Raw genomic sequence first — 72,089 nt, 5'->3', positions numbered from 1 at the left:
AAATACAAAAGGCACAATTCCGACATAACAAGAAGAAGACTGAGTCCTCTTACTGTCTATGTTTAAACCATTTGCTGTGAGGCCAGTTTTAGAGTCCGAAGCACATCTGCAGGTTTACTGTACCCCTTGGACCTTCACTTTGACGATGAAACACAGAAATTGCATCGGAATTAACAACAAAAGGCACAATGCCGAGTTAAGTACAAGAAGGCTGAGTCTTCTTACTGTCTATGTTTTGACCCCATCCTGTGAGACCAGTTTTAGATTCCGATGCATCACTTCAGGGTTACTGTATCCCTTGGACCTTCACATTGACGATGAAACACAGTAATTGTATCGGAATTAAATGGAAATGGCGCAATGCCGACTTCAGTACAAGAAGACTGACCTTTCTTAGTGTCTATGTTTTAAGCCTTTCCTGTGTCACCCGTTTCAGATTCCGATGCACAAGTGCAGGTTTACTGTATTCCTGGGACTTTCACATTGACGATGAAACACAGAAATTGCATCTGAATTAAATACAAAAGTCACAATGCTGACTTAAGTACAAGAAGACTGTTTCCCTTGGATCTTCACTTTGACGATGGAACACAAAAATTGCGTCGGAATTAAATGCAATAGGCACAATGCCCACTTAAGTACATAAAGCCTGACTTATCTTAGGGTCTATGATTTGAGCCTTTCCTGTGTCTCCAATTTTTGAGCCCGATGCACCACTGCAAGTTAACTGTATCAATTGGACCTTCACATTGACGATGAAACACAGATATTGCATCAGAATGTTATACAAATGGCACAATGCCAACTTAAGTAGAAGATGACTGAGTCCTCTTACTGTCTATGCTTTGACCCTTTCCTGTGTGACCAGTTATAGAGTCCGAAGCACAACTGCAGGCTTACCGTATACCTTGGACCTTCACTTAGATGACGAAACACAAAAATTGCATAGCAATTAAATACAAAAGGCACAATGCCGAATTAGGTAGAAGATGACAGACTTTTCTTAGTGTCTATCTTTTGAGCCTTTCCTGGGTCACCAGTCTCAGACTCCAACACACAACTGCAGGTTTACTGTATCCGTTGGACCTTCACATTGACGATGAAGCACAGAAATTGCATCGGAATTAAATAGAAAAGGCACAATTCCGACTTAAGTGCAAGAAGACTGTCTTTTCATAGTGTCTATGTTTTAAGCCTTTCCTGTGTCGCTCGTTTTAGAGTACGATGCACAACTGCAGGTTTACTGTATCCCTTGCACCTTCACTTTGACGATGAAACACAAAAATTGCGTCCGAATTAAGTAGAAAAAGATAATTCCGACATAACTACAACAAGATTGACTTTTCTTAGTGTCTACGCTTTGAGCATTTCCTCTGTCACCAGTTTCAGATTCCGATGCACAACTGCTGGGTTACTGCATCCCTTGGACTTTCACTTTGACGGTGAAACACAAAAATTGGATCGGAATTAAATACAAAAGGCACACTGCCGACTTAAGTACAAGATGACTGACTTTTCTTAGTGTCTATGTCGTGAGCCTTTCGTGGGTCACCAGTTTCGGATTCCGATGCACAACTGCAAGTTTACTGTATCCCTTGGACCTTCACATTGCCGATGGAACACAGAAATTGCATCGGAATTAAATAGAAAAGGCACACTGAAGAGTTAAGTACAAGAAGACTGACTTCTCGTAGTGTCTATGTTTTGAGCCTTTCCTGTGTCACCAGTCTTAGATTCCGATGCACAACTGCAGGTTTACTGTATACCTTGGACCTTCTCATTGACGAGGAAACACAGAAATTGCATCGGAATTAAATACAAAACGCACAATGCCGACTTAATTACAAGAAGACTGAGCCTTCTTACTGTTTATGCTTTGAACCTTTCCAATGAGACCAGTTTTAGATTCCTATGGTTCACTTCAGGATTTCTGTATCCCTCGGACCTTCACATTGACGATGAAACACAAAAATTGCATAGCAGTTAAATACAAAAGGCACAATTCCGACTTAAGTACAACATGGCTGAGTCTTCTTACTGTCTTTGCTTTGACCCTTTCCTATGAGACCAGTTGTAGATTCCGATGCATCACTTCAGGTTTACTGTATCACTGGGACCTTCACTGTGACGATGAAACACAAAAATTGCATCGGAATTAAATACAAAAGGCACACTGGCGAGTTAAGTACAAGAAGACTGACTTTTCTTAGTGTCTATGATTTGAGCCTCTCCTGTGTCACCAGTTTTAGAGTCCGATGCACAACTCCAGGTTTACTGTATCCCTTGGACCTTCACATTGACGATGAAACACAGATATTGCATCGGAATGAAATACAAGAGGCACAATGCCGACGTAAGTACAAGATGACTGAGTCCTCTTAGTGTCTATGTTTTGACCCTTTCCTGTGAGACCAGTTTTAGAGTCCGAAGCACAACTGCAGGTTTACTGTATACCTTCACTTTGACGATGAAACACAAACACTGCATCGCAATTAAAAACAAAAGGCACAGTGCGAACATAAGTACAAGAAGACTGCCTTTTCTTAGTGGCGATGTTTTGAGACGTTCCTGTGTCACCAGTTTCAGATTCCGATGCACAACTGCAGGTTTACTGTATCCCTTGGACCTTCACTATGACGATTGAAACACAGAAATTGCGTCGGAATTAAATTCAAAGGGCACAATTCGGACTTAAATACAAGATGGCTGACTTTTCTTAGTGTCTATGTTTGAGCCTTTCCTGTGTCACCAGTTTTAGAGTCCGATGCACAACTGCAAGTTTACTGTAACCCTTGGACTATAACATTAACGATGACACACACATTGCATCGGAATGAACTACAAAAGGCACAATGCCGACTTAAGTACAAGAAGACTGAGTCCTCTGACTGTCTATGCTTAAACCCTTTCTTGAAAGACCAGTTTTGTAGTCCGAAGCACAAATGCAGGTTTACTGTATACCTTGGACCTTCACTTTGACGATGAAATGCAAAAATTTCATCGCAATTAAATGCAAAAAGCACAATGCCGACTTAAGTCTAAGAAGAATGACTTTTCTTAGTGTCTATGATTTGAGCCTTTCCTGTGTCACCAGTTTCAGATTCCGATGCACAACTGCAGGTTTACTGTATCCCTCGGACCTCCACATTGACGATGAAACACAGAAATTGGATCGGAATTAAATACAAAAGGCACAATGCCGACTTAAGTATAAGAAGGCTGAGTCTTCTTACTGTCTATGCTTTGACCCTTCCCTGTGAGACCAGTTTTAGTTTCTGATGCATCACTTCACGTTTACTGTATCCCTTTGACCTTCACTTTGACTTACTTTTGAATGCATTATGGGAACGGCAGTGATCAATGTCTTATAAATAATTACTATTAAAAACAGTCTTGATCACAATTTATTTAACAAGGTGACCGGTTTCGAGCACTACTGTGGTCATCTTCAGACCTATAAGTTGTATACAAAGCTCCAATTAGAGGGCTACATACACTCCTGGAATTTGAAATAAGAACACAGAGAATTCATTGTCCCAGGAAGGGGAAACTTTATTGACACATTCCTGGGGTCAGATACATCACATGATCACACTGAAAGAACCACAGGCACATAGAAACAAGCAACAGAGCATGCACAATGTCGGCACTAGTACAGTGTATATCCACCTTTCGCAGCAATGCGGGCTGCTATTCTCCCATGGAGACGATCATAGAGATGCTGGATGTAGTCCTGTGGAACGGCTTGCCATGCCATTTCCACCTGGCGCCTCAGTTGGACCAGCGTTCGTGCTGGACGTGCAGACCGCGTGAGACGACGCTTCATTCAGTCCCAAACATGCTCAGTGGGGGACAGATCCGGATATCTTGCTGGCCAGGGTAGTTGACTTACACCTTCTAGAGCACGTTGGGTGGCACGAGATACATGCGGACGTGCATTGTCCTGTTGGAACAGCAAGTTCCCTTGCCGGTCAAGGAATGGTAGAACGATGGGTTCGATGACGGTTTGGATGTACCGTGCACTATTCAGTGTCCCCTCGACGATCACCAGTGGTGTACGGCCAGTGTAGGAGATCGCCCCCCACACCATGATGCCGGGTGTTGGCCCTGTGTGCCTTGGTCGTATGCAGTCCTGATTGTGGCGCTCACCTGCACGGCGCCAAACACGAATGCGACCATCATTGGCACCAAGGCAGAAGCGACTCTCATCGCTGAAGACGACACGTCTCCATTGGTCCCTCCATTCACGCCTGTCGCGACACCACTGGAGGCGGGCTGCACGATGTTGGGGCGTGAGCGGAAGACGGCCTAACGGTGTGCGGGACCGTAGCCCAGCTTCATGGAGACGGTTGCGAATGGTCCTCGCCGATATCCCAGGAGCAACAGTGTCCCTAATTTGCTGGGAAGTGGCGGTGGGGTCCCCTACGGCACTGCGTAGGATCCTACGGTCTTGGCGTGCATCCGTGCGTCGCTGCGGTCCGGTCCCAGGTCGACGGGCACGTGCACCTTCCGCCGACCACTGGCGACAACATCGATGTACTGTGGAGACCTCACGCCCCACGTGTTGAGCAATTCGGCGGTACGTCCACCCGGCCTCCCGCATGTCCTCTATACGCCCTCGCTCAAAGTCCGTCAACTGCACATACGGTTCACGTCCACGCTGTCGCGGCATGCTACCAGTGTTAAAGACTGCGATGGAGCTCCGTATGCCACGGCAAACTGGCTGACACTGATGGCGGCGGTGCACAAATGCTGCGCAGCTAGCGCCATTCGACGGCCAACACCGCGGTTCCTGGTGTGTCCGCTGTGCTGTGCGTGTGATCATTGCTTGTACAGCCCTCTCGCAGTGTCCGGAGCAAGTATGGTGGGTCTGACACACCGGTGTCAATGTGTTCTTTTTTCCATTTCCAGGAGTGTACATTAAACAGAATACATAAAGTTGTAAAGCTATAAAACGTTGAATTACCAATGAGTAGGAACCTCTTTCTGTTGGAGAATCACTACTGGAGAAACCAGTGCACGTCTTACTAATAATAATGGAGGCTCCACCCACTTCTGACTGCATGATGTCATTATTAACCAATGAGTTATAAGTCGAATTACAATTTAATATTTCTTAGTTAAAAAAAACATTTCAAGAATTAGAAATAAATACACACTAAACTTAGCTTATTAAACAGCTATTGTCAATTAAGAAGCGTTAAAAATATTTAAATATGTAGGAAAATGAACTTCGGTTTGGCAGTACATGGGTTGCCCTCTCAAGGCCTGTCAGTGAACCATTTGGAACCACTGGTTGCTATGGTGAAGTTAGACGCCGTTGCAAAGATGATGCAGCAGGCTTCTTTCACTGAAGTTGTTGTAAAGTCGATAGTGGAACTAGTGGTTGCCATGGTGAGGACAAACAACAGTGCAAAGATGTGGCAGCAGGCTTCTTTCCAATGAATTTGTTGCGAAGTAGAATGGCAAAGACTGTGGCATCAGACGATGTATTATTGAGTAGCAATTTGTCTTTATTGAAACGAAAAGAGTAAGCTACAATAATCTGTAGCTAACATGTATACTACATGCTGCCCAAATATTATATGAAGTAGTTGTCCGTATATATGAAATATTATCTATTTTTTCCATTTAATACATTGCTATTCCTCTGTTTATATGCCAGTCATATAAGCAAATAAAATGAAAGACTTTAAAAGTTATAAAATTATGAACCAGTGTCAAAAAAAAAAAAAAAAACGATGCGAATTAGCAATATGCAGTCTAAAAGCATAAAAGCAAAAATTCTAAAGCATATAGTCAATCATAAAATAATGTTTGGTAAAAGACAATTACAATGTAAAGATAAAATATTTGCTAAAAGTCTTTATAATTCAAATATATATATATATATATATATATATATATATATATATATATATATATATATTTAACTTTTCAAACAAAGAACAGAAGAGTAAACATTCTAAAGCAGATCATCGAAAAGCTCAAAGAAATGTTTGTCTTTGAACTGAAGTTGTTCGTTTAAAACAGATAATGGATTACTTTTGTGAAGTGAAAAAATTTCAATTTCCTCTAAGGTATTTAGCAGTGATCCTTTTGGCACAGTATGTAATATTTTCAAATTTCTAGAAATGCAACCCTCAGAATGATTGTATCCATCAAGATGTTGACCAAATATTGATTTTATGCGTGCAGTACCAGTAGTATGTTCTTTGAAACGTGTTAAAAAGTGATTCTCCAACAGAAAGAGGTTCCTACCCGATGGTCTGAAGAGGACCACAGTAGTGGTCGAAACCGGTCACCTTGTTAAATAAATTGTGATCAAGACTGTTATTAATAGTAATTCATATCTTTGAGGTTGAAACACAAAAATTGCATCGGAATGAAATACAAAAGGCACAATGCCCACTTATGTACAAGAGGACTGACTTTTCTTAGTGTCTATGTTTTAAGCCTTTCCTGTGTCACCAGTTTCAGATTCCGTTGCACTACTGCAGGTTTACTGTATCCCTTGGACATTCACATTGACGATGAGACACAAAAATTGCATCGGAATGAAATACAAACGGCACAAGGCCAACTTAAGAACAAGAAGACTGAGTCCTATTACTGTCTATGTTTTGACGCTTTCGTGTGAGACCAGTTTTAGAGTCCGAAGCATAACTGCAGGTTTACTGTATACCTTGGACCTTCACTTTGACGATGAAATACAAAAATAGCATCGGAATGAAAGACAAGAGGCACAATGCCGACATAAGTACAAGAAGACTGAGTCCTCTTACTGTCTATGATTTGACCCTTTCCTGTGAGACCAGTTTTAGGGTCTGAAGCACAACTGCAGGTTTACTGTATACCTTGGACCATCACATTGACGATGACACACAAAAATTGCATCGGAATTAAATACAAAAGGCATAATGCCGCCATCAGTACAAGAAGGCTGAGTCTTCTTACTGTCTATATATGACCCTTTCTTGTGAGACGAGTTTTAGATTCCGATGCATCACTTCAGGTTTACTGTATCCCTTGAACCTTACTTTGACGATGAAACACAAAAATTGCATCGGAATTAAATAAAAAAGGCACACTGACGACTTAACTACAAGAAGATTGAGTCCTCTTACTGTCTATGTTTTGACCCTTTCCTGTGAGACCAGTTTTAGAGTCCGAAGCACAACTGCAGGTATACTATATACCTTGGACCTTCACATTGGCGATGAAACACAGAAATTGCATCGGAATTAAATACAATAGGCACAGTGCCGACTTATGTACAAGAGGACTGACTTTTCTTAGTGTCTATGATTTAAGCCTTTCCTGTGTCACCGGTTTCAGATTCCGATGCACAACTGCAGGTTTACTGTATCCTTTGGACCTTCACCTTGACGATGAAACACAAAAATTGCATCGGAATGAAATACATAAGGCACAAAGCGGACTTAAGTACAAGAAGACTGAGTCCTCTTACTGTCTATGTTTTGACCCTCTCCTGTGAGACCTGTTTTAGATTCCGATGGTTAACTTCAGATTTAATGTATCCCTTGGACCTTCCTTTTCACGATGAAACATAAAAATTGCATCGGAATTAAATACAAAAGGCACAATGCCGACTTAAGTACAAGGAGACCGACATTTCTTAGTTTCAATGCTTTGAGCCTTTCCTCTGTCACCAGTATTAGAGTCCGATGCACAACTGCAGGTTGACAGTATCCCTTGGACCGTCACATTGACGATGAAACACAGAAATTGCATCGGAATTAAATACGAAAGGCTCAATGCCGACATGAGTACGAGATGGCTGAGTCGTCTTACTGTCGAAGTTTTGACCCTTTCCTGTGAGACCGGTTTTAGATTCTGATGCTTCACTTCAGGTTTACTGTATCCCTTGGACGTTCACTTTGACGATTAAATACAAATATAGCATGGGAATGAAATACAAAAGGCACAAATCCGACTTAAGTACAAGATGGCTGACTTTTCATAGTGTCTATGTTTTAAGGCTTTCCGGTGTCACCTGTTTTACAGTCCGAGGCACAACTGCAGGTTTACTGTATCCCTTGGACCTACACATAGACGTTGAATCACAGATATTGCATCGGAATTAAATTCAAAAGGCGCAAGGCCGACTTAAGTACAAGAAGACTGAGTCCTCTTACTGTCTATGTTTTGACCCTTTCCTGTGAGACCAGTTTTTCGAGTCCGAAGCACAACTGCAGGTTTACTGTTTACATTGGACCTTCACTTTGACGATGAAACACAAAAATAGCATCGCAATTAAATACAAAGGCACAAGGCCGATTTAAGTACAAGAAGACTGATTTTTCTTAGTGTCTATGCTGTGAGCCTTTCCTGTGTCACCAGTTTCAGATTTCGATGCACAACTGCAGGTTTACTGTATCCCTTGGACCGTCACATTGACGATGAAACACAGAAATTGCATCGGAATTAAATACAAATGGCACAAAGCCGACTTAAGTACAAGAACACTGAGTCCTCTTACTGTCTATGTTTTGACCCTTTTCTGTGAGACCAGTTTTAGAGTCCGAAGCACAACTGCAGGTTTTCTGTACCCCTTGGACCTTCACTTTGACGATGAAACACAAAAATTGCATCGGAATTAAATACATAAGGCACACTGCAGACTTAAGTACAAGAAGACTGAATTTTCTTAGTGTCTATGATTTGAGCCACTCATTTGTCACCAGTTTTGGAGTCGGATGCACAACTGCAGGTTTACTGTATCCCTTGGAACTTCACATTGACGATGAAACACAAAAATTTCTTCGGAATTAATTTCAAAATGCACAATGCCAACTTAAGTACAAGGAGACTGACTTTTCTTAGTGTCTATGATTTGAGCATTTCCTGTGTCACCATTTTTAGAGTCCGATGCTTCACTTCAGGTTTACTGTATACCTTGGACCTTCACATTGTCGATGAAACACAAAAATTGCATCGGAATAAAAGACAAAAACGCACAATGCCGACTTAAGTACAAGTAGATTGAGTCCTCTTACTGTCTATGTTTTGACCCTTTCCTGTGAGACCAGTTTTAGAGTCCGATGCATCACTTCAGGTTTACTGTATCCCTTGAACCTTCACTTTGACGATGAAACACAAAAATTGCATCGGAATTAAATAAAAAAGGCACACTGACGACTTAACTACAAGAAGATTGAGTCCTCTTACTGTCTATGTTTTGACCCTTTCCTGTGAGACCAGTTTTAGAGTCCGAAGCACAACTGCAGGTGTAGTATATACCTTGGACCTTCACATTGGCGATGAAACACAGAAATTGCATCGGAATTAAATACAATAAGCACAGTGCCGACTTATGTACAAGAGGACTGACTTTTCTTAGTGTCTATGATTTAAGCCTTTCCTGTGTCACCAGTTTCAGATTCCGAAGCACAACTGCAGGTTTACTGTTTACCTTGGACCTTCACTTTGTCGATGAAACACAAAAATAGCATCGCAATTAAATACTAAGGCACAAGGCCGATTTAAGTACAAGAAGACTGATTTTTCTTAGTGTCTATGCTGTGAGCCTTTCCTGTGTCACCAGTTTTAGATTTCGATGCACAACTGCAGGTTTACTGTATCCCTTGGACCGTCACATTGACGATGAAACACAGAAATTGCATCGGAATTAAATACAAATGGCACAATGCCGACTTAAGTACAAGAAGACTGAGTCTTCTTACTGTCTATGTTTTGACCCTTTCGTGTGAAACCAGTTTTAGATTCTGATGCATCACTTCAGGATTACTGTATTCCTTGGACCTTCACTTTGACGATGAAACACAAAAATTGCATCGGAATTAAATACATAAGGCACACTGCAGACTTAAGTACAAGAAGACTGACTTTTCTTAGTGTCTATGATTTGAGCCTCTCATTTGTCACCAGTTTTAGAGTCGGATGCACAACTGCAAGTTTACTGTATCCCTTGGAACTTCACATTGACGATGAAACACAAAAATTTCTTCGGAATTAATTTCAAAATGCACAATGCCGACTTACGTACAAGGAGACTGACTTTTCTTAGTGTCTATGATTTGAGCCTTCCCTGTGTCACCAGTATTAGAGTCCGATGCACAACTGCAGGTTTACCGTACCCCTTGGACCTTCACAATGACGATGAAACACAGAAATTGCATCGGAATTGAATACAAAAGGCACAATGCCGACTTAACTACAAGAAGACTGAGTCCTCTTACTGTCTATGTTTTGACCCTTTCCTGTGAGACCAGTTAATAGAGTCCGAAGCACAACTACAGTTTCACTGTATACCTTGGACCTTCACTTTGACGATGAAACACAAAACTTACATCGCAATTAAATACAAAAGGCACAATGCTGACTTAAGTAAAAGAAGACGGACTTTTCTTTGTGTGTATGTTTTGAGCCTTTCCTGTGTCACCAGTTTCAGATTCCGATGCACAACTGCAGGTTTACTGTATTCCTTGGATCTTCACATTAACGATGAAACACAGAAATTGCATGGGAATTAAATACATAAGGCACAATGCCGACTTATCGACAAGAAGGCTGAGTTTTCTTACTGTCTTTGCTTTGACCCTTTCCTGCGAGACCAGTTTTAGATTCCGATGCATCACTTCTGGTTTACTGTATCCCTTCGACCTTCACTTCGACGATGAAACAACAAAATTGCATCGGAATTAAACACAAAAAGCACAATGCCGACTTAAATACAAGAAGACTGACTTTTCTTAGTGTCTATGTTTTGAGCCTTTCCTGTGTCACCAGTTTTAGAGTCCGAGGCACAACTGCAGGTTTACAGTATTCCTTGGACCGTTACATTGACGATGTAACACAGATATTGCATCGGAATAATATACATAAGGCACAATGCCGACTTAAGTACAAGGAGACTGACTTTTCTTAGTGTGTATGTTTTAAGTCTTTTAAGTGTCATCCGTTTTAGGGTACGATTTACAACTGCAGGTTTACTGTATCCCTGGGACCTTCACATTGACGATGAAACACAGATATTGCATCGGAATAAAATACAAAAGGCACAATGCCGACTTAAGTACAAGAAGACTGAGTCTTCTTATTGTCTGTGTTTTGAGCCTTTCCTGTGAGACCGGTTTTAGATTCCGATGCATCACTTCAGGTTTACTGTATCTCTTGGACCTTCACATTGACGATGAAACACAGATATTCCATCGGAATTCAATATAAAATGCACAATGCCGAATTAACTACAAGAAGGCTGAGTCTTCTTACTCTCTATGCTTTAAGCGTTTACTGTGAGACCAGTTTTAGATTCGGATGCATCACTTCAGGTTTACTGTATCCCTTCGACCTTCACTTTGACGATGAAACACAAAAATTGCATCGGAATTAAATACAAAAGGCACACTGCCGACTTAAGTACAAGATGTCTGACTTTTCTTAGTGTCTATGATTTGAGCCTTTCATTTGTCACCAGTTTTAGAGTCGGATGCACAACTGCAGGTTTACTGTATCCCTTGGACCTTCACATTGACGACGAAACACTAAATTGCGTCGGAAGTAAGTAGAAAAGGCAAAATGCCGACTTAAGTACAAGAAGACTGAGTCTTCTCATAGTCTATGCTTTGAGCCTATATTGTGTCATCAGTTTTACATTCCGATGCACATCTCCAGGTTTGCTGTATACCTGGGACATTCACCTTGACGATGAAGTACAAAAATAGCATCGGAATGAAATACAAGAGGCACAATGCCGACTTCAGTACTTGAAGACTGAGTTCTCTAACTGTCTATGCTTAAATCTTTACCTGAAAGACTAGTTTTATAGTCCGAAGCACAAGTGCAGGTTTACTGTATCCCTTGGACCTTCACATTGACGATGAAACACAGGAATTGCATCGGAATTAAATACAAAAGGCACAATGCCGACTTAACTACAAGAAGACTGAAACCTCTTACTGTCTATGTTTTGACCCTTTCCTGTGTGAACAGATTTTAGAGTCCGAAGCACAACTGCAGTATCACTGTATACCTTAGACCTTCTCTTTGACGATGAAACTCAAAACTTGCATCGCAATTAAATACAAAAGCCACAATGCCGACTTAAGTACAAGAAGACTGACTTTTCTTAGTGTCTATGTTTTGAGATTTACCTGTTTCACCAGTTTCAGATTTCGATGCACACCTACAGGTTTACTGTATTCCTTGGACCTTCACATTGACGATGAATCACAGAAATTGCATCGGAATTAAATACAAAAGGCACAATGCCGAATTAACTACAAGAAGGCTGAGTCATCTTTCTGTCTATGCTTTGACCCTTTACTGTGAGACCAGTTTTAGTTTCGGATGCATCACTTCAGGTTTACTGTATCCCTTCGACCTTCACTTTGACGATGAAACACAAAAATTGCATCGGAATTAAATACAAAAGGCACAATGCCGACTTAAATACAAGAAGACTGACTTTTCTTAGTGTCTATGTTTTGAGCCTTTCCTGTGTCACCAGTTTTTGAGTCCGATGCAGAACTGCAGGTTAACTGTATCCCTTGGACCTACACTTTGACGATGAAACACAGATATTGCAACGGAATGAAATACCAAAGGCACAATGCCGCCTTAAGTACAAGAAGACTGACTTTTCATTGTGTCTATGATTTGAGCCTTTCCTGTGTCACCAGTATTAGAGTCCTATACACAACTGCAGGTTTACTATATCCCTTGGACCGTCACATTGACGTTGAAACATAGATATTGCATGGGAATGAAATACAAAAGGCACAATGCCGACTGAAGTACAAGAAGACTGACTTTTCTTAGTGTCTATGTTTTGAGCCTTTCCTGTATTGGTGTTTAAATTCCGATGCACAACTGCAGGTTTACTGTATCCCTCGGACATTCACATTGACGATGAAACACAGAAATTGCATCGGAATAAAATACAACAGGCTCAATGACGACATGAGTACGAGAAGGCTGAGTCTTAAAACTGTCTATAATTTGACCCTTTCCTGTGAGACCGGTTTTACATTCTGATGCTTCACTTCAGGTTTACTGTATCCCTTGGACGTTCACTTTGACGAATAAATACAAATATAGCATGGGAATGAAATACAAAAGGCACAAATCCGACTTAAGTACAAGATGACTGACTTTTCGTAGTGTCTATGTTTTAAGGCTTTCCGGTGTCACCTGTTTTACAGTCCGATGCACAACTGCAGGTTTACTGTATCCCTTGGACCTACACAGAGACGTTGAATCACAGATATTGCATCGGAATTAAATTCAAAAGGCACAAGGCCGACGTAAGTACAAGAAGACTGAGTCCTCCTACTGTCTATGTTTTGACCCTTTTCTGTGAGACCAGTTTTAGAGTCTGAAGCACAACTGCAGGTTTTCTGTACCCCTTGGACCTTCACTTTGACGATGAAACACAAAAATTGCATCGGAATTGAATACATAAGGCACACTGCAGACTTAAGTACAAGAAGACTGACTTTTCTTAGTGTCTATGATTTGAGCCTCTCATTTGTCACCAGTTTTAAAGTCGGATGCAGAACTGCAGGTTTACTGTATCCCTTGGAACTTCACATTGACGATGAAACACAAAAATTTCTTCCGAATTAATTTCAAAATGCACAATGCCGACTTAAGTACAAGGAGACTGACTTTTCTTAGTGTCTATGATTTGAGCATTTCCTGTGTCACCATTTTTAGAGTCCGATGCTTCACTTCAGGTTTACTGTATCCCTTGGACCTTCACATTGTCGATGAAACACAAACATTGCATCGGAATAAAAGACAAAAACGCACAATGCCGACTAAAGTACAAGTAGACTGAGTCCTCTTACTGGCTAAGTTTGAGCCTTTCTTGTGAGACCAGCTTAAGCGTCCGAGGCACAACTCCAGGTTTACTGTTACCTTGGACCTTCACATTGACGATGAAACACAAAAATTGCAACGGAATGAAATACAAAAGGCACAATGCCTACTAAGTACAAGAAGACTGACTTTTCTTAGCGTCTATGTTTTAAGCCCTTCCTGTGTCACCTGTTTCAGAGTACGATGTACAACTGCAGGTTTACAGTATTCCTGGGACCTTCACATTGTCGATGAAACACAGAAATTGCATCGGAATTAAATAGAAAACGCACAATGCCGACTTAAGTACATGAAGACTGAGTCTTCTTACTGTCTATTTTTGACCCTTCCTGTGAGACCAGTTTCAGATTCTGATGCATCACTTCAGGATTACTGTATCCCTTGGACCATCACTTTGACGATGAAACACAAAAAATGCATCGGAATTAAATGAAAAAGCACAATGCCGACTTAAGTACAAGAAGACTGAGTCTTCTTACTGTCTATGTTTTGACCCTTTCGTGTGAAACCAGTTTTAGATTCTGATGCATCACTTCAGGATTACTGTATTCCTTGGACCTTCACTTTGACGATGAAACACAAAAATTGCATCGGAATTAAATACGTAAGGCACACTGAAGACTTAAGTACAAGGAGACTGACTTTTCTTAGTGTCTACGATTTGAGCCTTTCCTGTGTCACCAGTTTTAGAGTCCTATACACAACTGCAGGTTTACTGTATCCCTTGGACCGTCACATTGACGTTGAAACACAGATATTGCATCGGAATGAAATACAAAAGGCACAATGCCGACTTAAGTACAAGATGACTAAATCCTCTTACTGTTTCTGATTTGACGCGTTCCTGTGAGATCAGTTTTAGAGTCCGAAGCAACTCTGCACGTTTACTGTATACCTTGGACCTTCACTTTGACGATGAAATACAAAATTTGCATCGCAATTAATTACAAAAGGCTCAATGCCGACTTATTAACATAAGGACTGACTTTTCTTAGTGTCTATGTTATAAGCCTTTCCTGTAACACCAGTTTCGGATTCCGATGCACAACTGCTGGTTTACTGTTTCCCTTGGGCCTTTACATTGACGATGAGACACAAAAATTGCATCGGAATCAAATACAAAAGGCACAATGCCGACTTATGTACAAGATGACTGACATTTCTTAGTCTCTATGGTTTGAGCCTTTCCTGTATCATCAGTCTTAGATTCCGATGCACAACTGCAGGTTTACTTTATCCCTTGGACCTTCACTTTGACGATGAAACACGAAATTGCGTCGGAATGAAACACAAAAGGCACAATGCCGATTTAAGTACAAGAAGACTGACTTTTCTTAGTGTCTATGCTTTGAGCCTTTCCTGTGTCACCAGTTTCAGATTACGATGCACACCTGCAGGTTTACTGTATCCCTTGGACCTTCACATTGACGATGTAACACAGAAATTGCATCGGAAGTTAGTACAAAAGGCACAATGCAGACTTAAGTACAAGAAGACTGACTGTTCTTAGTGTCTATGATTTGAGTCTTTCCTGTGTCACCTGGTTTAAGATTCCGATGCACAACTGCAGGTTTACTGTATCCCTCGGACCTTCACATTGACGATGAAACACAGACATTGCATCGGAATTAAATACCAAAGGCACAAAACCGACGTATGTAGAAGAAGACTGAGTCTTCTTACTGTGGATCGTTTAAGCCTTTCCTGTGTCACCATTTTTAGAGTCCGATGCACCACTGCAGGATTACTGTATCCCTTGGAACTTCACATTGACGAGGAAACAGATAAATTGCATCGGAATTAAATACAAGAGGCACAATGCAGACTTAAGTACAAGAAGAATAACATTTTTTAGGTTTTTATGTTTAGAGCCTTTGCCGTGTCACCAGTTTTAGATTCCGATGTACAACTGCAGGTTTACTGTATCCCATGGACCTTCACCTTGACGATGAAATACAAAAATTGCATCGGAAATAAACAGACGAGGCATAATGCCGACCTAAGTACAAGAAGACTGAGTCTTCTTACTCTCTATGTTTTGAGCCTCTCCTGTGAGACCAGTTTCAGATTCCGATGCTTCATTTCAGGTTTACTGTAGCCCTTAGACCTTCACATTGACGGCGAATATAGAAATTGCATCGGAATTAAACACAAAGGGCACAATTTCGACCTAAGTAAGAGGAGACTAACTCTTTCTACAGTCTATGTTTTGAGCGTTTCCTGTGTCACCTGTCTTAGATTCCGATGCACAACTGCAGTTTTACTGTATCCCTTGGATCTTCACATTGACGATAAAACACAGAAATTGCATGGGAATTAAATACAAAAGGCACAATGCCGACATAAGTACAAGAAGACCGAGTCTTCTTACGGTGTATGTTTTGGGCCTTTCCTGTGTCGACATTTTTAGAATCCGATGCACAACTGCATGTTTACTGTATCCCTTAAACCTTCACATTGACGATGAAACACAGAAATTGCATCGGAATTAAATAGATAAGGCACAATGCAGACATAAGTACAAGAAGACTGAGTATTCTAACTGTCTGTGTTTTGAGCCTCTCCAGTGAGACCAGTTTTAGATTCCGATGCTTCACTTGAGGTTTACTGTATCCCTTGGACCTTCACATTGACGATGAAACACTGAAATTGCATCGGAATTAAATACAAAAGGCAGAATGCCGAATGAAGTCCAAGGAGACTGAATCTTCTTACTGTCTATGTTAAGAACTTTTCCTGTGTCACCAGTTTTAGATTCTGATGCACAACTGCAGGTCTACTGTATCCCTTGGACCTTCACATTGACGATGAAACACAGAAATTGCATCGGAATTAGATACAAAAGGCACAATGCAGACATAAGAACAAGAAGACTGAGTCTTCTAACTGTCTATGCTTTGAGCCTCTCCTGTAAGACCAGATTTAGATTCCGATGCTTCACTTCAGGTTTACTGTATCCCTTGGACCTCCACATTGACGATGAAATACAAAAATTGCATCTCAAATACATACAAAAGACACAATGCCGACCTAAGTACAATAAGACTGTCTCTTCTTACTGTCTATGTATTGAGCCTTTCCTGTGTCAACATTTTTAGAGTCGGATGCACACCTGCAGGTTTACTTCAACCCTTGGACCTTCACATTGATGATGAAACACAGAAATTGCATCGGAATTAATTACAAAAGGCACAATGCAAGTCTGAAGTACAAGAGGACTAAATCTTCTTACTGTCTATGTTTTCAGCCTCTCCTGTGAGACCAGTTTTATATTCTGATGCTTCACTTCAGGTTTACTGTATCCCTTGGACCTTCACATTGACGATGAAACACATAAATTGCATCGGAAATAAACACAAGGCACAATGCCGAATTAAGTACAAGAAGACTGAGTCTTCTTACTGTATATGGTTTGAGAATTGCCTGTGAGACCAGTTTTGGATTCCGATGGTTCATATCAGGTTTCCTGTGTCCCTTGGACCTTGACATTGACGATGAAACACAAAAATTGCATTGGAATTAAATACAAAAGGCACAATGCCGACTAAAGTACAAGGAGCTGACTTTTTTTAGTGTCTATGTTTAGAGCCTCTGCTGTGTCACCAGTTTTATATTCCGATGCACAACTGCAGGTTTACTATATCCCTCGGAACTTCACAATGACGATGAATTACAGAAATTGCATCGGTATTATATACAAAAGACACAATGCCGACCTAAGTACAAGAAGACCGAGTCTTCTTACTGTCTATACTGTGAGCCATTCCTGTGAGACTAGTTTTAGATTCCGATGCTTCCTTTCAGGTTTACTGTACCCCTTGGACCTTCACCTTGACGATGAAACACCAAAATTGCATCGGAATTAAATACAAAATGCACAGTGCCAACTTAAGTACAGGAGGACTTACTTTTCTTAGTGTCTATGGTTTGTGTCTTTCCTGTGTCACCTGTTTTCGATTCCGATGTACAACTGCGGGTTTACTGTATACCTTGGACCTACGCCATGACGATGAAACACCAAAATTGCATCGGAATCAAAGAGAAAAGGCACAATGCCGACTTAAGTACAAGAAGACCGAGCCTTCTTACTGTCTATGCTTTGAGCCCTTCATGTGAGACCAGCTTTAGATTCCGATGCTTCCTTTCAGGTTTACTGTATTCCTTGCACCTTCACCTTGACGATGATACACCAAATTTGCATCTGACAAAATAGAAAAGGCACAATGCCGACATATGTACAAGAGGACTGACTTGTCTTAGTGTCAATGTATAGAACCTTTCCTGTGTCACCTGTTTTAGATTCCGATGCACAACTGCAGGTTTACTATATCCCTTGGACCTTCTCATTGACGATGAAACACAGAAATTGCATCGGAATTAGATACAGAAGGCACAATGCCGACTTAAGTTCAGGGAAATCGAGTCATCTTACTGTCTATGTTTGGAGCCTTTCCTGTGTCACTATTTTTAGAGTACAATGCACAACTGCAGGTTTACTGGATACCTTGGACCTTCACATTGACAATGAAACACTGAATTTGCATCAGAATTAAATACAAAAGACACAATGCAGACTTAAGTACAAGAAGACTGAGTGTTCTTACTGTCTATGATTTGACCCTTAGCACTGAGACCAGTTTTAGATTCCGATGCTTCACTTTAGGTTTACTGTATCCCATCGACCTTCACATTGACGATGAAACACAGAAATTGCATCGGAATTATATACAAAGTGCACAATGCCGACTTAAGTACAAGAAAACTGACTTTTCTTAGTGTCTATGATTAGAGCCTTTCCTGCGAGACCAGTTTTAGATTCCGATGCCCAACTGCAAGTTTACTGGATCCCTTGGACTTTCACATTAACGATGAATTACTGAAATTGCATAGGTATTAAATACAAAAGGCACAATGCAGACTTAAGTACAAGAAGACTGAGTCTTCTTCCTGTCTATGTATTGAGCCCTTCCTCTAAAACCAGTTTTAGATTCTGATGCTAAACTGCAAGATTACTGTATCCCTTGGACCTTCACATTGATGATGAAACCCAGAAATTGCATCGGAATCAAATACTAAAGGCACAATTCAGACTTAAGTACAAGAAGACTGAGCCTTCTTACTGTCTATGATTTGAGCCTTTCCTGTGTCACCTGTTTTAGCTTCCGATGCACAACTGCAGGTTTGCTATATCCCTTGGACCTTCTCATTGACGATGAAACACAGAAATTGCATCGGAAATAGATACAAAAGGCACAATGCAGACACAAGTACAAGAAGACTGAGCCTTCTTACTGTCTATGATTTGAGCCTTTCCTGTGTCACCTGTTTCAGCTTCCGATGCACAACTGCAGGTTTGTTATATCCCTTGGACCTTCTCATTGACGATGAATCACAGCAATTGCATTGGAATTAAATACAAAGTGCACAATGCCGACTTAAGTACAAGAAAACTGGTATTTCTTAGTGTCTATGTATTGAGCCTTTCCTGTGTCACCAGTTTTAGATTCCGATGCACAACTGCAGGTTTACTGTATCCCTATGACCTACTCCTTGATGCTGAAACGCAGAAATTGCATCGGAATTAAATACAAAAAGCTCAATGCCGACTTAGGTACGAAAAGTCCGAGTCGTCTTACAGACTAAGATTTAAGCCTCTCCTGTGTCACTATTTTTAGAGTCCGATGCACAACTGCAGGTTTACTGTATCCCTTGGACCTTCACATTGGCGATGAAACAGTGAAATTCCATCGGAATTAAATACAGACGGCACAATGCCGACTTCAGTACGAGAGGACTGACTTTTCTTGGTGTCTATGATTTGAGCCTTCCCTGTGTCACCTGTTTTGCATTCCGAAGCACAACTGCAAGTTTACGGTATCCCTTGGACCGTCTCATTGACGATGAAACACAGAAATTGCATCGGAATTAAATACAAAAGGCACAATTCCAACTTACGTACAGGAAGACTGAGTCTTCATACTGTCTATGATTTGAGCCTTTCCGGTGAGACCAGTTTTAGATTCCGATGCTTCACTTCATGTTTACTGTATCCCTTGGACCTTCACATTGACGAAAAAACACCGAAATTGCATCGGAATTAAACACAAAGGGCACAATGCCGAATTAAGTACAAGAAGACTGACTTTTCTTAGTGTCTATGTTTACATCCTTTCCTGTGTCACCTTTTTTAGATTCCGATGCACAACTGCAGGTTTACTGTGTCCCTTGGACCTTCACATTAACGATTAAACACACAAATTGCATCGGAATAAAATACAAAAGATACAATGCTGACTTAAGTACATGAAGACCGAGTCATCTTACTGTCAATGTTTTGAGCCTTTCCTGTGAGACCAATTTTAGATTCCCATGCCTCCTTCCAGGTTTACTGTATTCCTTTCGACTTTCACTTTGACGATGATACACCAAAATGGCATCGGAATTAAATTGAAAAGGCACAATGCCGACTTAAGTACAAGACGACCGACTTTTCTTACTGTCTATGTTCTGAGCCTTTCCTGTGTCACCAGTTTTAGATTCCGATGCACAACTGTAGGTATACTGGATCCCTCGGACATTCACATTGACGACGAAACACTGAAATTGCATCGGAATTAAATACAAAAGGCACAATGCCGACTTAACTACTAGAAGAGTGAGCCTTCTTGCTGTCTATGTTTTGAGCGTTTCCTGTGAGACCAGTTATAGATTCCGATGCATCACTTCTGGTTTACTGTATCCCTTGGACCTTCACATTGACGAAGAAACACAGAAATTGCATCGGAATTAAACACAAAGGGCACAATGCCGGCTTAAGTACAAGAAGACTGACATTTCTTAGCGTCTGTGTTTAGAGCCTTTCCTGTGTCACCTGTTTTAGATTCCGATGCACAACTGCAGGTTTACTGTATGTCTTGGGCCTTCACATTATCGATGCAACACAGAAATTGCATCGGAATTAAATACAAAAGGTACAATGGTGACTTAAGTACAAGAAGACTGACTTTTCTTAGTGTGTATGTTTTGAGCCTTTCCTGTGTCACCTGTTTTAGATTCCGATGCACAACTGCAGGTTTACTGCGTCCCTTGGACCATCACATTAACGATTAAACACAGAAATTGCATCGGAGTTAAATTCAAAATGCACAATGCCGACTTAACTACTAGCAGAGTGAGCCTTCTTCCTGTCTATGTTTTGAGCCTTTCCTGTGAGACCAGTTTTAGAATCCGATGCTTCACTTCAGATTTACTCTATCCATTGGACCTTCACATTGACGTTGAAACACAGAAATGCATCGGAATTAAAAAACTAAGCGGACAATGCCGCTTAAGTACAAGAAGACTGACTCTTTTTACAGTCAATGTTTTAAGCCTTTCCTGTGTGACTATTTTTTGAGTCCGAGGCACAACTGCAAGTTTACTGGATCCCTTGGACCATCACATTGACAATTAAACACAGAAATGGCATCGGAATTAAATACAAAAGACACAATGATAACATATGTACAAGGAGACTGAGTCTTCTTACTGTCCATGCTTTGAGCCTCTCCTGTGAGACCAGATTTGGATTACGATACTTCCTTTCAGGTTTACTGTATCCCTTGGACATTCACATTGACGATGAAACACAGAAATTGCGTCGGAATTAAATAAAATAGGCACAATTCCTCATAAGTACAAGAAGACTGACTCTTTCTACAGTCTATGTTTTAAGCCTTTCGTGTGTCACCTGTTTTAGATTCTGATGCACAACTGCAGGTTTACTATATCCCTTGGACCTTCTCATTGACGATGAAACACAGAAATTGCATCGGAATTAAATGGAAGGGGCACAATGCCGACATAAGTACAAGAAGACTGAGTCTTCTTACTGTCTTTGTTTTGAGCCTTGCCCTTGTCACCATTTTTAGAATCAGATGCACAACCGCAGGTTTACTGTATCCCGTAGACCTTCACATCGACGATGAAACACAGAAATTGATTCGGAATTAAATTCAAGAGGCACAATGCATATTTAAGTACAACAAGACTGAGTCTTCTTGCTGTCTATGTTTTGAGTCTCCCCTGTAACACCAGTTTTGGATACCGACGTTTCACTTCAGGTTTACTTTATCCCTTGGACCCTCACATTGACGAAGAAACAAAAAAATTGTATCGGAAATAAATACAAAAGGCACAATGCCGACTTAAGTACAAGAAGACTGACTTCTCTTAGTGTCTATGTTTTGAGCCTCTCTGTGAGATCAGTTTTAAATTCCGATGCTTCACTTCAGGTTTATTGTATCACTTGGACCTTTACATTGACGATGAAACACAGAAACTGCATCAATATTAAATACATAAGGCACAAAGCCGACTTAAGTACAAGAAGACTGACTTTTATTAGTGTCTACGTTTTGAGCCTTTCCTGTGTCACCTGTTTTAGATTCCAAAGCACAACTGCACGTTTACTGTATCATTCGACTTTCAAATTGACGATGAAACCATTGAAATTGCATCGGAGGCACAATGCCAACTTAAGTACAAGAAGACTGACCCTTCTTACTGTCTACGCTTTGAGCCATTCCTGTGTCACCTGTTTTAGATTCCGATGCGCAACTGCAGGTTTACTGCATCCCTTGGCCCTTCAATGTGACGAAGAATGACAGAAATTGCATCGGAATTAAAGACAAAAGGCACAATGCCCTAATAAGTAAAAGAAGACAGTCTTCTTACTGTCTATGTTTTGAGCCTTTCCTGTAAGTCCAGTTTTAGATTACGATGCGTCGTTTCATGTTTACTATATACCGTGGGCCTTCACCTTAACGATGAAACACAACAATTGCATCGGAACTAAATACAAAAGGGTCAATGGCGACAAATGTACAAGAAGACTGACTCTTCTTACTGTCTATGATTTGAGCCTTTCCTGTGTCACCTGTTTTGGATTCCGATGCACAACTGCACGTTTACTGGATCTCTTGGACCGTCACATAGACGATGAAACACAGATATTGCATCGGAATTAAATACAAAAGGCACAATGCCGACCTAAGTACAAGAAGACTGACTTTACTTAGTGTGTATGTTTAGAGCCTTTCCTGTTTCACCTGTTTTAGATTCCGAAGCACAACTGCACGTTTACTGTATCATTGGACCTACAAATTGACGACGAAACCATAGAGATTGCATCGGAATTAAATACGTCAGGCACAATGCCAACTTAAGTACAAGAAGACTGTCTCTTCTTACTGTCTACGCTTTGAGCCATTCCTGTGTCACCTGTTTTAGATTCCGATGCACAACTGCAGGTTTACTGAATCCCACGGTCGTTCACATTGACGATGAAACACAGTAATTGCATCCGAATTAAATACAAAAGGCACAATGCCGACGTAAGTACGAGAAGACAGAGTCTACTTACTGTCTATATTTTGAGCCGTTCTTGTGAGACCACTTTTATATTCCGATGCTTCACTTCAGGTTTACTATATCCCTTGGACCTTCTTATTGACGATGAAACAAAAAAATTGCATCGGAATTAAATACAAAAGGCACAATGCCGACTTAAGTACAAGAAAACTGACTTCTCTTAGTGTCTATGTTTTGAGCCTCTCTGTGAGATCAGTTTTAGATTCCGATGCTTCACTTCAGGTTTACTGTATCACTTGGACCTATACATTAACGATGAATCACATAAATTGCATCAATATTAAATACATAAGGCACAAAGCCTACTTAAGTACAATAAGACTGACTTTTATTAGTGTCTACGTTTTGAGCCTATCCTGTGTCACCAGTTTTAGATTCCAATGCTCAACTGCAGGTTTACTGTATCCTTTGGACCTTCACATTGACGATGAAACACAGAAATTGCATCGGAATTCAATACAAAGGGCACAATGCCGACTTAAGTACAAGAAGACTGACTTCTCTTAGTGGTTATGTTTTGAGCCTTTCTGTGAGACCAGATTCAGATTCCGGTGCCTCACTTCAGGTTTACTCTATCCCTTGGATCTTCATATTGACGATGAAACACAGAAATTGCAACAGAATTAAGTACAAAAGCCACTATGCCGACTTAGGTACAAGATGACTGACTTTACTTAGTGTGTATGTTTAGAGCCTTTCCTGTGTCACCTGTTTTAGATTCCGAAGCACAACTGCACGTTTACTGCATCATTGGACCTTCAAATAGACAATGAAACCATAGAAATTGCATTGGAATTAAATACATCAGGCACAATGCCAACTTAAGTACAAGAAGACTGACTCTTCTTACTGTCTATGTTTTGAGCCTTTCCTGTGTCACCTGTTTTAGATTCCGAATCACAACTGCACGTTTACTGTAACATTGGACCTCCAAATTGGCGATGAAACCATAGAAATTGCATCGGAATTAAATACGTAACGCACAATGTCGAGTTAAGTACAAGAAAACTGACTCTTCTTACTGTCTATCTTTTGAGCCTTTCCTGTGTCACCTGTTTTAGATTACGATGCACAACTGCAGGTTTACTGTATCCCTTGGCCCTTCACTTTGACGATGAAACACAGAAATTGCATCGGAATTAAATACAAAAGGCACAATGCCCTAGTAAGTAAAAGTAGACAGTCTCCATACTGTCTATGTTTTGAGCCTTTCCAGTGAGTCCAGTTTTAGATTACGATGCGTCCTTTCGGGTTTACTGTACCCCTTGGACCTTCACCTTAACGATGAAACACAAAAATTGCATCGGAATTAAATAGAAAAGGCTCAATGCCGACAAAAGTACAAGAAGACTGACTCTTCTTACTGTCTATCTTTTGAGCCTTTCCTGTGTCACCTGTTTTAGATTCCGATGCACAACTGCACATTTACTGTATCCCTTGAACCATCAAAAAGTTGACGAAACGCAGAAATTGCATCGGAATTAAATACAAAAGGCACAATGCCGACATGAGTACAAGATGACAGTCTTCTTACCGTCTATGTTTTGAGCCTTTCCTGTGAGACCACTTTTATATTCCGATGCTTCACTTCAGGTTTACTGTATCCCTTGGACCTTCACATTGACGATGAAACAAATAAATTTCATCGGAATTGAATACAAAAGGCACAATGCAGACTTAAGTACAAGAAGACGGACGTTTCTTAGTGTCTATGATTTGAGGATTTCCTGTGTCACCAGTTTTAGACTCCGATGCACAACTGCAGGTTTACTGTATTCCTTGGACCCTCACATTGACGATGAAACACAGATTTTCATAGGAATTAAATACAAAAGGCACAATGCCGACTTAAGTACACGAAGTCTGACTTCTCTTAGTGACTATGTTTTGAGCCTTTCTGTGAGACCAGATTTAGATTCCGGTGCTTCACTTCAGGTTTACTGTATCCCTTGGATCTTCACATTGACGATGAAACACAGAAATTGCATCAGAAATAAGTACAAAAGCCACTATGCCGACTTAGGTACAAGATGACTGACTTTACTTAGTGTGTATGTTTAGAGCCTTTCCTGTGTCACCTGTTTTAGATTCCAAAGCACAACTGCAAGTTTACTGTATCATTCGACCTCCAAATTGACGATGAAACCATAGAAATTGCATCGGAGGCACAATGCCAACTTAAGTGCAAGAAGACTGACACTTCTTACTGTCTACGGTTTGAGCCATTCCTGTGTCACCTGTTTTAGATTCCGATGCACAACTGCAGGTTTACTGCATCCCTTTGCCCTTCAATTTGACGAAGAGTCACAGAAATTGCATCGGAATTAAATCCAAAAGGCACAATGCCCTAATAAGTAAAAGAAGACAGTCTTCTTACTGTCTATGTTTTGAGCCTTTCCTGTGTCACCCGTTTTGGATTCCGATGCACAACTGCACGTTTACTGTATCCCTTGGACCGTCACATAGACGATGAAACACAGAAATTGCATCGGAATTAAATACAAAAGGCTCAATGCCGACAAAAGTACAAGACGACTGACTCTTCTTACTGTCTATGTTTTGAGCCTTTCCTGTGACACCTGTTTTAGATTCCGAAGCACAACCGCAGGTTTACTGTATCCCTTGGCCCTTCACTTTGACGATGAAACACAGAAATTGCATCGGAAATAAATACAAAAGGCACAATGCCCTAGTATGTAAAAGTAGACAGTCTCCTTACTGTCTATGTTTTGAACCTTCCCTGTGACTCCAGTTTTAGATTACGATGCGTCCTTTCAGGTTTACTGTATCCCTTGGACCTTCACCTTAACGATGAAACACAAAAATTGCATCGGAATTAAATAGAAAAGGCTCAATGCCGACAAAAGTACAAGAAGACTGACTCTTCTAACTGTCTATATTTTGAGCCTTTCCTGTGTCACCTGTTTTAAATTACGATGCACAACTGCACGTTTACTGTATCCCTTGGACCTTCACATTGACGATGAAACACAGAAATTGCATCGGAATTAAATACAAAGGGCACAATGCCGACTTAAGAACAAGAAGACAGTCTTCTTACAGTCTATGTTTTGAGCCTTTCCGGTGAGACCACTTTAATATTCCGATGCTTCACTTCAGGTTTACTGTATCCCTTGGACCTTCACATTGACGATGAAACAAATAAATTTCATCGGAATTGAATACAAAATGCACAATGCAGACTTAAGTACAAGAAGACGGACGTTTCTTAGTGTCTATGATTTGAGGAATTCCTGTGTCACCAGTTTCAGACTCCGATGCACAACTGCAGGTTTACTGTATTCCTTGGACCCTCACATTGACGATGAAACACAGATTTTCATAGGAATTAAATACAAAAGGCACAATGCCGACTTAAGTACACGAAGACTGACATCTCTTAGTGACTATGTTTTGAGCCTTTCTGTGAGACCAGATTTAGATTCCGGTGCTTTACTTCAGGTTTACTGTATCACTTGGATCTTCACATTGACGATGAAACACAGAAATTGCATCAGAAATAAGTACAAAAGCCACTATGCCGACTTAGGTACAAGATGACTGACTTACTTAGTGTGTATGTTTAGAGCCTTTCCTGTGTCACCTGTTTTAGATTCCAAAGCACAACTGCACGTTTACTGTATCATTCGACCTTCAAATTGACGATGAAACCATAGAAATTGCATCGGAGGCACAATGCCAACTTAAGTACAAGAAGACTGACACTTCTTACTGTCTACGCTTTGAGCCATTCCTGTGTCACCTGTTTTATATTCCGATGCACAACTGCAGGTTTACTGCATCCCTTGGCCCTTCAATTTGACGAAGAATCACAGAAATTGCATCGGAAATAAATACAAAAGGCACAATGCCCTAGTATGTAAAAGTAGACAGTCTCCTTACTGTCTATGTTTTGAACCTTCCCTGTGACTCCAGTTTTAGATTACGATGCGTCCTTTCAGGTTTACTGTATCCCTTGGACCTTCACCTTAACGATGAAACACAAAAATTGCATCGGAATTAAATAGAAAAGGCTCAATGCCGACAAAAGTACAAGAAGACTGACTCTTCTAACTGTCTATATTTTGAGCCTTTCCTGTGTCACCTGTTTTAAATTACGATGCACAACTGCACGTTTACTGTATCCCTTGGACCTTCACATTGACGATGAAACACAGAAATTGCATCGGAATTAAATACAAAGGGCACAATGCCGACTTAAGAACAAGAAGACAGTCTTCTTACAGTCTATGTTTTGAGCCTTTCCGGTGAGACCACTTTAATATTCCGATGCTTCACTTCAGGTTTACTGTATCCCTTGGACCTTTACATTGATGATGAAATACAGAAATTGCATCAGAATTAAGTACGAAAGCCACTATGCGGACTTAAGTACAAGAAGACTGACTTCTCTTAGTGTCTATGTTTTGGGCCTCTCTGTGAGATCAGTTTCAGATTCCGATGCTTCACTTCAGGTTTACTGTATCACTTGGACCTTCACATTGACGATGAAGCAAATTAATTTTATCGGAATTGAATACAAAATGCACAATGCAGACTTAAGTACAAGAAGACGGAATTGCATCGGAATTACATACAAAATGCACAATGGCGACTTAAGTACAACAGGACCGAGTTTCTTTCTGTCTAAGCTTTGAGCCTTTCCTGTGAGACCAGTTTTAGATTTAGTTTTACTATATCATTAGGACCTTCACGTTGACTTTGAAACACAAGAATTGCATCGGAATTAAATAGACACTAAGGAAAGTAAGTCTTCTTTTATTTAAGTCGGCATTGTGCCTTTTCTATGTTTTGAGCCTTTCCTGTGTCACCGGTTTTCGATTCCGATGTACAACTGCAGGTTTCCTGTATCCCTTTGAGTTACTCTTTGACGATGAAACACAAAAATTGCATCGAAAATAAAGACAAAAGTGACAATGCCGACATAAGTACAGGAAGACTGACTTTTCTTAGTGACTATGATATGAGCTTTTCCTGTGAGACCAGTTTTAGATTCCGATGCACAACTGTAGGTTTACTGTATCCCACGGACGTTCACATTGACGACGAAACACAGAAATTGCATCGGAATTAAATACAAAAGGCACAATTCTGAATTAAGTACAAGAAGGCTGAGTCTTCTTACTGTCTACGTATTCAGCCTCTCCTGTGTCACATGTTTTATATTCCGATGCAAAACTGGAAGTTTACTGTATCCTTTGGTCCTTCACTTTGACGATGAATTACAGAAACTGCATCGGAATTAAATACATAAGGCACAATGCCAACATAAGTACAAAAAGACTGTGTCTTCTTACTGTCTATGTTTTGAGCCTTTCCTGTGAGTCCAGTTCTAGATTACGATGCTTCCTTTGTGGTATACTGTATCCCTTGGACCTATACCTTGATGATGAAAAACAAAAATTGCATCGGAAATAAATAGAAAAAGCACAATGTCGACTTAAGTACAAGAACACTGACTCTTTTTACAGTCTATCTTTTGTGTCATTCCTGCGTCACCTGTTTCAGAATCCGATGCACAACTGCAGGTTTACTGTATCCCTTGGACCTTCTCATTGACGATGAAACACAGAAGTTGCATTGCAATTAAATAGAAACGGCACAATGCCGACTTATGTACAAGAAGTCTGACTCATTTTACAGTCTATGTTTTGAGCCTTTCCTGTGTCACCAGTTTTACATTCCGATGCACTACTGCTTGTCTACTGTATCCCTTGTAACTTCACATTGGCGATGAAACACAGAAATTGCATCGGAATTAAATACAAAAGGCACAATGCTAACCTAAGTACAAAAAGACTGAGTCTTCTTACTGTCTATGTTTTGAGCCTTTCCTGTGAGACCGGTTTTACATTCCGATGCTTATTTTCAGGTTTACTGCATCCTTGGACATTCACTTTGACGATGATACCAAAAAATTGCATCGGAATTAAATAAAAAAGGGACAATGCCGACTTAAGTAAAAGAAGACTACTTTTCCTAGTGTCTATGATTTGAGACCTTCCTGTGTCACCAGATTTAGAGTGCGATGTACAGCTGCAGGTTTACTGCATCCCTTGGACCTTCCCTATGACGATGAAACACAAAAATTGCAACGGAGTTAAATAGGAAAAGAACAATGCCGACTTCAGTACAAGAAGACTGACTTTTCTTAGCGTATATGTTTTGAGCCTTTCCTGTGAGACCAGTTTTAGATTCCGATGCTTCACTTCTGGTTTACTGTACCCCTTGAACCTTCACTTTGACAACGAAACACATGAGTTTTATGGGAATTAAATACAAAAGGCACAATGCCGACCTATGTACAAGAAGACAGAGTCTCCTTAGTGTCTATGCTTTGAGCCTTTCCTGTGTCACCTGTTTTAGATTTTGATGCACAACTGCAGGTTTACTGTAACTCTTGGACCTTCACATTGACGATGAAACACAGAAATGGCATAGGAATTAAATACAAAAGGCACAATGCCGACTTAAGTACAAGGAGACTGACTCTTCTTACTGTCTATGCTTTGAGCCTTTCCTGTGCCTCCTGTTTTAGATTCGGATGCACAACTGCAGTTTTACCGTATTCCTTGGATCTTCGCAATCACGATGAATCACAGAATATGCATAGGAATTAAATACAAAAGGCACAATGCCGACTTAAGTACAAGAAGACTGAGTCTCCTTACTGTCTATGTTTTGAGCATTTCCTGTGGGACCGGCTTTAGATTCCGATTCTTCGTTTCAGGTTCATTTTAGCTCTTGCACCTTCACTTTGACGATGAAACACAAAAATTGCATTGGAATTAAATACAAAAGGCACAATGCCGACTTAAGTACAAGAAGACTGTCTTTTCTTAGTGTCTGAGCTTTGAGCCTTTCCTGTGTCACCTGTTTTAGATTTTGATTCACAACTGCAGGTTTCCTGAAACTCTAGGACCTTCACATTGACGATGAAACACAGAATTTGAATAGGAATTAAATACAAAAGGCACAATGCCGACTTGAGTACAAGAAGACTGAGTCTTCTTACTGTCTATGTTTTGAGCCCTTCCTGCGTCACCACTTTTAGATTCCGATGCTCAACTGCAGGTTTACTGTATCCCTTAGACCTACACATTGACGATGAAACACAGATATTGCAACGGAATTAAATTCAAAAGGCAAAATGCCGACTTAAATACAAAAAGACTGAGTCTTTTTGCTGTCTATGATTTGAGCCATTTTGTGAGACCAGTTTTAAATTCCGATGCATCACTTCATGTTTACTGTATCCCTTGGACCTTCACATTGACAATGAGACACAAGAATTGCATCGGAATTAAATACAAATGGCAGAATACCGACTTATGTACAAGAAGACTGACTTTTCCTAGTGTCTATGTACTGAGACTTTCCTGTGTCACCAGTTATAGATTACGATGCACAACTGCAGGTTCACTGTATCCCTTGGACCTTCACATTGACGATGAAACACAGAAATTGCATCGCAATTAAATACAAAAGGCACAATGTCGACTTAAGTACCAGAAGACTGAGTCTTCTTATTGTCTGTTTTTTGACCATTTCCTGTGACACCAGTTTAAGATTCCGATGCTTCTCTTCAGGTTTACTGTATGCCTTGGACCTTCATTTCGGCGATGAAACACAATAATTGCATCGGAATTAAATACAAAAGGAACAATGCCAACATAAGTAGAAGAAAACTGACTTTTCTTTGTGTCTATGATTTGAGCTTTTACTGTGTCACCAGTTTTAGATTCCGATGCAGAACTGCAAGTTTACTGTATCCCATGGACCTACACATTGACGATGGAACACAGAAATTGCATCGGAATTAAAAACGAAAGGCACAATGCCGACTTTAGCACAAGAAGACCGAGTCTTCGTACTGTCCTTGCTTTGAGCCTTTCATGTGTTACCAGCTTTAGATTGCGATGCAAAACTGCAGGTACACTGTATCCCTTGGTTCTTCACGTTGACGATGAAACACAGAAATTGCATCGGAATTAAATACATACGGCACAATGACGACTTAAGTACAAGATGACTGACTATTCCTAGTGTCTATGTATTGAGACTTTAATGTATCACCAGCTATAGTTTCCAATGCACAACTGCAGGTTCCCTGAATCCCTTGGACCTTCACATTGACGATGAATCACAGATATTGCATCGGAATTAAATACAAAAGGCACAATGCCGACCTTAGTACAAGAAGACTGAGTCTTCTTACTTTCCTTGTTTTGAGCCTTTCCTGTGTCACCAGTTTTAGATTCCGATGCACAACTGCAGGTTTACTGTATCTTTTGGACCTTCACTTTGACGATGAAGCACAAAAATTACATCGGAATTAAATACAAAAGGCACACTGCCGACTTAAGTAAAAGAAGACTGACAATTCATAGTGTCTATGTTTTGAGCTTTTCCTGTGTCACTAGTTTTAGATTCCGATGCTTCTCTTCAGGTTTACTGTATCTCTTGGACCTTCTTTTTGACGATGAAACACAAAAATTGGATCGGAATAAATACAAAAAGAACAATAGCGACTTAAGTACAATAAGACTGACTTTTCTTTGTGTCTATGTTTTGAGCCTCTCCTGTGTCACCAGTTTTAGATTCCGATGCACAACTGCACGTTTACTGTATCCCTTGGACATTCACATTGACGATGAAACACAGACGTTGCATCGGAATTAATTACAAATGGCAAAATGCTGAATTAAGTACAAGAAGAAAGAGTCTTCTTTCTGTCTATGTTTTGAGCCGTTCCTGTGTCACCGGTTTTAGATTCCGATGCTTCACTGCAGGTATACTGTATCCCTTGGAGCTTCACTTTGACGATGAAACACAGAAATTGCATCGGAATGAAATACAAAAGGCACAATGCCGACTTTAGTACAAGAAGACTGAGTCTTCTTACTGTCCTTGTTTTGAGCCTTTCCTGTGTCACCAGTTATAGATTCCAATGCACAACTGCAGGTTCACTGTATCCCTTGGACCTTCACGTTGACGATGAAACACAGAAATTGCATCGGAATGAAATACAAAAGGCACAATGCCGACTTTAGTACAAGAAGACTGAGTCTTCTTACTGTCCTTGTTTTGAGCCTTTCCTGTGTCACCAGTTATAGATTCCAATGCACAACTGCAGGTTCACTGTATCCCTTGGACATTCACATTGACGATGAAACACAGAAGTTGCATCGGAATTAATTACAAATGGCAAAATGCTGAATTAAGTACAAGAAGACTGACTCTTCTTACTGTCTATGTTTTGAGCCTTTCCTGTGAGACCAGTTTTAGATTCTGATGCTTCACTTCAGGTTTACTGTATCCCTTTGGACCTTCACTTCGATGATGAAACACAAAAATTGCATCGGAATTAAATAGAACAGGCACAATGCCGTCATAAGTAGAAGAAAACTGTCTTCTCTTACTGTCTATGTTTTGAGCCTTTCCTGTGAGACCAGTTTTAGATTCCGATGCTTCACTTCCGCTTTACTGAATCCCTTGGACCTTCACATTGACGATGAAACACAGAAATTCCATCGAGATTAAACACAAAGGGCACAATGCCGACTTAAGTACAAGAAGACTGAGTCTTCTTACTGTCTACGTTTTGAGCCGTTCCTGTGAGACCAGTTTTAGATTCCAATGCTTCACTTCGGGTTTACTGTATCCCTTGGACCTTCACATTGACCATGAAACACAGATATTGCATTGTAAATAAATACAAAAGGCACAATGCCGACTTAAGTACAAGAAATCTGAGTCTTCTTACTATGTTTTGATCCTTTCCTCTGTGACCAGTTTTAAATTCCGATTTTAGTGATTCATCTTTAGTTTTGCCAACTCTTCTACTTTGTGAAGTCTGGCATATTGTGGGTACCACAGAGAATGTAAGGAGTGGTGGTCATGTCTGATATAAACGCATGTATTTTGTTGACCTTCTCAACAACAATGTAATTATTGGTTTTTTGAACATGGAAGTATGTGTGATTTAGAGCATTGTAAATAAATACAAAAGGCACAATGCCGACTTAAGTACAAGAAATCTGAGTCTTCTTACTATGTTTTGATCCTTTCCTCTGTGACCAGTTTTAAATTCCGATTTTAGTGATTCATCTTTAGTTTTGCCAACTCTTCTACTTTGTGAAGTCTGGCATATTGTGGGTACCACAGATAATGTAAGGAGTGGTGGGCATGTCTGATATAAACGCATGTATTTTGTTGACCTTCTCAACAACAATGTAATTATTGGTTTTTTGAACATGGAAGTATGTGTGATTTAGGAGAATGGTATAAAATAGCAGGATTTTCGTAGCAAAAGTAAACGGTTCAGTTATTTTCTTTTCACGAACCTACGAAATCAATTTTCAGCTGCAAGAAAGTAGTTGTAGACAAGACTGAGCTATCTATAACAAAGTGATAATTATGGTAAGTAAAAAATTGCTCTTCTGTGATCTTACTCTCAGTTCTCCAAAATTGTGCAAAGAATGAAAACTTTAATGGTGATGTGTGGGAGGGTGAGATTACAACTACCAGTATTATCTTAATCTTTCACATGTGTTCTCCCTTGGAGCCCACGGTACAAGGACATCGTGCTGTAAACGGACAGGTGTTACCCCTGATGGGTTACTGTAAAGTGATGTGTCTACACAAGATTTTTCGTTGCTAGTTCAAGTATTAGTAACTTGATATCTTTCAGGCAGTTTGTTATTGGCTGCGTTTGGATCCAGCAAGCGGGCTTAGTTGTAGATAAATCTTTTTCTTTAGGTTTTGTACTGACAAATCCACGTCATGTTCATGTCAAGTTGTGACTGGAATTAAGAACGTAGCTGTGGAGAGGTCCGAGTTCGGCATGAGCTATTTATCCAGAGGGGAGTCTGAGAGCCTGTTTAAAGTTCTCACTCAGCTGCCAGACTTTTTGGTCAATAAATCGTGCTTCACCTGTAGGATCCTTTACAAGAAACGGCTGTCCAATGATGTTCCAGTTAGGCAATACCTTATCTGCTTTCACTGTGCAAGGCAGGCCTTACGACAGATAGTGGACAAAGTGTTTGAGGAATGAGTAATTATGCCAACTGCATCTCTTTCTGCCTCGTCCATATTTCTAGTCCTGGAACGGTGGTCTTGGTACTGCCTGCTCGTTTTTATATGCGGTTGAATGTGAAGGTTGTTTTGCAACCTGTTCCATTACCGACTTACGCCATTGTATCACCAGGTTTACGGAGCGAAAGATTTTTACGGTCTTCAATCTGAACCAGGCATTTTATCAGATTATTCTCACTGAAAAATCCAAGCCAGTGATGGCCATCTGCACTGACGAACTTTTTTAGGTTTAACAGAGTTCTATTTGGACGGTAGACAGGTGGAGCCGTCGTTTCTCGATTATTGGATAATATCTCGCGGGATCTGAAATTAAGTCTATTTACGATTATCTGGACGATGGTGTCGTCTACAGCGCCCTCTTCGAATACCAATATCTGGAGCTGGTCTTACTTCGTTTTCGTGCTGGCGGCCTCATAATTAAGCTGTCTGAAGTCAGTCTACCACATAAGGTAATCTCTTTCCTAGGGCATTTACTGTCAGCTGAAAGGTTCAGATTCGATCAGGGACAGTCTAGATATCTGTGTTTCCTCCATCTCAGAACAAGAAGATAATTGCTCGGTTTACAGGCATGCCCAATTTTTCTTAAGGAAGTTCGTGCCCCATTTTGCTCAATTAGCCATTCCCTTGAATGAACTACGTAAGACAGATGCGGAGTTCAGGTGGAGATAATTGCAACTGTCTGCCTATAATGCTGCGAAGACCGCTTTGGCTAACCCAATTTCTTACAGTGTGATTTCCAGAAATCTTTCATTGTGCAGACCAACGCACCTCATTCAGGTATGATTTGTGCTTCTACGAGAAGAGTATGGATTGAGCGTAAATCGAAGGAAGACAAAGAAAATCAGAAGTAATACAAATTAGAACAGCGAGAAACGTAATATCAGGATCGATGGTCACGAAGTAGATGAAGTTAAGGAATTATGCTACGTAGGCCGCACAATAACGACTGACGGACGGACCAAGGAGGACATCAAAAGCAGACTAGCACTGGCAAAAGGGACATTCCTGGCCAAGATAAATCTACTTATATCAAACACCGGACTCAATTTGAAGAAGAAATTTCTGAGAATGTACGTCTGGAGTACTGACTTGTACATTAGTGAAACATGGACTGTGGGGAAACCGGAACAGAAGAGAATAGAAGCATTTCAGATGAACTACAGACGAGTGTTGAAAATTAGGTTGACTGACAAGGTAAGGAATGAGGTTCTGTGCAGAATCGGAGAGGAAAGGAATATGTGGAAAACATTGATAAGGAGAAGGGACAGGGTGAGAGGACATCTGGTAATAGGCAATGGCTTCCATGTTACGAGAAGGAGCTGTAGAGGGCAAAAATTACAGAGGAAGACAGATTGTAATACATCCAGCAAATAATAGGGGACGTGTGTTGCAAGTGTTGAACAGGTTAGCACAGGACAGGAAATCGTGGCGGGCTGCATCAACCCAGTCAAGAGACTGATCAAACACCACCGCAAAAAAATTTGAATTCCATTACTTCACGTAATTATTGACTTAATATATACAATGCTTTCATGATCTGCACATTATGAGGCATAATCTCATATTTGAAGTTCAACAACAAAACTCAGTATTACAGTTACAAACTGTGTGACCTTAGACAGCGCCACTGACAGCACGGAAGTACCTTGACAATTCATCCAGTATATGAATATGCGAACACCCAGTGATTTTCTCGCTTATCTACATGAAGTTCGTTTGGAAAGTTTATGAAAGATTTGAAATTAAATTTGACATGCAATTATTATAACAGTAGCTAATTTATAAAGTAACCAGACGACTGAAGCTGCTTTATACATGAGAGTTCGAGTCTAAGGCTCAGGGGTTTACTGGGGCATTTAGAACGCTTCCATATTCAGACATAGCATTTTCTCAAATAAATTAGAGATATATGGAAACATCACGTCGATATTTTGACTGGTCATCTTACTGCACTGGTAACAACGCATGCCTAATATTAATTTACAACGTACTTCTTTGTTGTTTTTAACAGACAATTTCATGGAAATCACGTATCAGTGGATGTCAACTGGCAGTATGGACAGAAAAAAAGCCTTAGTCATTCACAAGCTATTTCCTGCTATAGGCCCAATGTGTTTCGGAGCTATAGCTCCATCTCAACGACTGTATGGATAGAACAGCCGTTTCATCTGCTTGAATTTTTTTTAGCTTACTAACATTTCTACATAAACAACACCCTCAAATAGGCTACTTACAATATACCACTTCTCTCCTCTTTCTAACTTATTACCTGCGTCTGACGACAACTTTCATGTTCTGCAATGGTGACACACATTTGCACTTACGAATTGAAACTATTTGACGTGGTAATGACAGTAGTGTATTACTCACATTTTGCACATTTAACCATATTACAGTCATGTGCTGTAATGCATTAACTGATTTTCATTCACGTAATTGACAAACTGAAGGAAATAATGTATTACTAGGAGATCCGACAGCTAATTTCAGTTTACATATATATTCAACATGAAATTTTACTTGCTATTTTATACAACTGATTTAGGTACAGAAGCAGTAAACAACAGTATGAAGTACGTAAGGGCAGGGGGAGGGGGGAGGGAATGTCCCCAACTTCGGAGCAACTGGCCTTTAAACTATCACTGTCCTTCCAGAGCCAGCTCTGGAGTGTCTCGCTGAAAGGCTCGTGAATCGTCGGGAAGGGATTTCCACTTTTGAGGTGCTGGCCAACAACTTGCATCTTTCACTGTATATCTTGTAAGCTGGGTGCTTTCAGGTCAGGCGGTAGCGATGGTGAAATGACTGTAAGGACTGCATTCAGCGGACGCCACGATCTTCTTCGCCAAGTGAACGACAGTAGCTGAAGTTCTGGCTGGACCTCTTCTCTTATTCATGGTGACAGATCTGCCGAATGACAAATTATCACAATTCTTCCAGTTACAGTCACCAACATACGAATGATGAGAATCAGTGCAGACGGCCGTGACGTCAGACACAGAACTTTGAACATGGTACCATCTGGAAGGCTGTGTACTCCAGTATGATACAGCAATGCTCTACCACAACGTTCTATCCCCGTCTTCACAGTTTCTTCTCTTCGCAACTGGCAACCACAAAATTACTTTGCTTGTGGGCAGTGTACAGCATGGTACATAGTATCACTGGAGTTTTGAAACATTAGCCTTTTCTGTCTCATTTTCATTTGTTCACTAGCCATCAAGGTGACTTCAGCACCGTGGACCTTCCCAGGATTGTCCGTGTAGTAATTACAGGAATTTGGGATTGTGTGATTCAAATATGCTCCAATATTTCTGCTGGTGATCACACCTCCAAGATCAGCAACAGTTAACATTTGACATGGTTTGCATCCTGAGATGCATCCTTCGTCATGTGTAAGGCTTCTTTTCCGATCCCATTTACTTCACTACTGATGCAGAGTAACGTCTCCATCTGCGATTCACATTTTATTCACGAACTACGAATATTGTGAGTGATCATGCTGACACTGCTATTTAACCATCTAGTATGGCTTGTTCTATCTCTTGCTTGGCCTTCACATCCAAAGATTATTTTCAGACGTGGGACTATGAAGACTTTTACATGGATCGTTTACCAACTTGATCGCTTAACACCCAGCTCGGAGGGCCAGGCTCTCTGATGGGATCGTTCCCAGCGACGTTGGCTCCCCCCACACTGTGTCTCAGGCGGCCGCCCTCCCCCCTCCCCCCCCCCTCCTTCCCCAATCGAAGGAAAAAATGAGAATGAAAGACACCTTCTGGCCTCGCAACCTAATACCATTGGGGTCGAAAAGAACAAGAGTTGGCCAAGAGAGGCCGACAGAAAAGGAAACAGAAGATCGTGAAGTAAGTGGAAGTAAAGTCAGACTTCGTTAACAGTTACTAGCAAGACCGTTTACATGAAAGGAACGCTGCTGTACTAAGGTTGTCAATTTTTTTTTTAAAGTAATAATACTAGTCTGACTGCGCTTCTGTAGTACTGCTTACAAAGGAATGGTGATTAATAGAAGGTAACTTAAAAGATGTATCTGCACACTGTTTTGTAGAAGATACTTAATAATGCTGCTGATCTATTTGACATTGAAAGTTTATGATCGTTACACAACGTAAGCTAAATTGAGGTTACACCTTACCTAAAAATAAATTCTTGAGTTACAATTTTCGTAATCTCAGGTATAGTTTAAATGACTATGCAAGTTGTTAGATCTGGTCATACAAAGTAAAGTATTCGTAACAGTTCGACTGTAAACCAGTTTCTATATGTACCATTTGCTAATTCTAGTAAGTGGAGAATTTTTGTAACAGGCTTTATTACAGTGCTTCTGAGAATTAACACTAATTTTAAAATCTCAGCAACTTTTCAAGTAATATTAAAGTTTACTTTCAGAGACAAATTTCAATTGACTACTTGTAAAACCAATTTCAGTTACGATATACTCATTGACTGCAAATATTTCATAGTTCTCTGTACTGAGGAACAATTTTTTCCCAGATGAAGTGCAATACTTCAAGCACACCACAAACTGCTTTTAAGAACTGCTTTGCAAAATCTATTTGAACACTTTTGCAAGCAATTAAAATGTTAACATTAAAAATTATGGAGTGTTACACTAACTGTTTAATATATATCGTGACCGACGATAATATCAACACAAAAATTCATATGAAGACAATGGTAACATAACGTAGATACCTTTAATTACAATTAAGAAAACGATGGATTCTTTAACTAGCAGTTCATTCCTGAAGTAGAAGGGGTAGGCTGGGAGAGGTTAAAAAGGAAGAGGAAGCGAGAGATTACAATGAGTGGGACCCACATGTGGTATTGCTGAGGTTACATGGAGGTCAAAGGTTAGACAAAATTACTTTTACAACCATCTGTAAGCAGTAACGTGTTTTATCTACAAACACCTACATTTGGATATACTGGTGATCAGTACGAAATCAATTATTGGCTTCGAAAAGTCCATTACAATGCTGCCTTCTAATCATTAATTACAACTAGTTTCTTTCACTGATCACACTCACAGTACTATACAAACACCATAAGAGAAGGAAACCCAATGTAACAATAGATAGAATTAAAGATACAATGGGATTACATTGTCATCTTCACACACTTATCAAAAAATATTTATCACATCAGATATCCTACATATACGAAGAAAAACTGTCGCAATAAAAATGTATATAAAAGTGAACATAAGTTTGCATTTCTGAAGTTATACATTGTCAGGACAAACGGAGAGTCTACATGTACATAGCAATATGGAACAATTTCTGCCAAGTATTACGTCGTAATATCGTATTAATGTACGAAAGTAAATTTATTACGTTGAATAAAGGGATTATGAAATTAAATTTCACTCCACTCCCAAAGTCGACTGCGTTTACAAAGTGCACGTTATGAACATAGGGACCATGCACAAAACCAAAGTTAAGTAAAGGGCACAAAAATGTCAATGGGCTTGATCATTAAATTGAACATACTAAAAGACAATACAATGACGTCATGTTAAGGAATATAGTAATATATTATGTATCGAATATTTCTGAAGTATCCAATATTCTAAGACATTTCAATAAATGAGTGAAGAAACTTATGAATCTTAAGTATATGTATGCCAACTAATTGCAAGACAACTTATTAAAGTAACATAAGAGCTTCCAGATGTAATCTTAGGCCTATGCACGATGAACGAACCTATCCGCAACCGAAACAAAACAGAACAGAACGAAATACACTGAAGGCCAAAGAAACTGGTACACTTTCCTACTATCGAACAGGGCCTCTGCGAGCACGACGAAGTGCCGCAACAGGACGTGGCGTGGACTCCACTAATGCCTCAAGTCGTGCTGGATGGAACTGACACGAATCCTGCAGGGTTGTCCATAATTCCGTAGTAGTACGGAAGGGCGGGGATCTCTTCTGAAAAGCACGTTGCAAGGCATCCTAGATATGATCAATAATGTTCATGTCTGGGAAGTCTTGTGGCCAGCGGCAGTATGAAGACTGTCCCTGGAGCCACTGTTGCCATTCTGGGCGTGTGCGTTGTTTTTATTTTCCTCGTGGAATTTCTGAAGTCCGTCGGAATGCAGAAGGGACGTAAATGGATGCAGGCGATTAATCAGGATGGCTACAAATGTGCCACTTCTCAACCGTATCTAGACTTATCAGAGGTCCCGTATCACTACAGCTGCACATGCCCCTTACCATCACAGAACCTCCACCAGCTGTGGCAATCCCCTGCTGTCGTGCAGGGTCCGTGGATTCATGAGGTTGTCCCCAGACGTCCATCCGCTCGATGCAGTTTGGAACGAGACTCGTCCGACTAGACAACGTGATTCTCGTCATCCGTCCAGTGTCTGTTGTTGCGTTGAATTGTTCACACGCTGACATGGCTCAGCATTCATATCTGCAGCAGTTTGCTGAAGGGTTGCATTTATGTCACATTGAACCATTTTCTTGCCGTTGGTCCCGTTCTTGTAAGATCTTTTTCCGGCTGCACGATGTCAAAGATTTGATCTTTTACCGGACTGCTCATATTCGAGCTACACTCTTGAAATGGTCATACGTGAAAATCCGGACTTGATCGCTACCTCAGAGACGCTGTGTCCCACCACTCGTGCGGCGGCTATAGCATCAAGTTCAAACTCAAATCTTGATAACCTGCCATTGTAGCAGCACTGACCGATATAACAGCCGCGCCAGGAACTTTTTGTTACATAGCCGTTGTCGACCGGAGCGCCGTGTTCTGCTTGTTTACACCTCTGTATTTGAATAGATACCACTTTCTTTGGGGCTTCAGCGTATACAAAGCCAATAAATTTCTGATTACAATTGTGGAACAGAGTGAGAAATGGAAGAGTTCAAATGCACATGACTAGTAACATGCTTGTTTATCTACATATGCAGTTCAGATTACACCTGGAACATAATTACCATTATTAATAGCAAACTGCTCACTCTACCTAATGCACTTAACTAAAAACAATTACCTACTATGACAGTCCCGATATGAGAGGATTGCTTAAAAACACAAGATTTATGCAGTACATAATAAAACCGACAAATAATGAAAGGGCATAAAAAACCATAAAGTATGGTTATAGTAAATTTGTTGAGTTGACCCTTATAAATTTCATATCAGTATGATAGAATTGAAAGGTCAGCTATATGGTAGCAAGGAATGCTGCTAATAGCTAATTTTATATAGTCTGCACATTGCTGAATTGCTCACTGAAAAAATGTCACTGAGTGAATGCAATGCGGAGTTCGTCATCAGACATCTATTTTAATTAAATCAATTACTCATGAAATAAAAATGAGTTACAGAACCAATATCGGCATACAATAAAAGCAATGCAAAGCAGAAGAGGACATGTGTCAGGGAACTTCATGCAACTAGTAGACATAGAAGCACAGCTGGACGTAATATTTACATGTTTTTATGGTAACGGACGTACAATTGCTGATCATTAGGTGAGGATACAAATTTTTACTACTTGCATTACAAGAGTGGGTGGTGCGCCTGCAGCACCATAGTATGAAATTACGTACCACTTACAAAAAGCATTAAACCGAGGGAAATACAACGCAATGTGCAAGAATAGTAGTAAATGTTTATACAAATAAAGTGTTAAAAATCAGTAAAACATAGCATTATTGCTGACTGTACAAGTGTGACACCAGATGACGTTGCACATGCAAGTCTGATGCTACATAGCGACAATTTTAATTGGTGATTTGTACTAATATAGCATGTATGAAGCTGACAGCGGTTACAATCAAAATAAGCTTGGTTCTGAACTTAAAGCGCAAAACGCAATTCGAGCAGTACATTTCCTTGCCGGTTCGAAATTACACACTTTGTGCCGACGTAGGTACAATGAAACCGTCTTCCAGTTCTTAACTACGAACTGCGTATATTAGCGCTGTAATAGCTACATGTATTCTATAGTCTAAGTGGTTACAAGGAATTAAATATTTAGTTTTGACTTATTAGCATGAAAGGAAACGGCATAGTACGCTGCCTGCTTAAAACGGAAAGTGGTAAATAACTTAGTATTTGCGCCAAGCAGTGCATGGAGCTATTGCAGCACTTAATGAATGAATATGAACTGCCGACCTGTTGGTACAACTAACAGCACAGTTCTATGCCTGTTATAAGTGAAGTAGGATACATAAGCGCTAAAGCAGCTACATACACTGAATGGCGTAAGTAGTTACAAAGATGTACATATGTAGTAGCGCCGTCACATTAGCACAACGAAAGTAAATACAAACCTGTTTATGACAATCAGTACAATCGTAATGAGCAAGTTTCATTGCTCTATCTGGGGTAACGATGTGAACAATTACCGTATAGCGTTTTGTTTCATTTTAAGGTAGTTCTCATGAAAAAGTTTTACATCAAGCATATGTTGAAATTAATAATATATGAGACCAAATACAGAACATGAAAAACCTCAGTCAGAAGCATTGATAGCAATTAGAAATCAAATAGTAAACCTCTGGTTCTTTATGCAATCGAACTCCCATGTTTTGAACTCACTTGTAAAGCAATCTGAAGTTTATGCCGTTCGAGTGTGTTAAATATCTGACATTAGGAGTGTAAGCAAGAAAATATTGTTAAGCGTTTTTGTAATCATGCTTAGCGACGCCCAACTAACATTGAATATCCTCACTACGTAACACTAAGTCTGGTTGATTTGTGCGCCGTGAGCTATGCATCCTGTAGAAACATACGTAGATCGCAGGTTTCATACGGTAAAACAAGTATTGTAGACCAAATACTAAGATTCTCCCTCTTAATGAGCAGATTATGAGTCATTTGGTTTCCAAAATTATCTTCTTAAAACTGAGTCTTTAAAATTTTGTTGCTCCTAAAAGCCATTATACAGGCAAAATGCACCTGGCGCTGGGTGTCATGAACCGAAATAATAGTGTAGTAATATCTATCTACTGTCTGTGCTGTATCCTTCAACGTCTCAGATTTATGGCTATCCACCAGCAGTAGTGAATGGGGGCAGAGTGCAAGTCTGCCTTGTCTGACAGATGTTCTGTTGTAATACTGGTGTCATCCGTCAGTCAGTAACAACTTTTTACATAAATGTTATTAATTGGTTTGCAGGTACCTCCCTCCCTGCGCGCCTAAGAAAGTAATTTAACGGAATTTACATTACGTCACAGAGCCAAAGAAATTCTCAGTGACAGTAACGAGCACGATCGATATTCCTGGCCTTTCACAGACTGAAAACTACACTGGGAACGTCCCAGTCTGAAAACTGATTTGGCTCAGCAGCTTTCGGATCCAGAATGCCCTCTCGTATTGGATACGAAACTGTCACAAAGGCTGCTTTTTTGGCTTCTGGGTATTCACTGTCACACGGAATTATCTTCTGAGGGAGTTTCTCTATTGCTCAAAATATTTTCATTGCTTAGTAGAGTGATCGGGGTCGTATGTAGATGTAGTCTAAGAATGTCCTGTTTCAAATTATTGAGCAAGCCGAGAATATTTACCAGCAGCTCTTTTAACATTTTTTCTCTAATCTATTGTCACGGTCACCATACTCTTTGGACGCGACCAGTTCCGTGTGAGACAAAAATAGAATGACTAACGTAATTTGTCCCTGCTGTAGAGAGACTAAGTATGCTGCTGTAGAATTTTATTAACTTCTTCCGATTAGCGTGCAAAATGCACGTATATTAAATCTGTTCAAATCAAATGCACACCAGTTTCTCTTAAATGTCTCATTCCATTCTTGTGAGCAACATTGGAGTAGACAGCTTACCGAAGGTAACCGTCAATTCTTGAGCTGTATCTTTCTATAAGCATATCAGCGATCGATGTACTTTCATATCTGTAGGTGACAACCTATACGTGTCTACAGATGCTTGGGTGCTGCTAAGAAAGCAACGGAACTGACTGCTAGAGAATCTTTTCAGATACATGAGAAGTAACCAACTTTGATCCCAAAAGGAATCACTGTGCACAGCGACTGTAGATTAAGGATAAGGACACTGCAATTAGAAGAGGAATGACTCAGCATATCAGAAGCTCTTTTCCAGGGTCAACCATCTGCAAAAGTGGGATCATATTAAAATACGTCAACTGAACATTGAGAGCATTACGAGAACCAAATTCCAAAGCTTTCAAGAGGTACTGTTTAAGCCCATGGTCGACATTCTTTTCCTAAATACTGGGATATGATATCGTCAGTGCAACGTATCACCATGTCTACGGAGCAGTCACGCGTCCGGCGTAAAACCGTGAATGCCGACTTGCTATCCCATTCCATGAACTATATTCGTCAACTCTGAATCGAAATTTGAGAAGTGACCATACGTAATATCTACAAACCGCCACGTCGTCCCTTGCTAATCCCTGTTGTTGAAACATACCGACATCCTGCACCAGATTCAATGGATATACACACTGACGTAGAAGAAACCCAACACCAAAAACTACAGTGATGAAATTTCAGGAATACATTTGTCTAGGTGACATATTTAAGTGACCAACATTGCAGAATCACAGGTTAACGTCAGCGCGAAATAAGCCATTGCAAATGTGAAATGCTGTTACATTAACAATCCGTGTAACACCCAGAATGTTGAATCTAAGCATGCAAACGTGCATACATTGTGTTTCACACGTGTCTAATACCAGCGTGTAGGACTGAGATACACGCCTGTTGCACTTAGCCAATACAGGGAAGGTTAACGCTGGTTGCGGATGACTAGCTGCCTTCGGATAATGTCCAGTATTTGATCAGTGGAAGACAGTTCTGGTGACTGACCAGGGCAAGGTAATGTATCTGTACTCTGTAGAGCATGTTGGGTTACAACAGCGGCATGTGGCCGAGCATTGTCTTGTTTGAAATCACCAAATCTGGTGTCAGGGTGCGTGGGGCAGTCACGGCAGTCGTCCTGCTGTCATACAAAGTTTCGCCCGAGACGAAAACTGCTGGTTTGGGTCCAGTGTGTCCAGCAAACAGGCAGGAGCATTTCTTCAGGGAACGTAACTGACCCCCACCCTGCCCTGCCATGAGCTCTCCCTTGACACCACTGAAGTTGCAGACGGCGATGGTTTGGTGTGAGTGGAACACACGCCACAGGTCGCCTGGCTCAGCTCATCTCTAATCAATTTGGACCAGCTCCTCGTGTCACTGTGGTGCCAACAGCTGCTGAAACTGCTGCTGCACACGCACTACCATGCAGCAAAGCTGTAATTCCAACACGATGGTCTTCTCGGTAGCACTACATGGTCGTCCGAAGCGTGGTCTTTTGACCATACATCCCCATGACCAACTCTACCAGCAATCATTCCTTTTAAGTTTTTCTGCAATATCGCAAAAGGAATATCAATTTTCTTGTAGCCCTACTACATGTGTTCCCTCAAACTCAGTGCGTCGTTATCGCCTGAAAGGCATTCTCTACTAACGTCAGCGTATCACATCCAATCTCGAAAGTAGAATCAACGACCGTTACAGCGTCTATTTGAAGCAAACCTGATTTGTATCCTCACAGTGGAGCTAGTAGTGGCTGTCACGCGAATGGAGCGATATCTGAAGAGAGATCTTTCAGATGTTGTAACGCAATGGGCGAGTTGTGGCGCCCTCAAAATCTTCAAAGTTCGGAGTGTGCATGGCCGCACGCGCCACTCGGCAAGCAGGGGCTCGTCAGCAGCTGCGTGGTGCCCAAGACTAGCCAGAGCGAGATCAACAGGGGCAGCCACACTCTGGGCCGACCGCGTCGCTGCCAATTCAATGTCGAAGCGGTGTCAAGGAATGGGCTTCGTGTCTAGGGAGATCTGTGTGCTGGGGGTGCCAAAGCTGGTCGACTTTGTGAAACCATAATGGCAGACATTTCACAGTTCATGTAGAAATTAGTAATAGCCAGAGGAATCATGATACCTTAAGAAGAAACATGTACATTACCATTATTTGCATGACGATTCTGATGGTGTAATCATATTTTCCGTATCTTTGTTACTTTTAAGTTTAGTATCTGCGAATTGTACAAGTAACAGCCAGCAACGAATTTCCAAAATCTAAACCGTTCATCCGAGTTTTTCTATCGACATCAGAAAGCTATTGGTGTAAACCTAAATTGGTGTGAATTACAGGCATGTAACATCAATAGTACATGAATTATTGAGGTCAAAGTGGTCGATTACTATTTGTCGCGTTACACGACGATCGGTTTGTGCCGCGCTCAACTGCGCGGTTATAAGCGCCCATACAAATTCCCAACCTTTGCTCAGCCAAATCTCGCCACTTTCATGAATGATGAAATGATGAGGACAGCACGAACACCCAGTCATCTCGAGGCAGGTGAAAATCCTTGACCCTGCTGGGACCCTGTGCTCGAGAAGTGAGAACGCGACCGCGAGGCCATGGGCTGCGGACACGGCTACACGAAAAAACGGTAGAAGCATCCTTGTAAATATATTTTTCCATCTAGGTCTCTGTTTATATCCGATATATACTATTCATGAAGAAATTTATCAAATATTTACTGTGTTTTAGAAAGCACAGAGACATTAGGCTACTGCCCTACTTTTGTTTCTGTTCGTTTCATGTGTGTTAGATTTGTCTATGTATTTAATAATGTGTCTGAGTTTATGGTCGAGCCACAGGAATATTTATTTATTTATTTATTTTTAACTCATTTAAATGTAAACCCTGTATTTTGTAAGCGTTTCAATATGTTTGAGTGTGCGTTGGCTTTGAGACATTGCGGAAGCGCTCTAGTCAATCACAGCGCTCGTTACTACCGAGGTCAATGGAGAGACTGTATGGAGGTCGGGCAGCAGCATCAGGTCGCACAGGACATGGAGTGCTGGAAATGCTTTGAGAGTGTTGAGCATTTTGCGAGTGGTCGCCGAACATAAAAATATTTCGTAGTGCCAAATTGTGAGATTTCCGTGGCTTCTGCAATGAAGACGTAGTATGCGTGTAATAGTGTATATCTTGCTAGCTATGTTCATAACTGATTACGTAAAGTAGGAATCTATTGTTCCCTGTTATTCAACTAATATTTTATTTAATCGCTGGACCATCGACAACAAAAGTCATTTCGCAGTAATAAACTGCATTCTGCAAGGTACTTCTGCTATCGTACTCATCATTTAAAGTCATTAAAATAGTACCTGCAGATTTTAATTGCCACCTTTCACTTATAAATTTCCATGTTACACTCAAAATTCGCTATTGCCGAGTAATAGGAACCTTCGACCATTCGATTCATGTGTATTTATATTGTATACGTTAGACTCAGCAGTACTTGGCCTGTAATGCGGCAACTAGGTATTAAAACCCCTACACAACGAAACGAGCCATAACTTAATTACGTAACCTCATACTCAGTTGAAATATTTAGGTCGAATTTTGTTTATTTTGAAAGACCGCAGTGTGGATACACGACTATGAGCTTTTGTTTATCTCTAACAGCCCTTCCTTGTTGCTGCTATTTTTCCTTTAGTGTAGAATAACTCATCAATATGAGGAAATAGATGGAAATAACATCCATTTTTCTTTCAATTCTTTCAATTCAGTTCAGCAGCTTGGAAAAATGGTTTCCAGTCAGACTTATGTTTTATCACTGCTAATGGAAACCATAGCTTGTTCGCTGCAACTGAAAACATTGTCAGATTTCCCTCTTAATACTATCTCTTTATAACAAGCCAGCACAAGTATTTCATTTATTAGGATGCTGTTTAAGTTTGTATCATTTTTGTGTAACTTTAATAAACACAACATACATAACAATTTAGACATTCTTAATATATTATCCTTGGCTATTCAAATCTGTTTGCCTAAGCTGGGTGTAACTTTTCGATTCAGTAGCTGTGCGAATAACGTGAATTTGAGGCGAGTAAGTCTCACGAAAGGAAGTTTCTTGGACGCAGTTTGATAGAGCGGAAAATCTGAAAGATCTGAGAGTGCAAGATCAAGCGAATAAAGTGAGTGTTCAATGACTTCACAGCGCAATTTCTGTATAGCGTTCTTTTGTCAGTCTAGCCATGGGGGCGGGCGTTGTCATGGAGTATCATCGCATCAGGCAGTCTACGTTATGGTCGTCGTTGGATTGCGTCTGCAACACGTCTCAGTTTTTGCGAAATATCAGTAATGGTGAGGTCTCGGGGAAGCAATTTGTAGTACACCACATCGTCCCTGTTCTACCAGATTAATAAATTATCTTTTGTGGAAGCGCAAAGGTCCTTGTAAGCGGAGTTGTTTCTTTGTTTGGCCTCAACCATTCATCTCTCTTCTCACGTCAGCATGAAGAGACAGTTTCCCGTGACCACTAACAATACAGGGTAAGAATCTTCGCTGTCGTTCACGAGCAGATTTATGATGATCATACAGATGCACATATGACCACCCCCTGATTTTCGCTTAGAGCATGCAGTACCTATACAACCCGTTTTTAATCCTTCTCATTGCATGCTAATATCTCACGGTGGTGGAATGATCACAGTTCACATTTACGATTCCTCCAGTAAACTGACGTGAATCATTTGTGGATTAATTCATGAAAGATTTTAAGTCCCTAAAGATCTTCCTGTACCTGGAGACAGTCACTAATGACTTTTAACTATGAAACAGTTTGTCGTGTTTTGTCCAGTGGTATCTCCACACACACACACACACACACACACACACACACACACCTCATGTTTCTGGCTGCCTCAGCTGCTGTCACTCCACTACTCAACTTAAACAGAAGAATATTTACAAAATTGCAATTTGTCCATATGGCACTGCATTTTCTAGCTCCATAGCTCCACTTCCTCCAATGACAAAATACCAGTATGGAAACCCATGTGAACAGTGAACTGCAAATAAAAGTAATCCATCAATCCTTAGCAACCGAAATACCAACATGCGAAACAAAAACGCCATTAGCTTGTGCACCAACCTAATATAACAGCAATTCCTCAGTCCATATTTAACCGAAAAAGCGGACTGGAACGTCTTCCGTAATAAATACCTTGACTGGATTCTACCGTCTGCCGGTATCTTCAAGACTTTAGTACGAACAGTTACCACATGGACGAATGAGCGCAAGTCCTGAGAATCTCGGGAAAGATATTCTAGGCTGGCACAAGAAATGTGAGGATCACCACAATGGTTTTCGAAGTGGTGGTTACAATTATCTGATGAACTGAAGCACAGCGTTGGCACGAACAGGGGGGCGGCGAACACGGGACGTTGGTGTGGGAGGCACGTCCACAATGCCGACAGGTAGGGTTGGCGTCACATCTCTATGACATATGCCCAAACCTCCAGCACTTAAAGCAGCGTTGGGAGGAGGGACGTAAGGCTTAACATCACATCGATGTCGACCTTCTCGGGCAGGGTGTCACCCTCTAAAGCCAAGATGAAGGCGCCGGTGGCGACCCTACTACCTTTAGGTCCCCTGAAGACACGTCGTACAAAGTGGACACCACGGCGTTCCAGATTTGAACGGAGCTCGTCGTCAGACTGCAACAACAGGTCACGATGAAAAGTTTCTGAACCATATTGAGGTTCTTATGAGGCGTAATGGAGACAAACATCACCGAGCTTGTCACAAGCAAGCAATGCCCATGACTGCTGGGGATGCTATCTGAATGATGACTGCTCCAGACCTCATTGTAGACATTCCCTCAACTTCTCCACACTTGTCCTCTAAATTTTCCACAAAAACTGAGGCTTTGTGGTCAGAAATGAATCCGCATCTGTTTGGCTGCAAACCAGAAATCGAGGAGAATACGTCTCACCAGGTAATTTAAACCGTCGTTCCTCCCCTGGTGTGGGCAGGGAAGGGAACAATTGGGGGTCATACTGTAAAGCATTGAACTTTCCTTTCGTAGAGACTCGTGCTTGCACACTATGCGTATTTCGTTTCATGGTGGTCCCACGAGCAGCTAAGGAAAGGAATGTCCACCCAGACAGAGCCCCACTTGCCTGGGTAAGCCTAATACAACCAGTACAACCGGGGGCGGGCGGGGGGGGGGGTGGCAGGTTCCCCAGAGTTCGCCCGCTAACAACTGTTCTACCTCAACAGCCGTGCGTCTCCTCAGCGTGTAGCACACCTTGAGATTGATTTTTTTTATAGAGGTTTATACCATCCTCGCGACCCAGGCAGTTAAGCCAAGATCTGTGGGCTCTGTACCGTACGTCGTTCCACCGTCGCGCCTTACGGTGGTCGTTCAAGCATGCTCAGAACTTACAGGCAACTAAACGCTGAGCCCCTGAGTGTCCCTGTGTAGTGCAAGTGTTAAAAAACATCAATGGATTACACTAGGTTGAAACTTAAATTTCGGTAATCGGCACTTTATTCCCTTGTTATTTATTACAGCAATACCCAAGCTGCTGCTCCTAGACTACAAGGGAAGGAGCTAATGACGATTGGAATTACGAGGTGAATTGGTTGGAAATAGCAAACGAAACTATATCCCCACCCCTCAGCCCCATTCGCTTACAACCACCTCCTCTCGTGATTCTTGAATGAGTATTCACTATTTCTAGCTGAAATTAGTCAACTCCATTAGTCTACCTCCTCTCAGTCTTTGTCCCAAGCCCTTATTCTCCTGTAACCTTTTCTACTCTTCCCCCTACAACTGCATTCCAGTCCCCATGACAGTTTTTTATCTCCCTTTTATACTTTATTGCCCTTTCAATATCTTTATATACTTTGTCTCTTCATATTCAGATTGCGACTTCTGCGTGTATGCCTGAACCATCGTTGTCAGTGTCCGTTAGCTGTCGATTCTGCCAAGGACAACCATATGACTGAAATGTTCACAGTAACACTCCACCGTAGTACCTTCCTATTCCTAACTGACCCTACAACCGTTGTGCCACTTTCTGCTGCTGCTGCTATCTTATACTGATGTGACCAGAAATCAGCCTTCTTTCCATTTCACTTCTCTCACCCCTACTATATCTAGATTGAGCCTTTGCATTTCCGTTTTCAGAATTTCTAGCTTCCTTACTACGTTCAAGGTTCTGGCACTCCATGCCCCAAATCTTAAAACGTTATCCCTTCGCTGTTTATTCGATCTTTTTCGCATGGTCGCCTTCCACTCAGCAGCCCCTCCCAGAGATTCGAACAGGGGACTACTCGAGGAAGTAATCCCAATGGAGAAATCATGACTTTTTCCATTGCAGTCCACATGCCCTGTGGAACAAAGGTTGTTTGTCTTTAATGTATTTGTTTCCATTGTCCTCTGCATGCTTATGCGTTGATCATTACTGCTTCTTTCGCCTTGATGGGCAGTTTCCCATCCCAAGGACAAGAGTGGTCAACATCTTGTCTGCTCCTCTGCTCTCTGACGAGGTGTTGGCAAACAGTGAGACTTCCTATGCTGGAAGCCTTTGGCCGTCAATTAATCAAAATTTAAACAGTGGTGGGTTTCGAGCCCAGGATAGAGGTGGTTATAATTACTAATCAAAGATGCTACACCTAGACCGGGCGCTTCATTGGGAGAATGTTGGGAAAGTAGTTTATCTAGAAATAAGACAGCTTATATAACGCTAGTGTTACCCATTCTTGACTACTTTTTTAGTATTTGGCATCTCCACCAGGTTGAATTGAAGGTAGGCATTGAAACTCAGACGTGCTGGTAAATTTTTTTACCACTAAATTCTATCGCTAAGCTGTTGAAACTGAGAAGCTTTATGAACTCCTATGTGAATCCCTGGAGGAACGACGACGCTCTTCTAGCGAGGCACCGTGGCGTAAATTTAGAGAACCGGCATTTGAGGGCAACTGCGAAACGTCTCTACAACCATCAACGTTTATTTCGCTGTAGGAGCACGAAGACAAGACGCAAGAATTCAGGTGTCGCATCGACATGTGTGGATAGTACACAAAGCCAAAAGAAGGGAGCAGTCCACCGAAATGTGGGCTACTGTCTAAGGCTCCACAACCACAAAGTGGGGGTGGCTCATTACACAAAAAACCATGGGTCAGCCTGGTATGGCTGATGCAGAGACGACACAGGGTGGTAGAGTCCTTTCGGTAGAGGCGGAAGGACGAACGCCGCAGGACGCGTGTCACCTTAAGCGCACGTATTAGACAGGGAAGTAGCATCCCAGGAGTTGGCCCACGACTGTGTGAAGTGGGGATTTGATATGGAGCCGTAAATACGCCGCAGGAGGGGTTATTGAAAAAAAGAGGGGGGGGGGGGGCTGTAAGTGACTGCTCTTCTAGTCAATGGATCAAGCTCATTACCTGGGATAGCCACATAGCCAGGGACCCAAAGGAAAACGAAACAAGCAACATGGTTACGATCAGTGAGACTCATGGATGGCCGAAACCAAGGTATGGTGGGAAAAATACCTATCAATAGTCTGATGGCCACTAATTCATACATAACAAAACACGGTTGAGTTGGGACTTTAATAAAGATAAGGGCCTGGGAAATTGCCATCAATTCTGCGGTAAACAACCCACACACAGTTGGCAGGAGATGATTTTCCATGCCAACAGAAGACATGACGGCATATCCACACGATCAGCAGATTTAGGGCCATAGGTGTAAAAACAGCATCCCAAAACGTCGATAAAATTCGGCGGGAAAAAAGGAACACCATACTGGGAACAGAATCTTTCGGACCTCGGCAAAGATCCATCAGAATCCGAAGCCGAGGAACTAACCAAGTGGGGGTGTTGGGGAGAGAACGTGGGAAACGTGACAAAGAAGGAAGCTGAAAATCATGGCGAAGAGATGCAAGGCAGAGCCCAACTGGTAAACCCGCCTGAGGGTGGGTATCAGGTGGGCGACGTCCTTGGTCTGGAACAGGATAGAAAAGGAAGGATTAGTGGGAGAGGAACAGACAGCGATTGCAGAAGAAACCAGAAACTGGGACCGTGGAGTAGAAAGGGGGGGATCCCCACTTCAACCAGTAGACTAACCCCATGGCTAGTAGGGAAGGCACTGGTGGCCAAACTGATACCATAATGGTGGACTGGATCCAGGAGGTGCAGTGTGGAAGGAGCTGCTGAACCATGAACTTGACAACCATAGTCCAAGCTAGACAGCACTAAAGCCCAATAAAGCTGCACAAGAGTGGAACGATCCGCACCCCAAGAGGTGTGGGCAATGGAGTGAAGGACATTGAGTTTACAGGAACATCCTATCTTCAGAAGTCTGATATGAAGCAACCATGTGAGCTTGTTGTCGAAAAGAAGACCAGGAAACTAAACTATGTGACCACAGATAATCACCGTGCATTGCAGTATAGCTCCATGTCAGGGTGGCCCATAGTACAACGACAGAAGTGGACCATCCGCGATTTTAAATGGGAGAATTGCAACCTGTGTGAGAGGGTCCATGCAGAGGCACGTCGTATAGCACCCTGGAGCTGCCGCTCTGCAGAGGCCATCGAACTAACCCAATAGCAGGAATCATCCACATACGGAGCAGGTACGACGAAAGGACCAACGGAGGCCCCAAGTCCATCTATAGCATTGAGGGGAAGAAGTTCACTCAATACAGAACCCGTGGGATTCCATTCTACTGGGTCTGTGGAGAACTAAAGCGAGTACCAACTCAAACCCTGAACTGATGGAACAGGAACTAGCAGTTAAAAATGTGGAGTGGGCCCCAAGGAACCCACTCATGGAGTGTAAGATATGATCGCGCCAAGCTGTATCATAGGCCTTGAAAAGGTCGAGAAATACTGCAACCAAATGGCGACGCTGTGAAAAAGCCTGCCGAATGACGGTAACTCTCTGAAGCCACACTGGTAAGGGGACAATAGATCTCGAGAGTCGAGGACCCAATTGAGCCGACGGGCTATCATCCATTCCAGTAACATGCAAACAACGTTTGTCAGACTAATTGACCGATAGCTTTCGACGAAGAGGGGGCTCTTACCAGGCTTAAGGAGAGGAACAACGACGCCATCCCTCCAATGAGAAGTGAAGTCACCCTGGAGCCATATATGGTTGAGTACCCAGAGAAGATGTCACTGTGGGGCACTGAGATGTTCAAGCGATTGGTTATGAATGGAGTCTGTGCTACAGGCCAAAGAAGTTCCCATTTAGTAAAATGTTCGTTGGAAGGTCGGATTGACAAGGGATAAAACATAAGGCGGAAGCTTTGGCCCACTCTTTCTGGTGAAGGAAAGCAGCTACATAGGTTTATGCTGATGCTGTCGCAAAATGGGTAGCAAAATGTTCCGCGAGAATCAATCGGTGCGTTCAAAGGCCGTCTGGGAGGGCAAGACCCGAGAGGGTAGACTGCCGATGGCAACCTTTGAGAGCGAAGTGTAGCCCATACCAGTGACATAGGGACAGTAGCACAGAGGGAAGAAACAAAGCTTTCCCAACACACCCGTTTGCTCCATTTAAGTAACGGGCTTTGACGCGAAGGCGTTTAAAGGTAGTAAGATTGACAGTGGATGGGTGCCTCTTTAGGTGTTGCAAACCACGATGGCGATCGCCGTACTCCACGGGACTTGCAGGCGGCGAAATTGTTGTTGTTATTGGGGTTGAAGGGACCAAACAGCAAGGTCATCAGTCCCTTGTTTCAAATGTGCTCCATTCCCATAGCGTGACATCTCAGAAAAGTCAGAACGATAAAAGGGAAAAGGCTAAAAAATGTAAAAGGGCAGTCATGTTGTCAATGGTACAAACAAAATGAGGTAAGTCAGTAAGGGAGCGAACCCAATGCTATTCTAGAGGCAGCAAACATCCCACCTCGGAAGCAGAGGCAAAACCACCTGCGACGTAAAAGCTGCAACCGCTATAATGGAGAAGTGCGAATGGGAGAAGGAGACTAACCAACCCTAAAAAATGATAACAGAGTAAAAGGGGAAGAAAAGGGGATCTCGGCCAGGGAGGGGAGCCGGCGGCGAAATGGTCCAGATGAGCGTGGAATAGCAAGGCTAGCAGCACGATCTCAAAAACGACACGTAAGGCATCAATACAACCCGACAAAGAGGGAGAAAAACCGACCTGTGCAGTATATAGAGACCAATCGGCGTATTGGGAAGACAAACGAGGTAACTTGTCCATCGGGGAGCGGGAAGCAAAGGTCGTCGTGCGGCGACCAGTGTAATGAAGAGAGGGAGGGAGAAGAAAGAAAGATCAGTGGCAGAAAAGGTACCATGACTGGCACTGAAATGGGTAGGGGAGCCATCATTAAAAAGGCTCAAGTCGTGGTCTGCAAGAAACTTGTCTCTGGGAAGACCCCAACTAGGTGGAAATGCACTGCCCCACAAGTGATGATGAGCATTAAAATCCCCGACAAGGAGGAAGTTGCTGAAAAATGGCAGTTATGGCAGCAGGTGTAAGAATCCTGCCAGGAGGGAAATAAAGATGGCAATCTGTGATCGCAGAGTCCAGGTGGGCCCTAACAGACACCACTTCCAGTGTCCGAAAGTTGCGAATGTGGGTCTTACGGGAGGCGTGCCAAAGATGGGTCCCTGCAGTCGCACTGTCCTCTGTGTCCTCGGTGGCTCAGATGGCTGTTGGCTCGGTAACTCAGCGTGTTCGGTTGGATGGTTAGCTGCCCTCTAATAAAAGAATTGAGTTAATGTATCAACGACGAACTGAAACAGGTGTCTTGCGACGTCCGCCACGAGCAGATGCAACGAACGAAAACTGAAGATTTAAAAGTGGATGGAGCGTCTGAGATCCCGGGTTCGAGTCCTGGTCGGGGCACGTTTTTCAACTGTTCCCGTTGGCATATCAACGCCTGTATGCAGCTAGGGGTATTTATTTAATTGTAAAGCCGTTTCTCGTTGGGGAGGAATCTTCTCACGAAAATCTTATCACCAACTTTCTCCTCTGAATGGGAAGATATTTTGTTGTAGCCGACCTACATGAAGAAACTATGACCATGATTAAGTAAGGGAAATCAGAGCTGTAGATATAGGTGTTCGCTCTTTCCGCGTGCTACACGAGATTGGAATTTTAGAGAATTGTGAACGTCGTTCGATGAACCCTCTGCCAGGCACTTAAATGTGATTTGTAGGGTATCCATGTAGATGTAGATAGATGTTCCTACTTGCATTAGGTATTTCACTTCCTAATTTTAAGTGCATATACTTCCAGAAAAATTATGTGAACTATCAAGAAATTTGCACTGAATTTGCTGTACCGTATATAGTGTAGGGGGACTACAGATGTCCCATAATGTTCGTTTGAGCAAACACGTTCAGCAGTAGACACTGGCAACATATACACATGAACAGCAACAGATTTCTGAGCCATTTCTCATGCAGTAGGCTTGTAGGCCTGCGATCCCTTATATCCACCAATAATTTGCAATCACTGTTACTACTTCGTCCTTCATTTTGTAAAATATTTTCAGACTGTTTCTATACAATGAACTGAGTGGTATTTCACTATTAAGTGAACTTACAACCTAACCAGGACGTGGAAGATGGAACAAGGGCGTACTTTCAGATACAAAACATCTGTTCCAGACAAATAATCACTCCTTGAAGGAAAGTTATTTCAGCACTTCCATACCAGTTCGAAGCGCTGTCTATTGAAGGAACCTCAATAGAGGCCTAATAATGTTAGTGAACTGGGACATTAACAGTGGTATTGTTGGCAATTGAAATACCGGTTCGTGCATGAAGTACGAAAAATCACTCCCTGACAAGCTGAGTATCTTCTGTGGCGATGAAGTAATGTCTTATGATGCAATCGTGGCTTATGAAAGATGCTCTACATAGTCCTCTTTACGTTGTGATTATAGATTTTAGTGCCAACTAATGAACATGTTGCTGACGGTCATTTCCATCCTAGGCATTTTAATCCACTTTTCCAAGAACTTTTGCCTCATGGAAACTATCAAAAAATGATATTCCACCGATCTGCTTTGACCAGTGGCGTAACTGTGTGGTCTGGGGCCCTCGAGAAATGCGTGCCCCGCAATGAGCTTGTGACGTCACTAATCACCTAGAGAGGCCTGGAAGAAAGACGCGTTAACACGTACGTTCGAACGAGAATTGCATCTTCTACCGAAATTCGCTGTTATGGAGGCTTACTGTTAGTCCTACAAAGATCGGAAGTCAGCAGGCCTACTTATGATTTGTTACGGCTGTACTGGGATTATAAAAATTAAAATCGTGTCAAAATGATAATCAGTTGCGTATGGCACCACTTGTTTGGAACGAGGACTTATGCACATGAGCCTAAATGCTATAAACAAGCCGTTATACCATTTATATAGAGTATATCTTAAAAGTTTTGAAACCTGTGAACTGGTAGCTGGACGTGTACGTACTAACGCGAATTGCATCTTCTACTGGAATCTCCTATTATGAAGTCTTACTGATTAGAAGTAAAACGAAATTTGTCTGCTGAACAGAACTAGCCAGTTAAGGCCTGCCTTAATGACGAAAGCGCCGCTTCCTGTTTTTCTCGTGGGCCTCGTGCCTTGCCCGCATTAACACGCCAACGCTCGGCTACGCGCAAAGCCCACGGGCAATCAATGCCAGTGGTGGAAAGGTACTTGCTGAAGGTCTTAACTTTGTCGTGTTATAAGGAGCGGTGTATTTAAACGCCGCAGTTAATATATACTGAAGTTACCAGGAACGAACTCGCTCTCCACGTGGGACAGCCTCCAGCATTAACACTTCCCACGTGTTTTGAAGTACACCTAGGGTCAGTTTATCACGTTGGTGCCGGCGTAGTTCCATGGTACAGCAATTTTTTACTTCTGGTCATGGTTATGGGTGGAGTGTTATTTGGTGGCACACTTGTTAGATGTGTGTGTTTGGAAATTTTTCGTTATCTTTGTGAGTCATTTGACGACGCTATCGGAGTGGATGACGTTCGCTGGGAGTTACTTTCATTTTGCAAATTATTGGTTATCAATTTGTTCATGTGTCTGGTATTATTCGAGGCGTGTGTTTCTTGTGGTTTGAAAGTTGCTGTTCTTTTTCTCGGTAATTTATGTTTAGTCTGTGAGAAGCTCATGCGCTGATGCAATGGGTGATGATACGGTGCTAGTGATCATCTTCTATCCCTCATCGACAGGTCAGACATTTTGCCATTTCAAAATGCACTTTAGAATGGCTAAATAGCCAAAATCAGTTGTGTGCAATAAACTAACAATTAACACGCAAACAGCGGAAATTTTCTTTAAAAACTTTTCTTTCGATCATGTCCCTGCAGTAGGTTTGGTTGACTGCAGACGACTTGCTCGTCACTGTGCGCGTGGCCAAATTAGATTTGTTTGTCGGTGACTGGCTGGTATATTCCTTCTGGGTTTGGCCTTAATCCGTAAAGTATGGATTGACTTTAGCATTATAGTTCTATGTGAGCTTTTATTAAGTGAAAATTGAGATTTTGGATTTCGAGTGGTACGTGGATTCTTTGTTATCGAGGGCTTCATTTGGGCCATAGGTGAAGTGAAGATTTCGATTCCTATGGCTATCTTTTGCACCGTTGTTGAATGTTTAGCCTCTTTGTGCGACTGGTTTAGTTCTGGTATGGTGTTATTGGTGTTGCGTTTCAGCTTGTCCCCACTCTAAAGCCAGTACTCCCTGTATTTTCCACATCCGCTTTCATTTTATAACTAGTGGATTATTTGGTGTTTGTCTTTGTTCGTGGGTCTGTTTCGTGGATTTGCGATAACCGCATTGCATATGCTGGAAATAGGCATGTCGGCCGTCTTTATGTCATGGGGCGAAACATAGGTGGAACAAATTTCGGTTTTGCTGAGGATTCAGAGAAGTACGTTCTAGATTGCTTCCCATCTGAAGCACATTGCAGGTAATACTTCGAACTGAGCAAGTGTTGTTAACACCAGATACGAAGTTTATTATCACTGCCATAATGAAGAGCAATGTAGAAAAATGAAAATCTGCTACGCTTGTGTGCCTTGCACGTGTCTTAAATCCTGTACATTCTTTAAAATTCTTTGCGCAGTGTGAAGTGCAAGGATCAGCTGAAAAGTGAGGTGGTCGTTTCAGAAACAGTCTACTCAAAGACAAGGCAGTTTAAAAAAGGACTAATCGAGAAGTTACCTCCATAATGGACGAGAATTGGTCAGTTTTGAAGGCGCTGGATGATATCCTCAACCATGATCCACGCAGGTCCTGCAAAAATTGCCTAAACAGGACATTGTCACGTTGATTTTAAGAGCAACCGTTGGCAATTTCTCGAAGTAGATAATTTCTGTTTCAATTGTTAACAATTATAAAAATATTCGTTTTAGTATTTTTCAGTCAGAGGAAATGTACTCTTGGATCATAAAATTACGAATTTCATTACCGGAAGTCCTAATTTTGATTTTTAGTGGATGTTAAAATACGTGAACGAACAGTTACAATCACCTTGAATTAAAACCGCAAGGCAACGCCTTTCATTTGCTTTATTAAGTGAATGGTGAATCGTGAAAAAATCCCGTCTATTTCTTTGAGTGAGAGGTGGTAATCTGATCCCCCTGAAGTGAAGAGATTTGTTCGTCTGGTCTCCACTGCCTCACCTGTCAACCAGCTCCAGCCTTCAATGCATCAGAACTGCCTCAGCGGTTTAAACGACTGAACAGGTGAAGACTTGGAATATTGGAGGCCTATGTCGAACGAAATGGTCACCTGCTCGTACAGCTGCGACATTTTGAAGTTAATGCTGCCATACTAACTACTTTCACATGCACGTTGAAGCTTTCCTGCTATGCGAATCCAACTAGGAATATATTGCCAACGGAAGATGAGCACATAACTCTCTTAAAGATTTTCCACTTTTGATAATGGATTTTGCTTATTTGACAAGTTATTTGAATAAAAGTGTTGAACAATAAAATCCACTTTACGTGTGCACCGCACGCATCCGAACACCAGTTAGTCATCCTGTAAGTTTGGTGCTACGCGGTTGCTGAGGAGTACGAGTATATAAACATTGCCCACCGACGACTGATCATTCTATTCAACAACTGGTTTGTCAAATTACGATTCAGGTAGAAGTCATCTGTTATAAATATTACGTATTTTGAGGTTTCTTTAATGACAAAACAATGTTACGTACTAGCATCATTACATTTCTACCGAAAATTTGATTATAACCAGTAGAAGAATGAAACAGCAGTAGCAAGGACGAATAAATTGTGAATTTCCTGTGGTAACCGGAGGCAACCGCAGACGCTCAACTAGCACACACGTTTTAGCACTGGGTAAGCTTTCTAGGAAACAGAAAACTTTACACTGATTTCGAAAACTTTGCTATCACGTAACATTTACGCTATGTAGCATTGAACTGTTGAGCCGATCTGACTGGTTGTTGGCCTTGTGTTGAGCATGTGAACCGTGTTTTGAATTAAAATTTTAGATTTCAAACGCAAAATTTGACAGAAAATTAAACCCATTAAAAGCCAAATGAAATGCGTACTCAATGGAAACTAACATTCAGCAGCAAAGCACAATATGAACGATGCGTGTTAGACAAAGTCCACAAAACCGAATTACTGCTCTACTCTGAAGAAAATATTAAAAATTAGGAACAGGGTTTACCGTAAGTCTGCCTGCTGACACGACAAGCAAGACACCTCAGAATCCTGACTACACACTGTTTGCACAAGGACACAATGTAAGGTGCACCTTGAAATAAAATTGACTTGCCTCTCGCTCAGCAAGCTGTTTTTTGTGTCTGCAGTACTCACGTTCTCCAAATACAAATCAAGAGGTGCAGAAGCTACAGATAAATGATTTACTCTAAATTCTTATTGTCAGAAAATCTGTTGCTTCGTGCGGCGTAAGGTGCATTGGACATACAAAATTCTGAGCTTTACTACGAATCGGATGTGGGTTTTACTTCACAGACAGTCGTTACTGAGAAATCAAACTGACAAAAGGACAGCAGAAGATAAGAAGGCTAACAATCAAAATTGTCTCATTAGAAACATACCTTCGAAATTCCTGAAAATCAACATAATAGGAAAGTATTATCCCTCAGTTTTTTGTCTCCATAATAAAGTATTCTAGACAACTTCTCCAAAATACACGGAAAATAGATCTCATTCTTTAAGGAAAGGACCGCACACTACTATGCCTCAATTTCTCAGAGCTGAACAACTAACAAGTCAACCACAGATTAAACAGAGTCGAGGGTCTGTTTGTCTACACATGCAATGCGCTCATTTATCTTTGTCCCAGTACAATGAGGGTGAATTGTTTACAGTAGCAGGAAATATGAGAAGCTATACACACGTATTACTTTTAGTTCGAGGCATCACACTCTTAATTAGTTTCAAAGTTTCAGCTATGGTCTTCAAAGGGTTGACAACATTTTTAGTGGTTTATGTATCTAATCACGTCGAGTTTTCATACTATGTTACGTTTTGGTTACATATAACCCTAAGAGGGTCGAACCGAAACTTGTCAGCGCGGATCTGTGTCCTAGACAAGTGTTGCATGGACTGCACGCTACGTAAGCTGATAATGTAACATAGCTGGTAGTTGTAGTTCGCCAAGTATCGCACTACTCAACCAAAACATCGCTGGAAACAGTTCTCTTTTTTACTCAGCTTCAGATGCAACCATCGTTTACTCCGCACGCGTCCACTGTCGCCAAACCAACGTCAGCGCAGCTCCAGCCGCAGTGACGTGTGCACAGCTCACCTGTGCTGCCACACGGCAGGGAAGACCAACCTGGTGGTTCCACAGGAACGCGCTCTAAATTTTCGTACCACTTTCTATAGAATCGGGGAGTCGTGTTTTCAGAAGAATTCCGTTCACTAATCACATAGCTTCGTACAGTGTCTGCGAAATTATTAGAGCTGTTTTAACTCGTGTCATGAGAAGCTATGAAACAAAATAACCTATTTTCTATCGGAAAATTATATTTCCACTCACACAAGAGAAAAAGTGAAAATCGTTATAGTCCGGCTGAACAAATATTGTTTATAAACCTGAAAGTATAGTACCAGTACAGAGACAGCAGAAAAATTTAGAACCTCTTGAAATATAAACAGTAATTGTGTGTGCGTAAATGTATCAAAATTGATTTTTTGGTAAAGGTAGTCAAGTTATAATCTCCCAGTGCTCCACAGCCAGTATGTTACTAAAGCTTTATAAGTGTACTACCGCGTCATATTCTAAATTACTTCCGCTCACGAAACCAACGTTTCAGCCACGGTTTTAATGGCCGCCTGCTGTGTGTACTTATTGCTGCCCATAACTGACACGGGCTCTGATTATCCGCGTGCTGCGCCCCAGTGTTTCTCACAACTAATCAGTTTTGAAAGGTGCGAAGGATGTTCTCCGATGGTTGCAACCCCCAAACATCTGCACAGCCATGGTAACGGATGAAAGAAGGCGAGGTAGGCAGGACAGGGACGAACTGCAGCCAGCAGCGCGCTTACCTCCTGTGGAGAGGGCCGATGGCCGGAGTGGTGAACACCTTCGCCTCGTTGCTGAGCTGTCAGTCTTCTGCAGCACCCTGAAGATGAAGATGGATGTGCTACGCTCCACCAAGGGTGAGGTACATGCTCTGCACACTGGCGACGTATAGCAGGTGTCGGTGTGCAGACATCTATATTGTCGAAAGCGGTACGCTAGTACCAAATGGGTATGCGGGAGCACGAGCGTTACGTCCGCATTGGGCAGTACAACAGACCTACAGACACAGGAAACCACGAATACTGCTGCAGCGCAATTAAATGCAGTGACACCTAAGATGGCGAAATGCAAGATCAGAGAATCTACCAAAATGCTCGGCACTCTATTAGCCGATGTTTACCAATTATGGAGTGCAGCGTATCACCACTCCCTTCACCAGCGAACCCATTACAATGAGCTTTCCCACTCTTCCACTAGCATGCAGAACCTATTAATTGCAGTTTGACGTCACGCTCAGCAGAGCCATCATGGCAACGTAAGTGATTTAGTACGAAAAACAATAGACCCACAAGAAGGCCACTGCAACCGTAGCCCAAGAAATGGTTTCACCTATGATACTATTTGACTCGCTACGATACGAACGAAACTCCTCTGACGGAAGTTCAAGGCCATTCACATATTGTCAATTGTCTGACAAAAGTATTCTTAGAGGCCGCACATCACCCAACAAACTATGCCGTGTGTAGCGCTGTCGTGCTAACCTTCCGTGGAAAGTTGGTCTTGTCACTGTGGTTGGCTCTGAGCACTATGGGACTTAACATCTCAGGTCATCAGTCCCATATTACTTAGAACTACTTAAACCTAACTAACCTAAGGACATCACACACATCCATGCCCGAGGCAGGATTCGAACCTGCGACCGTAGCAGTCACGCGGTTCCGGACTGCAGCGCCTAGAACCGCACGGCCACAGCGGCCGGCACTCTTGTCACTGTGCGCGGGATTAAATACACAAGACTGGGTGCGAGGCGGTCGAAGCCTTAACGACACTTTGTGGAGATATTGAAAAGCTGCAAATCTTGGGACACGTCATGCGAATATAGATGCACGAAATGAAGCACTATTTTTAACTAATCCGTAAGTGTTTCGCGTGGCTCAGTAATAGTCCCTCGAATTTCTGTTTTTAGATCTTGTTTTCAATACTAACGGGAAATTTAATATAAAAGCTGGAATATCGACATATAGTGGTCGTTAATTTGTAACATATACAGCGATCTTCCTACAAAAACAATTCCAACGTTCCTGGGAAGAGAACAGTTCAAATTTTTATGCATTCAACGTGAGCCCCATGTGTTGCACAAATACCAGAACGGTGGTTCACTTCATGCCAGACACGAAGTAGCTGGTGTGTCGTTGTCGAACTCACAGGTTAAACAATACGATGACTGTGAGGCATGGCGGAGGGGAGGGGGGACAGATGGAAATGCCGTCTTTTACATGACCACACAATAAGTCACAATATGTGACGTCTTGAGTCTGAAGTGTCAGACATCGCGTCGTTCAAGCTGTGAGCTCGATAATGAGACACCAGCTGCTTCGGTGTGGCAGGAAATGAGCTGCTATTCTGGGATTTGTCGTGTAACACATTGTGCTCTCCTTTTACACATAGAAATAAGAATTTTTCTGCTTCAAGGAACACTGGAGTGGGGTTGAAGTCTTTTCCCTCTTTTTGAATAGCCCTATACTCTATTGAGGAGGTAATGAATAGAATTGGGGATAAGGAGCAGCTTGTGGCACAACTTGACTAGAAGAAGGGATCGGTTGGTAGGACATGTTCTGAGACATCGAGAGATCACCAATTTAGCATTGGAGGGCAGCGTGGAGGGTAAAAATCGTGGAGGGAGACCAACAGATGATTACACTAAGCAGATTCAGAAGGATGTAGGCTGCAGTAGGTACTGGGAGATGAAGCTTGCACAGGAGAGAGTTGCGTGGAAAGCCGCATCAAACTAGTCTCAGGACAGAAGACCCCAACAACAACAACAACATACTTGCTTCATGGTTATAAACGTTCAAAGTCCAGCCTATATCCAAACTTCTACGAAGAAGGACGATAGAATTTTTTTACAGGTCTTAGTTGCCAAGTACTTAATTTCTGATGTATATGTAGTATTTATTAGATTACGTACACTATCACCACGTGTAGTCTTTCGTGTTCGGATTTAAAATAAGCTTCTTAAACTTTGAAGTCATTTTATGCTACGTGCGTAATGTTACTGTAAACCGTCTTTTTTGGCTTTAGCGTGATTTATTACCTCGCAACTATAAATCAGGTTGCACGTTTCACGAATTATATTAACTGATAACCGTGGGATACAACAGCACTGAATTTGAGGTACTCCTGACTTCTACCAGTCGCTAGAAATCGTAAAGTTGTTAACAGCCTCATTCGTTTTCGTTAAGAATTGTTTGATGTTCAGCAACTCTGAAATGAATAATTCGCCCCTTATCAGGTAATTGTGAAAATTATCGGGGCCAGCTGCTGAAGTAACAGAACGTGGGTGAATTTCTTTGCTCGCATTACTCACTTTAGTCCATAGCTCTCAGCTCTTTGGCCTCGTTACCTCTAAGACAGTTTATGCGATCCCCTGTTTGATTCCGTGTGAAACAAATCTGTATCTCTTAGGACAAACAATGAACTTTAGGTAAGGTCGGGACGTGTTTTGGCTGCCACGAAATTGGTCGGTTGGCCGACATGTTGATGCGTAAGTAGGAGCCCTCAGTGTAACTCACAGATCGTATTGCGAAATCAAAGAGTGTGTTGAAATTTTTTTCATAAAAAGCACATCTATGTCATTACTTTGTTAGACTGACGTACAGGGTGGTTAAAAACAGTGTGAAAGGCTTTTAAGGGTGTTGCACGGTAACTTGTACTGACAATTAACTGAAAGGAAACAATTCGATACGTTAGAGTTTCCGAGTTCATTAGCATTAACGTTAGCCTATCAGTTTGATCAGCGCGGAAATTCAAGCGTCGGAAAGAGACTGTCGCCAAACGTGTCCTTCGGTTTTTCCTAAAATCAAACAGGAGGGATCGAACCCGAGCCAAACACTGAGCAACCTCGTGCGCCATCATCTACACCATGATAACTGACAGTTGTATGTGGAGGGCACTTTAATTTTCCCACGCAACAGCCTGACTTAACTTCAATGTTAATTAACTCTAAACAGTGCAAGGTATGTTGTTTTCTTGTCTTTTCAACACAACCTACCGTGGCACACCCCTTACAATCTATTGCGATTGTTTCTCACGACCTCTATAGATGAAGTGCATGCCTACCCTACAGACCTACACCGCACCTAAAATGTAACATGTTTCACATGAAACGAGTTTATGCTAACGAGAGAAGCGAGTTGGTGACTCCATTTCCTCTCACCACTAGACGTGACCAACTGTCCGTTCACGCCGTACACCACGTTAGTGAACGTGGGAGGTAAGTAATTCCAAAGCCGTAAGACGTATGCTAACGCATTTCCTCCTTTGGCAAAACACTGCACTTTTTCCATTACTATAAGATACTACACACCAACAGCACCTACTCTTTCGATTTCCGAGTAAATCATTTCTCTAGCATGTGTGAAGTTTTCTGGCTGTTGTCAAACATTTCGGTTGATTAGAATAATTCTTCGTAAGATATCAGTTTAATAAAATTTCTCAAACTTCAGGGGCTAACCCATCATCAAATTAAGATTTTATTTTCTACATGCTACAGATTTGACTGGCGCTTCCGTTAATATACACAATGCGAGACTAAAGGCAAATCATCTCACCTGCGCTACAGTAACTTTTTCGAATCCGCGATAGTGACAAACTGTACTGCAATGGTAAATACGTAGCTGTGAAGCTGAATCTCACCATTGGAACAGAAAACTCGATACCAATGGCTGCGCGCTTAGAGCAAATTCTAATGGTAACAGCCTGGAAACGGTGATTGTGGAAATGTTGCCGACACACGCGTCAGGTTAAGCAACAGATCTTAGACCGTAAAATCACAGCACCTAGCTACGAACGATATATATTGTTTCAGTGTGAGGTAAACATTCGCACCGAAATTAAATACCCCAGTATTTAAGACTGACTCAGTAACAACATCCGTTTTTTATTTTGCTAAGCTAACGCTTAAGCAGTACATGGAAGACTTACATGTCCAGACTGATTTCCTGGTAAGACTACAAGCAAAGAAATGTTTGAATTTCTTATAATGGCACGTAAGGATGACAATTTTCGACAATTTTTTTAGTTTCAAGAAAAATCAAAGCACTCACTGTCAGCAGCTTATGTCACTGAAACTTCATAAATTCAGCGCTAAGATCATATTCGGCTCTTCACTTACCTTCCATGCCATAGCACCTTCCCAGATTTTACATGAGAAAAGTGAAGTGATTTTTTTACTGTTTTAACAGTTGCTAAATGGTTCATTTCTTATGTACCTGTGGCATTTATTACGTAGTGTGCGAACCGCCATGTTTAGACTGCCTTCGAATTTAGAATTTTTTATATTTACTTGTCAGTGCGTTACATAAATCAAATTTTGCATTACCATGATGTGTTTCTGTAGTAAACTATAAATCACGTTTACTGTTTCACAAACCACTGTAATTAATAATTGTGGGGATACATCAGCACTGAATTTGAGATCCTCTAACTTCTGCTATGGGGCAGAAATCTATGTAGGCAACAGCCTCTCGTGACTACCCGTTTTCGTTAAGAATTTGATTTCAGTAGGTCTGAAACACGATTCATCCATTGCTACACAATTAAGAAAACCATCGGCTCCCAGTTGAGTAAGTAGCGGAACCTGGGGAATTTATTTCCTTGCATTAGTTGCTTTTTTGCCCACAGCTTTCATTTTTTTTTTTTTTTTTTTGCTTTGTTACGTCTAGAACAGCCAAGGAAAACCCTCCTTGTTTCTGTACAAAACCAAGGAGCAACTTTCAGAACAAACTCAATGAAGTTAAGGTTAGCAAATCACAACACACCGGCGCTGTAATCGCCGAGTGCAGTCTGTCGAGACGTGGCTGAACGCTGCCACGAAACAGGGCGGTCGGTTGGCCCAAATCCTGAAGCGTGTGTAGGGGTCTTTGAACTGTTACATGTTCTATTGGCCATCAAACGTATTCTAAGTCTAAGTCTACCCCAGCCTGTGGGTAAAATTACATTTTCTGAGGGATAAAAACTGAATCATTCAATTCTGTTTCGGTCACGAAACAATTATTTTCAAAAGACCATTAGTATCCTCAATTTTGTAAGACATTCTGATGATTTAAGCTACCAGTAATTAGGATGAGATTTTCACTCTGCAGCGGAGTGTGCGCTGATATGAAACTTCCTGGCAGATTAAAACTGTGTGCCCGACCGAGACTCGAACTCGGGACCTTTGCCTTTTGCGGGCAAGTGCTCTACCAACTGAGCTACCGAAGCAAGACGCACGCCCGGTACTCACAGCTTCACTTCTGCCAGTACCTCGTCTCCTACCTTCCAAACTTTACAGAAGCTCTCCTGCGAACTTTGCAGAACTAACACTCCTGAAAGAAAGGATATTGCGGAGACATGGCTTAGCCAAAGCCTGGGGGATGTTTCCAGAATGAGATTTTCACTCTGCAGCGGAGTGTGCGCTGATATGAAACTTCCTGGCAGATTAAAACTGTGTGCTCGACCGAGACTCGAACTCGGGACCTTTGCCTTTCGCGGGCAAGTGCTCTACCAACTGAGCTACCGAAGCACGACTCACGCCCGGTACTCAAAGCTTCACTTCTGCCAGTACCTCGTCTCCTACCTTCCAAATTTTACAGAAGCTCTCCTGCGAACCTTGCAGAACTAGCACTCCTGAAAGAAAGGATATTGTGGAGACATGGCTTAGCCACAGCCTGGGGGATATTTGCAGAATGAGATTTTCACTCTGCAGCGGAGTGTGCGCTGATATGAAACTTCGCGGCAGATTAAAACTGTGTGCCCGACCGAGACTCGAACTCGGGACCTTTGCCTTTCGCGGGCAAGTGCTCTACCAACTGAGCTACCGAAGCATGACTCACGCCCGGTACTCACAGCTTCACTTCTGCCAGTACCTCGTCTCCTATCTTCCAAACTTTACAGAAGCTCTCCTGCGAACCTTGCAGAACTAGCACTCCTGAAAGAAAGGATTTTGCGGAGACATGGCTTAGCCACACCCTGGGGGATGTTTCCAGAATGAGATTTTCACTCTGCAGCGGAGTGTGCGCTGATATGAAACTTCCTGGCAGATTAAAACTGTGTGCCCGACCGAGAATCGAACTCGGGACCTTTGCCTTTCGCGGGCAAGTGCTCTACCAACTTAGCTACCGAAGCACGACTCACGCCCGGTACTCACAGCTTCACTTCTGCCAGTACCTCGTCTCCTGCCTTCCAAACTTTACAGAAGCTCTCCTGCGAACCTTGCGGCCTAGGTCTTCTTGTCTTCATTACGTATGGGAGTTCAGAACCCTTCGTTTCTGCAGAGGGTACTGAATATGCCGCACTTTGGGTGGGTCACTCATAGTCCTGGATTCACTCCATTAGTGTTAATGGTGAAGCTGCTATCAGCAAGTCGTTTCGCCAGTCGCAGGGTTGGGAATCTGTAACCAGCTCGGTTTGTTGTCAACCCAGGAATATCTTCATGGTGGGAACTTGAAGACTATTCATCATTTTGGAATATTCTTTCAAAAGTGCTTCTTGTCTTCTTACCATAGGAGGGACTATATGGCTGAGTATTGGAAGCCGGTATAGGGGAGCAGTTATCTCCACCCAGAGATGATCCTTGTGGTTTTATTGAGCTGAGTGTTTGTCCTATTTACGTGCCGGCTGTCCAAGCACACCGGAGCACAACACTCAACTGCGGAAGTTCGAAGCCTTTCTACTGATGCTCTACAGTTAGCACTACAAAGTTTCTCGGTAAGTTTCTTGTTTCATCGCCGGCATTGATTTTTTAATGTAAAAATGTCTTGTTGCATCGTGATTCTGGTTCCCATTGAGCTGTTGGTCCCCTTGAGGTTGGTTGTGTGGGTAAGTTCAAGGGTCGGAGGAAGACAAGGGCGTACCACATTCTGTAGGAACACGCTCAGCAACGCATAGGGGTATTCAGATCAGCCTCCGGAACGGTGACAGCCTCAACTTGTTAATGTAGCCACCAATGACGTAGCTGACACGTACTGAGTGCCTTTAACACAGAGCCCAGGTCTCCAAGGCGAAGCTCGCTGCCTTGGTTTCTGACATAGTTGGCGAACGCTCTGAAGTTATTTGGTAGATCACGCACATATCATGCGGCTTTACTTACGTAAAGATGTATTCGTATACGGTATCTTCTCAGGACTGTCTGTTGCGTAGAAACCTGTCTCTCGTTACATTCGTAGACGCTCGATCGAAAGTTCGTACTAGTTTCCTATAACGTAGATAACTGAAATGTGGTCATTATCAAGGAAACTGCAATGTGAAGAAATCTGCTACTAAACGTAAATGATCTCTGCTTCAACCTTATACAACCTCTACTGAAAGAACAGGTTCTAAATTGCTACGTAGAAACAATGACGGACCGTACAGGGTGTTCGTAAATTCCCGTTACAAACTTCTATGACTTGTAGAGAGGAGTGAGTACGTAACACTTTGAGCAGGAACACATGTCTAGAAACGTCATCCAGCGTCGCTGCAGAGCCTCAAAGTTATACTGTGCACACATACATTTACAGGCGCCGGTGCATATGATTCCTTAATGATGTTACAAACTTTCTTGGATGAAAGCAGGAAGATAAATGTATCAATTTGAGGTAAGGGTCCCTGGTCCGGAGACGAAGGACTAAGGTTGCAAGAGAAAGTCGTTCTTATATCTCTGGTAGCGGAATACATGTACCGCTACTGTTGTTGCTGAAATTGTAGGGTAGGCAACTTTCGGAGGTAGAAGTATTCACCCAAAACAAGAAAAGACATTTAGCAAACGTGGGCTTTAAAATGTATACCTTAAGAGCTATGAACACTTGTTCAGTAGAGGAGATGTTTCACAGCAGCATAGATAAACAAGTGCTCGTAGCGCCTCAGGTATGTGTTTTAGAGCCCTAGTTTACGGAACGTTTTTTCTTGTTTTGGTCCCTACTAGCACATCCGGAAGTTGCTTGCCCAAAAATCTTAGCAACAACAGTACCAGTACATGTATTCCACTGTCAGAGGTATCAAAATGGTTTTCGCTTATAACATTCGATCGTTCGTTGCCGTACAAGGACTTTACTCCAAATTGATACATTTATCCTTCTCCATCGTCTTAGAATGTTGTAACATCATCACGGAATCATCCAGCATATACTTACATTTACAGACACCGGCGCATGTAACTTTGTCGGTCTGTAGCGTCGTTGGGTGACGTTTCCGAAAATGGGTTTCTAAACAAATTATTATTCACTCCACTCTAAAAGTCCTAGAAATCTATAACGGGAATTTGGGAATACCCTGCATGCTAAGCACTTAATGATGAACTTATAGGGCTAAAAATTTTTATTGCATCTTGAATAAAATTTTGAACTCAAGCTTGACTTTTCTTTCTTTGATATTGTTTTCCTTCATCAACTCGTTAGCGCTAGGAATGATACGCAACGTGTTTTTAGTGATATCATTACATCACAGTCTCGACAGGTTATTTTTCCACGTTTATGTATGCAGTTCATGTGGTGCACGCTCTATAGAACGTGATGCAGTTAAGGGATTGGAGAAAAAAAAGTATAAGCGCTATGTCTCATCTCTTTCTTTATGTTTTTAATTGTCTTTTTTTGTTCTGGATCTAATTTCATTCTTCCCAGCTTAAGCGAAATACTAAGGGATCTTCTGCAAAGCAAGGCAAAAGTAAATAATTTGAAAAAAATTCTAGTAGTTTACACAAATTTTAAAAAAAGTTAGCGAATGAAATAAGATATTTTTTGCCCTAAACTGTCTGTCAGTGGCAGTTTACTTACTTCTTTGTTCGTATCGATCATTTGGATTCTCAAAAATGTTCGAATGTTTGTGAAATCTTATGGGACTTAACTGCTAAGGTCATCAGTCCCTAAGCTTACACACTACTTAACCTAAATTGTCCTAAGGACAAACACACACACCCATGCCCGAGGGAGGACTCGAACCTCCGCCGGGACCAGTCACACAGTCCATGACTGCAGCGCCTTAGAGTTTGGATTTTCGAATGAGTTGTTCTTCACTTCATCCTTCTAAACAATACCTCTCGTTCCTCTTGTTTCTCCCTATTTTCGTCTTGTTTTTGAGCCCGGTACTAGTCCAGCTAGGATATCCCACTTTTTTCCTGTGCCACAATCTATCTTGTGTTTC

General features: G+C 41.7%; 1 non-coding gene across 1 annotated transcript; it reads right to left on the bottom strand.

Moving 5' to 3' along the window:
* Nucleotides 1–68,121: 68,121 nt before the first annotated feature.
* Trnal-caa lies at nt 68,122–68,196 on the bottom strand. Its single transcript has one exon. It is a non-coding gene; the product is annotated as a tRNA-Leu (tRNA).
* Nucleotides 68,197–72,089: the final 3,893 nt, after the last annotated feature.

Source organism: Schistocerca americana, unplaced genomic scaffold (genome assembly GCF_021461395.2).
Source record: "Schistocerca americana isolate TAMUIC-IGC-003095 unplaced genomic scaffold, iqSchAmer2.1 HiC_scaffold_57, whole genome shotgun sequence".
In the NCBI taxonomy this organism is placed as follows: Eukaryota; Metazoa; Arthropoda; class Insecta; order Orthoptera; family Acrididae; genus Schistocerca; species Schistocerca americana.
This window is presented reverse-complemented; position numbering and strand designations above follow the sequence as displayed.